We start from the raw sequence: 72089 nt of genomic DNA, 5'->3' as shown, positions 1-72089 counted from the left end.
ATCTTATGATGTGTATATTTCCACAGCGACCAAGCGGTATTTTTTCTTACAAGCCTAGACTGGTCGTCGCCAGTTCGCTAGAATCACGATCGTAAAAACCGCACTCGCGGAGGTATTACGTAACTACTGGCCACATGGCCTCCGCACCTGGTCTGGGTGTATATTGGAAAGTACAGCTCGACCACTGTCGCGCAGAGGTATTACGTAACAAAGTGCCTACCTGGGCTTAAGTGCATATTGAGACTGCACACGGCCCTCTAAAACAATTAATATCGCCATAGGCGAAAAGAAATAAGAGCATGTTCCGTCACAGAGAGAGAGAGAGAGAGAGAGAGAGAGAGAGAGAGAGAGAGAGAGAGAGAGAGAGAGAGAGAGAGAGAGAGAGAGAGAGAGAGAGAGAGAGAACCAGAGTGGCATACTGTTTAGGTTATATTTGTTTAACAGCACCACTAGAGCATAGATGTATTAATCATCGGCTATTTGATGTCAAACATTTTAGCAATTTTTACATATTATTGTCTGAGAGAAGACATCTGCTATTAGTAGCAAGAGATCTTTTATATGCACCATCCTACAGAGAGGTTAACACATATCACGGTCGTTCATTTACCAGTCGTGATGCACTGGCAGAAACAAGAAATAGCCCAACGAAATCACCGAAAGGGATCGATCCCAGACCGACCGCTCATCAAGTGTGGCTGCCACCAAAACCTTCATCCATAAACCAGTGCGATGTCTCTGAAGAATCTGAGAGATTTGTGAATTAGACTCTGTGTACATAGTCTGAGCAATTGAACTCCTCAAGTTCCAACTGTAATCAGAATATGATCCGTCGGAGCAAATAGTTTACAAGCGATGATGGATGAAGAAATTGCAATCGATTGATCAATGCTAGGTTTAGCTGTTCAAAAGACTCAGTTAATCGTCCTTTTTTTTAACTTTTCATTTCAACATATTTTGGTGCTTACAGTCGAATTAAGGTTCAAGCACACTGTCTTGGGTCCACACCCCAGCTATCTGGGCTGTTTGTCCAGGACATTGGGTTAATTGTCAGTGGTTATGAGAGAGAAGAGAGTGTAGTGGTCTTACATCTACCTATTGAGTCGTTAAAACTCGCTCTGGGTGGGAGCCGGTACCGATCTGCGAACCATGTACCTACCAGCCTTATGTCCGATGGCTTAATCACGACGCCATCGAGGTCGGTGAAAATAAGTCCGGATATTCTCTTCTGAGGCTCACTCTTTCTAGTCTGTGTACTAAATTGGTGAACAGATCCAACATGGATTTTTAGTTAGACTGATATCGGAAGTGTCCGAAATCACTTGATGGACATTCTGGATCGGTAGTTAAGTGCTATTTTGGCAGTCGTCTTTAAAGATGGCCGACGCATTTTGACCAAAATCCCACAAATCAGCAAAATTATCACAACTCACTACCAAAAATTACCTATGGACATGCAATGTGGCTTATTTTGTTCGGTGCACAATTCTGTATTAGCAGATATATAGTTTTCAATATTTAGTTTATAATGTATTTACCAAAATCAAGAAAATATATTGGAAAAAGGGCAGTTTTCTAAAAAAAAATCATGATGCATCTTAAAACGTGTTTCACTATTTTAAATCAAAGCATCTTTAAGCCAATGATCGTTGTATGTCATTTGGATTATTATATAAGGCATCCATAAAAACGTTTATATCAAGGATTTTAGACATTTTGTAACAATGTAGACATATTTTATTTACATGTGCCCGATAACAGCAACGGATGTGACCATTATTATAGTGTTACTAAGTTGCTCTCTCTCTCTCTCTCTCTCTCTCTCTCTCTCTCTCTCTCTCTCTCTCTCTCTCTCTCTCTCTCTCTCTCTCTCTCTCTCTCTCTCTCTCTCTATCTCTCCATGCTGTCTCAAAATGATCCAGGTTACTGGCCTTGTCCCTCCCACACCCCGAATGTCGTCATGTATGCGTCCCATACCAACAAAGGCATCAACTGTTTTGGAATGTTCTGTTTTATGATGTATGGAACAAACACACGGTTGTCATATTTATTAAATGTCAGTTTGTTGGTAAGACGTTAAGAACAGTATTCCAGGAAACTATGCTGACTTTTTACATGATCCAACCATCAAGTAGGGTCATTTTGCATTCCTCACCACCAAGATTGCTACCATAGGCGCAGACTGCCCCAACGACAGGGAAATAATCATTACATCTGGTGACCGTTATTCTTCGAGGAACCGATCGATCACTGTCACCATGTAACCACGAGGCAGCAGACACTAGACTTTTAATTTATGTGCAGGATTCTGAATTGTTGTACAGACAGTCTGATGTACAATGTTGACACAGGTGTCTGGGTAAAGAGAACTTCCCGCCCCTCCTTTCCATATCTTCAAAGGATGCAACACTGTCTCATCTTTCCTTGAAAAAAGTCAAAGAACGTACTTACCTGATGCAGACACTAAATGCTCCCACCTACTGAAATGCTTGACAATTAGTTTGTATTGTAAGATGATGTTGTCGTGTTTACTGCCAGAAGGGGAAGACAATACAAATCATTCAACCCACCCAGGATGCCTTACTGCAGCACTCGACATGAGTTTCATACCAAGCTGCAATATGGTCCAACTGTCAACAAGTGAACACAATACTCTCACTACAAAAGGGTGGTGATGGATTTCTAATATAGACATCTAGTTCTGTATACCGTACTTGTGTCATTCAAAGCATTCGGTGAATTGGTGAAGTGTGGTTACATGAGTAGGTGGATGTGGCACTCAGATGTGCTTGTAAAACGGCCCAATAGTAATGCACTAAACTGTATATTTGTGAGAAGTACAATGTTCCACAGAAACTTCATACATGTGCAACATTCAAGTATCGGGAATGGTATACGCCACTATGCATTGCTGTTCTTAATCAGGTATATTTATGTTGTTACTACACTACCCTATATCCCAAAGAAGAATTGCCTGGTCTTGAACAGAATCATACCAAAGCTAAACGCTGGTAACACATCCAATAGATGTTGCAGCTTTCCAACTTAACATCTTGTCTCCATATTTTGTCCCTTTTTATAATAATTCATTTCCTGTTTTGAATATCATAATTGCATTTCTTGACTCTAAAAATGTAATGTTAGACAACAAAATAGGCTAGGTGGCACTTGTGCTTCATTGGTACAAATAGGGTATACACGATAATATGGCCGCTATAGTGTATCTTGAAGAAGTGGTTCCTATTAAAATTGAAAACTAAGTCAATGCATGACCCTCACGTCGAACAAATTGGTGCTTTTGTCTGAAATGTCCACTTTTAACCAAAAAAATTATTTTGTGTTAGCTGCCCTACTATACAGCGAACTACATGCAGATCATGTTTTGGTCGTTTCCTTTTCACTGGGCAGTCTGTCATTGTATTGGCGTCGTTAAATAAAACAACTTTATTTTGTATTAAAAACACTACGTTGACACAGTCAGTTCATTCTGTAATAAATGGGAAAACATTTACAATAAAATCAACCAAACATATCTTCTGCACTGAGCTAGCGCAATCTTGTAGATTTTTATTGAATTTTATTTTCTATTTATAACCATGAATTAAACGTCCATACACACCCTTCAAAAGTAGTGTCTCCAGGAGTACTCGTGTACCCTGTTTACAAGACTCAGGTAAGGAAGAGCACTCTCATTTAATTATATTTAAGTCACTTTGCCATATGTTTGCCGCCGCTTACATCATAAGGTTATGAGACCTGAAGGGGAAAACCCCCCACCAAAAAACCCCGTCGAATGTGTGGAATGCAATATAATGGCATTATTTAGTGTCCGTGTTCAGCCCTTGACATTGCATAATGCTATTTTATTTTATTCCTTATTCCCATTATCAACTAGCATACGTGTCGGATACTCGGGTCGAGTTTGACCCTTGAGTACTCGGGTCCAGTATGTTGGACTCGTGTACCCCCTCCTCAGTGATATATAGATATGGTCCTCAACCTGTTGATAAACAACCTCCATGAAATGAAGATTCCAGTTAACCATGTTGATGTGGTCCTCAACCTGTTGATAAACAACCTCCATCAAATGAAGATTTCAGTTAACCATGTTGATGTGGTCCTCAATCTGCTGATAAACAACCTCCATCAAATGAAGATTCCAGTTAACCATGTTGATGTGGTCCTCAACCTGTTGATAAACAACCTCCATCAAATGAAGATTTCAGTTAACCATGTTGATGTGGTCCTCAACTGAAGATTCCAGTTAACCATGTTCAGTTGAAGAGTTTACGTGGTGCTCTCTTTAAATACGAAACTATTTAAAATGTAGGTGTTGTTTGTGTTTGATTTCTGTTGAGACAGACTATAGAACAAAATATAAATAGACGCAAAATCGCATGGGTTTAATTGAATATTTCCTGAACGTGTGCTACAGTAGCTTATCTGAGATCATATATTACATCCACCTGAAGGGCGAAAATTGTATATAGACACCTGTAAATAAAAGATGTCTAAGAAGTTACAAAATGTCCAAATTGCACGATGTAATCCTTTTTTTATGGATGCCTCATATTACATAGATGCACTAGAAAGAAAATTGTCCTGAGCATGCTATGATTTAAAATAGCAAAACGTTTGAAGATGCATCATGATAAAGTTGTAAAAAAAATACATTTTTTTTTCATCATGTTCCTTGATTTGAGTAAAATAAATATTAAAAGCTACATATTACCTTATGCAAAATTGTAAACCGAACGCAATAAGTCGAATTGCATGTCCATAGGTGATTTTGCTAGTCAGTTGTGATCATTTTGCTGATTTGTGGGATTTTTGTCGAAATGCGGACAGACATCTTTAAAGATAGCAAAATAGTACTTAGCTACCGATCCAGAATGTTCATCAAGTGATTTTGGAGACTTCAGATATCAGACTAACTAAAAATCCATGTTGGATCTGTTCACCAATTTGACACTCAAACTCAAAATTTTGAGGTCTGGCTCATGGACTATTCATAGTCATCAGAGAAAACATACTACATGTTTCCATTAGCAACAGAGAGTATTTAATATTCATTTTCCCCACAGACAGGAAAGCGCACACCACTGCCTTTAAACAGTTTTTGTGCACTGGCTGGAACTATAAAAATGATGATGATGATGATGATGATGACGATAATGATGATGACGATGGTTAACGGTGATGGTTGTGCTTAGTGAATAATGACGACCATAGTGATGATGACGATGGGTGAATGATGTTGACGACGATGGTGAATGGTGAATGGTGATGCTAATTAGGTTGAACTGTAATGGTGAACTGTGGCCTGTTACATTGTGGAAAGTTTTAGTATTCAAATTAGTAATGATATTTTAATTCTATTTTATGATAATTTATTATGTAGTATGAGTGACGTCAAAGGAATGAAAGGTGCGTAATGTATTGATTGGTAGGGATTTGTTTATGTAATTAAAAGTTGTATTAAAATGCTTTTGCGTTAGCGTTAAGTCTGGTAACTACTGGGTTCGCATCCCGGTGCCGGCTCCAACTCAGAGAGAGTGTTAACGTCTCCGTGGGTAGATTTAAGACAACTACACTCTCATTTCTCTCACAAACCACTAACAACTTATATCCACTGTCCTGGACAGACAACCCAGATAGCTGAGATGTGTGTGTGTGTGTGTGTGTGTGTGTGTGTGTGTGTGTGTGTGCCCAGGACAGCGTGGTTGAACCGTAATTGGATATAACCCCAAAAATAAGTTGAAATGAAATGAAATGAGTTAGTGTTAGTGTCTGGTACTGCTGGACCCCCCCCCCCCCCCTCCCACACACACACACACAGATCCGGCACTGCTGGATCGGTGCCTAATATTACCAGTGTATGCAATTCCCCGCTGTCTGCGAATCGTCCAACCGATTAATATTTGTCATTCGGCGACGGAAGTCTCTATCCGTGGTAAATATTGTTTCCGTTGGTTTTGCCAAACGACATGCACATAAGAGGGCTCTTTCGGATATAGCCACGATTTATTCCCAGGAATCCAGCAAATCGCACTGTTTTGTATGGGTTCTTGTCTGACGCATAACCGATTTCTGTGACTGGTGTAAATCAAAGTCTCAGAAGAAAACGTTTGTTTTGTTTAACGACACCACTGGAGTACATCGATTAATTAACCATCGGCTATTGGATGTCAAACATTTGTTAATTGTGACTCGTAGTCACCAGAGGAAACCCGCTACATGTTTTCTAATGCAGAGAGGAATCTTTTATATGCACTTTCCCACAAACAGGAAAACACAAACCACGGCCTTTGTCCAGTTGTAGTGCACTGGTTGGAACGAGAAAAAACCCCAATCAGCTGAATGGATCCACCGAGGTGGTTCGATCCTGCGACGCAATCACCTCAAGCTAGCACTCAACCGACTGAGCTAAATCCCACTCCCAGTCTCAAATGGAATGGATGCTGGTTGAATGACTTAAACATTAAAGGGACACACCCTAGTTACGGCTAGTTAACCATTACGGCGTTGTTTTTCGCTATTAAACCCATTTTTTTCACAAATAAAATTGCACTTTACTTACCGTTTATTATTTAGAATATACATTTCCATTCACCTGAAGTGTTTTTTGGTAATCCTGGTTTTTGTAATACCACAAAATGCATTTTTCGTATTTCATAAATCGCACGCACGTCTGAGAAAAAACCGTTGAGCAGACAAGGTCTAATCTATTTTTAGAGGGGATATTTCCATTTCAATGTCACAGACGTTGGTATATCACGTGACCGTTATCATTTTGGTTCGGTTTGTTTTCTCGTGCACGGTTCGCGCAATCAACATCCGATTTGTTGTTGTTCATTTGTGAGATTTTTCTTCACAGTTCGTGAACATTTTCAGTAACAATAAAGTTCAGACAAGTAAGTGTCTCAATACAAAACGTTACAATGTCCAGGAGAGGTGAAAGAAACGCACCCCAAGTCTGTGAAATTTGTCGTGACGTAGGCATTGTTGTGCTTCAAGCGACATCTACCGGTGACATCAGAATACTAACTTTCAAAATTATTTCAAGCAATTGGGACATGGGGATTCCCATGGTATTTATCGATATAAAACCTGCTTTTTCACTCCATTTGATAAAAACGTGATCTAAGTGTGTTACAGGTTTGTAGATTAACCAAATTATAATTTATTTTCGCTGGATGGAACTAGGGTGTGCGGCTTTAAAGGAGTTTTGTATAACGAAACCAGTGAGCACGTTAATGTATTAATCATCGGCTATTGGATGTCAGAAATTTGGAAATGAAAATATTTTTTTTCAATTGGTAGCAAGGGATCTGCTATATGCACCACCTCTCAGACAAGATAGCATATACCACGGTCTTTGATATACCAATCGCGGTGCATAGGCCAAAAGGAGAAATAGCCCAATGGGTCCACCGACGAGGATCACATAAAATCCTTTGCTATTAATAGGAAAATGTAGCGGGTGTCTTGGCTGAGACTATAATTTTGTCAAAATTACAAAATGTTTGGCATCCAATAGCCGATTGTTAATAAAACAATGTGCTCTAGTGGTGTCGTTAAGCAAAAACAAACTTTTACTTTAACTTTAAGAAACAACAAAACTCTTTTCATTCATTGACCAAATAGCAATATTTATGCATATATACATATGTACATATATAAACAGCACAAACATATTTCGAGCAGAATACATAAGTATTTATTTTTTCTTAAAATGTACATAAAATATTTTTACCGATGAATCCAACATTAAACACATGCACGTAAACCGAGTATGCAAAACAGGACACAAGATGCATATTCTATTATATTTACTGTTTCAATAATATTTACAACGCACATAGTTAATTTCATCAATTCTATAAATAATAACAGTCGTATCAGACAAATATTTACACATGAATATTCAATCGATTTAATATATACATATTCATTTCAACTGACTGTATAATACAATTATTGTCCATGAAACATTGGGCCCCACAGAAGTACTTTTGCGAATGGAGGGGTAAAAACATGTTTATGTTTTATTTGTATTTAGTTTAGACCACCGTAAAGTATATTACATTTATTTAATTGTATATTTATTGTTTGATATTTTGAGAAATAAAAGCAACGGCATTCCAGTTACATTGCTGGGGTAAAAGGTTTGAGGGTTTTTGTTTTTGTTTTGTTTAACAACACCACTAGATCACATTGATTAATTAATAATCAGCTATTGAATTTGAAACGTGGTAATTCTGACACATTTTTCCTAATGCAACATGGGATCTTTTATATAACACATACCACTGCCTTTGACCAGTTGTGGTTCACTGGTTGGAACGAGAAAAACCCCAATCAGTTGAATGGATCCACTGAGGTGGTTCGATCTTGCGACGCAAGCACCTCAAGCGAGTAGTCAACAAACTAAGCTAAATCCCACGCCTGGCTGAAGTACCACAAAAATAAATATTACAAAGCTAGACGTAACACGGAAACATATAAATGGGGGCGTAGCAGCCTTAGCACTGGGCTTTGACACAAAAATAAGAAGAAGTGTTTTATTTAACGACGCACTCAACACATTTTTATTTACGGTTATATGGCGTCAGACATATGGTTCAGGACCACACACATTTTGAGAGGAAACCCGCAGTCGCCACTACATGGGCTACTCTTCCGATTGGCAGCAAGGGATCTTTTATTTGCGCTTCCCACAGGCAGGATAGCACAAACCATGGCGTTTGTTGAACCAGTTATGGATCACTGGTCGGTGCAAGTGGTTTACACCTACCCATTGAGCCTTGCGGAACACTCACTCAGGGTTTGGAGTCGGTATCTGGATTAAAAATCCCATGCCTCGACTGGGATCCGAACCCAGTACCTACCAGCCTGTAGACCGATGGCCTGCCACGACGCCACCGAGGCCGGTTGACACAAAAATATGACATCCGTGTAGATAGCCAGCGCTCATTAACCTAGGCTATATACACGGTGGCCATGTATATAGCCACATGTATTAAGTAACATATAAAGATGGCAGCCCCAGTAGGGTTTTATTCATGGAATACATCTATGTACGCAATATTTAGCACGATGTGTATGAGATGGTCTGTTCTACACGAGCGCAAAAATGATCCATGCAAAATGCAGCACAGGGAAAGTACAAAGAAGGCGGTCGACAGTACAAATCAAAAGAGGAGTAGCGATCAGGACGATCTGAATCTGTCAAAAAGGCCTTGCTTAATACATTATAGATATATGCATATCGTATGTACACTTTTAAAAATAAATCTAACATGTTTGCTTGATAATTCCGCCACGCCTTACTCTTGCATTCATCTCCACTTAGGGGCGGGACGTAGCCCAGTGTGAAGGCGTTCGCTTGAAGCGCGGTCGGTCTAGGATCGATCCCCGTCGGTGGGCCCATTGGGCTATTTCTCGTTTCAGCCAGCGTTCCACAACTCTTGTAACAAAGACCGTGGTATGTACTATCCTGTCTGTGTGATGGTGCATATAAAAGATCCCTTGCTGTTAATCGAAAAAGAGTAGAACATGAAGTGGCGACAGCGGGTTTCATCTCTCAATATCTGTGTCCGACGTCATATAACCGTAAAAAATGTGTTGAGTGCGTCGTTAAATAAAACATTTCCTTCTTTTCTTCATTTCCACTTGATTTTGCTATTTTATTCAATTAAAGTTCAAGCACGCTATCATGGCCATACACTTTAGCTGCTCGGGCTGTCGTGTTTTATTTAACGACACCACTAGGATATACTGATTTGTTAATCAAAGGTTATTGGATGTTAAACAATTGATAATTCTAAGAGTCTTTGAGAGAAAACCTGCTACATTTTCTCCATTAGTAGCAAAACATATTATATATGCACTACCCCACAGACAGGATATCACATACCACGGTATTTGATATACCAGTTGTGAAGCACTGACTGGAAAGAGAAAAACAGGGATCGTTCCTAGACCGACCGCGCATCAGATGAGCACATTTTACCATTGGGCTCTGTACCCCTAACCCCGGCAAACACACACACACACACACACACACGCGCGCGCGCGCGCGCACACACATATACCAGACACACACCCAAATCTACACAAAAGAGGCTTATGGTAAAATTAAAATATGAAGAGAACAGAAATGCTACAGTAGTATCTCTCTAGTTTTTCTCTCTCCGTCTCTGTCTTCCTCCCCCCCCCTCCCATCTCTCTCTCGCATTCTCTTATATTATCTCTCTGTCTGTCTCTTTCATATTCTCTCTCCCTGTCTGTCTCTCTCTTTCATTATCGCTCTGTCTGTATGTCTGTCGCTCTCTCTCTCTCTCTCTCTCTCTCTCTCTCTCTCTCTCTCTCTCTCTCTCTCTCTCTCTGTCTCTCTCTCTCTCTCTCTTCATCGGCATCTCGTTCTCTAAGTCTTTGTCTCTCTTTATATATGTATCTATCAACCAAATATTGAAATAAGCATATGTTAGACAAAACACCCGCAGTCTAAAATGTGCGCAAGTGTTGTTATAAATATTTCCGTCTTTTCTCATAGGTAGGAATGAATGTTTTATTTAGCGACTCCAAGACATTTTAATTACTGTTATGTGTCGGGCATGTGGCTCACGACCACATATATAATGAAAGATGAAACCTTCTGCCGCCACGAAGTGGGCTGTTGTTTTCGATTAGCAGCAAGGGACCTTTTATGCAGCATACCGCAGACAGGATAGCACACACCGCGGCCTTTGTTACACCAGTTGTAGAGCACTGTCTGTAGCGAGAAATAGTACAATGCATCACCGACGAGAATTGATCCTGGACCAACAGCGCAACAGGCGATCGCTGTACGACTGGGTTACGTATAGCCCTTCCCAAAAGCGTCTACATCTTGTTTATTTACCAAAAGCGTCTACATCTTGTTTATTTACCAAAAGCGTCTACATCTTGTTTATTTACCAAAAGCGTCTACATCTTGTTTATTTACCAAAAACGTCTACATCTTGTTTATTTACCAAAAGCGTCTACATCTTGTTTATTTACCAGAATAACATGCTGTTTTAAATGTGTCAGTCGATGTTTACTAACGGTTATTACGTTTGTGTAAGATATTTCTATTCTAAAAAAAATACCATACGCAGTTTTTTTACACACGGCATCTAGAATAAGAAAGAAAAAAAATATGGTGGGCATTGCACACAAAATCAATAAACCGCTCCAAAAGAATATCATGTTATGTTACTCTTTACCTGATTAAAACCATCAAAGATGTTATTTTGCGAGAATTATTGCAATCTTTTAGTGGTGGGCGCATTGATTTTGGATTACGCAGAATTTGGCAGAGTTGGTAGCTAATCACAAATTGAAAATGTGTCCTTGATTACTTTCTTTCAAGAGCTGGTATTTTGTTTTTCAAAGAACTTATCCATCTGTAGTAGCACTAGTTAGACACGAAGGCTCGCGGCGGTTCCAGAAATTATTTTAAAGGGATTCATATTTAATACAAAAGAACATATGGAACAGCACTAAAAAAGAAATTTTTTTAATGCAGCAGACGATTGAAAATGAACACTAAGTTTAGCTAATCTACAAACCTGCGACACATTTGGATAATGCTATACACGAGAGAAGCTAAAATCTGTGATGTATAAACAGGAAAATACCGTCTAAAAATAACTAGAGCTGGTCTCGATTACCAGTACTTCTGAGACGAACATGCTTGTTTAGAATTATGCAAAAAAAGAAGTTTTTTGTGTGTTACAAAAATCTGCTTGACCATTACGAATTTATGTCTAAGAAAATTAATATTCTAAATAATAAATTTAAGCACTAATAATTTAATTTATAAAACAATTTTAATAGTATAAAATACGCCGTAGTCAGGGCCGTAACTAGGATTTGTTGTTGGTGGGGGTGGGGGTGGGGGTGGGGGACAGTAGTTAATAATCTAAAAGCCCTTAAACGGTTAAGAAGATAATTTTCTTTAAGTTTCTACAATTGTTTCCGGATTTTTTTCTGGGGGTGGGGTGGGTGGGTGTGCAACTAGCCCCCTTGCCCCCACCCCGCTAGCTACGGCCCTGGTAGTGTTTATAAACTAGAGTCAGTCACTTTAAAGTAGCACACACTTGTTTCAACCCATGGAAATGGCCACAGAATTTGGCTAATCGAAAAACTTGTAACACATCTGGATAAATTACCACAGAGTAAATCGAGACACTTTGGCGTTGGAACTGGGAAATAACTAGAATAAAACTGGGCTCTATAACCAGTACTTCTCTAAGGTACACGAGTATTTAGGATTATGAAAATAACTCTTGTAAACACCAGCATTAGATGACTGAAACATACAATGTACGAAAATGGATATTCTAAATAATAAAATGAACATATTTAATTTAAATATATATATATACTTAATTAATGGACGAATGTTTAACGACACCCCAGCACAAGCATACACATCGGCTATTTGGGTTCCAAACAAAGGTAAGCACCAATGGTGAAAAAGACGACATAGCGATTCAAAACTAGTGTTTGCCGTTTTAAAGGATAAACAGAAAAGGCACCGTAGCATTGGTTGTGGGTGCTACCCCCACCACGCCCCCGGTGATGATCATTGCTGTCAATTCTGTTCATAACGTCGCATGATGTTTCTCTTCTGTTTTTATTTTCCTCCCATTAACATTAATGCATGCATGCTTGAACAATAAAGATTGTTTGAAAAATAATTTATTAGAAAAACATATTCATTCCGGTCTCTCTCTCTCTCTCTCTCTCTCTCTCTCTCTCTCTCTCTCTCTCTCTCTCTCTCTCTCTCTCTCTCTCTCTCTCTCTCTCTCTCTCTCTCTCTCTCTCTATCGCTCGCTAAGGGCCACCAGTTCTGTTCTATATGATATTAAAAAAGTGCATGCAATGAAGAGAGTTTGGCAATCAAAGAATTTGAGGTTTCGACTAAACAGAAATATTTGATGTGTGGTAGCTGTTCTCATTATACACCCGGGAATGTTTTTAAAACATTACAAATATCAAAATACATAACTCCAAGAGATAAAGTCTTAGCTGTTATTATTGCAAAAACGAGAGATTAAAATAGTAGTAGTGGTAATAGTATTAGTATTAGTAGTAGTAGTAGTAGTAGTAGTAGTAGTTGTAGTAGTAGTAGTAGTATAGTAGTAGTAACAAAAACAACAACAAAAATAATAATAATAATAATAATCATAATAATCATAATCATAATAATAAATAAATAATAATTAACAATAACAATAAATAAATCGTAGCCTTATTGTCGATATATCAGACCACGACAAACAATATATTCCACCTCACAACCCTGTGCCCCTCGAATGGTATATCATATGCCGTAGTATGTGCAGTTCTGCCGGTGGGAAGCTTAAGGTGAATTTAAAGATCCCAAGATAAAGACCAAAATATTATGCCTAAAGGAAATGGCATTCTATACATGTTTGCAAAGAGATATGCACTATTGTTTAAATCAAATACTAATATCTCACCATTATAAGGTGTGTTTTGTTCATTAAATAATTTAATAAATGTCTTCAAGTAGAAGTTTTAACGACACGACTAGAGCACATTGATTTATTAATCATCTGCTACTGGATCATCCGATGTCAAACATTTGGTAATTCGGACTTATAGTCTTAGAGAGGAAACCCGCTACATTGTTTTTTCTATTAGTAGCAAGGGATTTTGTATTTGCACCATCACATAGACAGAATAATACATGCCACGGTATTTGATATACCAGTCGTGGAGGACTGGCTGGAACGAGAAATAGTCCGATGGGTCCACCGTCGGGGATCGATCCTAGACCGACCGCGCAGCTGTCGATCACATTACCGCTGAGATCAGTACCGCGTTTTCAGAGTATAAAAGATTCGGTTTGACATACCAACAAATTATTGTAAAATAAACACACGTGCTAAAACACAAAACATTGGTATTTAGACATAATGTCGTAGTATACATCCGCATGCATCATTTTATTCCACAAACTTGTTTTAGATTAAGCTATTGTCATCGCACAGAGATTCACAAATAAACAGCAACACTTTCAATGTTTTCCCGCACCACGTTTACATGTCTAATACTCCAGCCGTATTCAACGAAATGTGTTGAATAACATTTCCCTTAATTCTGTTTAATTCTGTAGGGAATTTACATCCGCGAGAAAAGTATTGCTTAAAAAGCGTCTATACCACCTGTGTTGTGCAGAATATTCAGTGTCGGCATAATATGTACAGTTTCATGTAATAGGCACTTCGTTTTGACCTGACAAATGTGCATTAACTCTTTTTAATCAAACTAATATTCGTTATTGAATAACAGATAAATAAATAAATACATAAATAAATAACAAATAAATAACCAAATAATAATGATAATGATAATAATAATAATAATAATAATAATAATAATAATAATAATAAACATAGAGAGACAGACAGACAGACACAAACAGATAGATAGATAGATAGATAGATAGATAGATAGGTAGGTAGGTATGTAGGTGGGTAGGTAGGTAGGTAGGTAGATAGATAGAGATACACACACATACATACCCACAAACATAGATACACACAGATACAGATATACATAGATACATACATACATACATGCACGCACGCACACATACACACATACATAGATACAAAGAAAGAAACAAATAAATAACGAAAAGAATTAAAGAAAGAAACAATCAATCAAAAGCCACTCCCTCCCCACATCAACCCCTCCCACCCAACCACGTCTCGCGCCACGCCACCCACACTAGCATCGGAACATCTTTTGAAGATTATCCTTAAAGATGTGGTTCATAAAAGCGTATATGAAGGGATTGGCGACATTGTAGCTGAAGTAGAGATAGAACACGACGATGACGGTGGGCACGATGCGAAACGCCATCATCCACGCCGGCAAGAACGCGATGACGAACACCAACGTCACCGTAAACAGCATCATGGCCGTCTTGATGTTGGCGGAACGGGTTTCTTCTCTCAGCTTGTCGGCGTCGCACACGATCGACTGCCGCTTGGCGGCCCTGTCCTTGCGACTCGATTTCTTGTTGTTGCCGTTGTTTACCCTTTCGTCGCTGCCGCACTGTTTCGTCTCGGCGGTCCCATAGTAATACTTTTCGTCGGTCTTCGGCGATTTGTCTTCCTCCTCGACACTTTTCTCGTCGCCGTGGCGCTCGTCGTCCTGGCCGTTAAGCAAGGTCAGTCTCGTCCCTTCGTATGGATTATCGCCGTTCACGTACGCACAGAGGACCAGCCGTCTCTCCAGCTTCCTCGACCTCCTGGAGATGATGAATTTGTAAATGAGTGCGTACAGCACGCCGACAATGACAAGGCACACTAAAAACAGCGACGAGTAGATCTTCTGGTAGACGTGCAGAAAGCTGAAGTTGATCAGCACCTGCGTCGGCTGGCAGACACCGACGTAGATCACTTGGCTCTTCCACGGACCTCTGAATTCCTTCAGCTTGGAGAAGATATCGCTGATGTTGTTTTTAGCGAAATGGCTGTAAACTCGAAGCATCACTATCTTGTTTATGTTGTCCTGGTGAGGGGACTCCCCGTCCGGACCGATCCAGTTGAACATGTCCGGCTGGACTGTGGATGACGAAGCGTTCGGCAACAGATGCACCGAAGAGTAATCCGGAACGGTCACTACCTGATACACCCCAAACCCCATAGCCGTGAGTACACCAAGACAACCGGCAAATATCGACAAAAAGATGATGGTCACCTTTGTTCTCTGCAGAGTCACGATTATCCTCAGTGGGTGGCATATACAGAAGTAGCGGTCGAAGGCTATGGCAACCATGACGAACGACGAAAGAGGCACCTTGGATGTTATTAGAAACTGGTACATTTTGCACAGAAAGTCGTATCGGATGTCGTAACGCAAGTACTCCACGACAATCGTAAAAGGGATTATCACCATGCACGTGAAGAGGTCTATGATGGCGAGCGTGATGATGAAGAGGTGCGCCGTCGACTTCTCTCGGACCTTCTGAAAGACGAAGATCACCAACCCGTTGCCCACAGTTCCGACCACCATGAAGACGGACAGCATGGTGATGAGAATGATCACCTCGGGGCTCGGGTCGTGGTACAGCACGTTCATGACTGTAGCGCTATGCATCACCACCCCAGACACATCCATGTTCACATCTAAAAGAAGAAAAGCACACTTTTGTTAAGCATATTAGGCGTATGAGTCATTGAATTGACATCTTGTCTACCACTACAGAAATAGAAGTGATGACCTTCCAAATTGCGGCTCTTGCCAATCGATTTTATAACTACAACTCTTAGAAAACATAAATAATAACATAGATCAACATCGATCAATATAAAGATAAAAGTTTGTTTTGTTTTAACAACACCACTATAGCACATTCATTTCTTAATCATCGGCTATTAAATATATATAGAATATTATACGAGTTTTCGCTAGATATCATTTTTACGAAACGAGTGAACTTCCCAGACGTATAAGACCGAAAGAAAGTGAGGACAGATACGTTTGGGAAGTTCACGAGTTTTGTAAAAATTATATCTAGCGAAAACGAGTGTGATATTGTATTTATTACCCTTTTTTAAATCAAGCAAATTATGAAAAATAAATTAATTAATTAATCAATTTTTCATTTTAAAACCGGATGTCTATTTGCATAACTAGCCAGTGCATCAATTTCGGAACGGTACCGCAGGTTGCCTAAACCTTCCATTCTCAGTACTTTTTGCTTGGTCGATAGCACTTCTCTTATCTTGCAAAATTCTCCATCTCCCAGTAATGATTTTTCGTTATGAAGGGAAGTAAGGTACCTATAGAAGCTAGACAGTTTGGAAGTTAGGGAAGAGGGTTCAAAATCTTCGCCATTTGATTTTATAATGAAAATAAAGAATCGACACAGAATATTGCAAAGCTCACTTCGATTCGATAGGCCTACTTTCACCGCTCTCGATCACAAATTTCTGCAAAATGTTAACATTATACTGGGGTTTACGCTAGGTGTTTTGGTTTCGATTTGTTTGGATGTAACTATCGATATCTGATGTATCATCGAATTGATCAGCCGAATCATCCGTAAACAGTTCTTCATAGTCAAGGCTCAACCGGTAATGAGATACTCGCCTCATGTCACCAAAGTAAGTTTTTATGTTAAACATGCGATAGGTTCCAAGAGGTTTCACAATTGAAATTACTCTGTCCTTAATCTTTCCATCAATTTTCACTAAACTATTGACATTAATCGGTGTGGCCATATTCTTGATTGCGAACCTGTAGCAGACGATATTATGTTGTCACGGTAACAAAAATGCATTTGGTAAAGAATATATTAATATTTAGTTTTGTGAAAATAAATGTTTAATTATTATTTCTCGCGCGGTCAGGTTTACATCAACCTTTAATGAATGACATTGCTGAATCGGTGAATGACATTGTGACGGAACATGCTCTTAATTTTGTTTTCGCCCGTGGCAATATTAATTGTTTTAGAGGGTCGTGTGCAGTTCCAATATGCACTTAAGCCCAGGTGGGCACTTTGTTACGTAATACCTCTGCGCGACAGTCGTCGAGCTCTTTCTAATACACACCCAGACCAGCGCGGAGGCCATGTGGCTAGTAGTTACGTAATACATCCGCTAGTTCGGTACGTTCGGGGTATTGCTGGCGAACTAGGCGACGACCAGTCTAGGCTTGTAAGAAAAAAATACCGCTTGGTCGCTGTGGAAATAGCACTTGTAGGTATTCGGTGCCGCGATGTACCCCCAGGCGATATTCGTGTTTTATGATAAATAGCTAGGGTTTTATAGATATCAGGGAGAAACAAAAGGAAGGCTCCAGGGGATCGTTGTCCGTCCGGACTGGTAACTATTTTATTTCTGCTCTGTGTATAACCTTGATGTGATTGATGTGACTTTAACTATTTTAATACTGTATTATACAAATATTATTTAGACGGTGCTGCCGGTAATCTGACGCAGTAAACTGTAGGCTCACCGTTCTAATATATATAAAGCTTAACCAGTCATCCTAGAGGACCTAGGTAAACTGTAGGTTATTGTCTTTATTGTGATAGGTACCAGTATTAATTCTGTGTTACAAGGTTACTGAATGAGTAGTTAAGGGTTAATTAAAAATTAACCAGTTAGGAATAGAGTTGTAATTCCTTTATTAATTAAGTTCCCCTGGCAGCGTTTCTCAATTATCACACGTTACTGAATGAGTAGTAAGGGTTAATTAAAAATTAACCAGTTAGGAATAGAGTTGTAATTCCTTTATTAATTAAGTTCCCCTGGAAGCGTTTCCCAATAATCACACGTGTGGGTGTTGTGTCACGGTGAAGTGATTACAATATTGTGAAAACTAGACACCTAGAGATTAACTAATTAAGTGATCAGTTCTGGGTTGTTATTATTATTTGTTGTTAATTAACTACTGCGGCAATACATTTTTCAGCGTAGTAGTAATACAGATTCCAAAGTGTATTGTGTTTTTGTTGTGTTTTCTAATGAACTAAACGTGCTATATTACATATACTTTATATAAGATCTTATCTCTGATCATACCTAGACGAGCCACGCGGGTATAAGTGCCCGTTACAGAGAGATCTAATAGATATACAGTTAGGAGAGATATTTGGATAATCGTGTTTTATTCAGTTACGGGTATTATGGGATCCCCGTGACAGACATTTATAGCAAAACTTGTGGGATGTTACTGACTTTGATATTAACTATGAATGAAAACAAAATAGTCCCGTTATGCTAATAAGGTCGCTGTCTAGCCAATTGAAATGGACTCTGTTCACTGTTGACAAATCAAAATGCAGTTTGTAATACGCACCTTGTGGTAGATACGAAATTTATACGACACCGCTTTATCTTCACCAGGAGGGTAATAAAATACAACTGGTAATTCTGATGTAGTCTTTGCAAGGATCACCGCTACATTTTTCAATTAGTAGCGGGGAAACCTTTTTATATTCACCATCCCACAGAAAAGATAGCACATACCACGGCCTTTGGTTTACCAGCTGTGGTGTCACACTGGATAAAGTCAGTACAGGGCAAATGAGGTACTCTAGAATACTACTACCGTATTTGTAAAGAGACTATCCCGAGTTTTCGGCGATTATTAAGGTGATGTACACTTTTTAATGACCGCAATTACATATTATATATATTCTTTGCCAATAAAATATTAGTTGCTGTATATTAAATGTGTTTCTGGTCGTTTAACTGTTGAATTTTTATATTGATGTTGATCATCACATTGTTTTTCCATTACCACAGTTTGACACCCAGTAGCCGAAGTATTTTTCGTGTTGGGGTGTCGTTTAAACATTCATTCATTCATTCATTCATTCATTCATTCATTCATTCATTCCTATTGTTTTTACTAGGTCAAACTTCACTTCATTACATACAGTGCTGTCCGGTGTATCGGCGCACCTAAGCATTCAAGGACCATTTTCTATGTGAACACTGTGAAATACTTAATAAAATGTGTCTCTCACCAGTGAAGCAGTGCATAATCTGAAATACACTACAAATTGTTTTATGTCTGTAGTAAATAAACATTTTAAAATGGTACATACATATAAGCACCCCCTTGTATCCAAAATGATTTGCATGTCCGGTGATTCGGCGCAGTAGATGTTGATCGTTGACTCCGCTATTTATAGACCGCCCATGACCTCACTTTGAGCCCACAAACGCTACACTATTGTCCCAAAATTATTTTAGTACTTTTTTGTTTTGTTTTGTTAAATATATTACTATGAAAATGAACGATCAAACATGACCCATCTCATGATCAGTTTCGGAATTGTTTTCTTGAGTGGCACAGTACTACAGATGTATACATGTTCTTTGTCATGCATGGCTAAGATGCCTACATGGATTTTATTTTTCTCGGGTAGATTGTGCACACAGTGGATCTTATTTCGCTTTTATTTTTTATAACAATGTGACAATTGTGAACTGGAATGACTGTCAATTAAGGTCTAAAATTTTCGTTTTGTTTGCATTTCTCTGGGTTTTCCTTTTCAGTTTAAATAAAAATAATCGAACAAAAATAATTACATTTATACTGTTTACTATAATTTTAAAAATGCGGGAAAGGTGTTTTCAGACTGGTTTTAACATTCTTAATATCAATAAGCTGACCTACTTCGCGTTTATATACACGAAAACAGGTGAATGATTTATTTTGAAATTATGATATAATTATTGATAATTCGAATTTTTTTTTTAATTGCACCCTTAACAATAAATATGTTGATACTTTATTAACCATTAAAATAGAAATTGAACTTTAATTCGTTAAAAACACCGACAACATGACAACTTCCTAGGCATACTTTAGCAAATTACCAAGTGCGCTGAATCACCGGACGCGCCGATACACCGGACACGGTTGTAATATATGTGTGTGTGTATATATAGATATATATATATATTCGCATATTTTATATTATTGGGATACCATATCCAGTTTCTGCAACTTACAGATATTACGACGATCAGAAACATAGCGAATATATTCTAAACAGGAAGATATATTTAATATACTGTTGCAGACACAACTACACTATTTGCACACATTTTCGATTCGATTGCAAAAGGTGTTGTGTGTGTAATCATACCATGTCCGTCAATAAACACTTCTGGGACATTGCAATTAATACCAACATAGTAATCAGGGAATTCAAACGGAATTTATAGCTATCGGAATAAGGTAGATGTTTACACAAAGTCTGTACAATGATGAAACGGTTCGACAATCACAGTAAACATCTGCATCCCAAGGCAACAGAAAACGTAAATCAACATTAAACAGATCGTCTCTTTTCACACAAACACAATTAGGTAAATATAAGTTGGGTATAAAACGCGGATCAGATAAGGTTAACGACTGTCCTGGGAAATGCACTATGAGAGTATGCAGGGGAAATGAATTATTGGCGCATTCGTTCATTGCAAGACATTTATATCAATTAATCGCACCTGTGGGATCAGCGTGAAGTGTGTGGGATGAGCTGGAAAGCGTCCTTAATTAGCAATTGAGATTTATTACTCTCAGTACTTATGGGACAACGACGGGTGGTTAGCAAAACATATTTACTACTTGTCACAGAGATGAAAAAAAGCTTCAAAGACGGTTGCGAGAGAGAGAGAGAGAGAGAGAGAGAGAGAGAGAGAGAGAGAGAGAGAGAGAGAGAGAGAGAGAGAGAGAGAGAGATAGAGAGAGAGAGAGAGAGAGAGAGAGAGAGAGAGAGAGAGAGAGAGCGAGAGACAACGAGAGACAGAACGAGAGACAGAGCGAGTGTGTGTGTGTGAGAGAGAGAGAGAGAGAGAGAGAGAGAGAGAGAGAGAGAGAGAGAGAGAGAGAGAGAGAGAGGGAGAGAGAAAGAGGGGAGAGAGAGAGAGAGAGAGAGAGACAGAGAGACAGAGAGACAGAGAGAGACAGAGACAGAGAGAGACAGAGAGAGACAGAGATCGTCCTGCACCATGATATCCGGGCTGAGTTCAACCAAACATAGCAGAAACACGTCCGCTAGACTGGTTTATGCGCTTCACGTTAAACCAAATGACCATCTTGGGGACCAATCAAATAGTTCTCGAACGTTAGTGAAACTTTCGCTGGCTAAAATTGGGGTTGTTTTCACTGTCAGTCTTTAGGTAAACATTCCAAAACCTGTTTGAAACGCTTACTTTAAATATATAGCATGAATACATTTGGAATGTCATTTGGCCTAAATATTTCAAATTTCGTTTAGTCGTTGGAAGAAATAATGTATTTGAACGTAAGAAATTATTTCTAATAGAAAACTATACAGTGTCCGAGAATGCATGAGTTTAGTTAGTGAAATGAATGAATGAATGAATGAATGAATGACACCTTAACGACACCCCAGCACAAAAATACACATCGGCTATTGGGTGTCACAAATGGTGAGTACATGTATATGAAAATACCGCATTATATCCAGGAAGTTTTGGCAAACATTTATACTTGGTAGCATACTGAACAGGAAGCTTTTCACGTCTAGAACCTAAACTAGGTCCGTGTGTATCAACGTACACGCACCAAGACAAAGCCCACGTCCCTGGGTGTGTATAGGATCTAGCATCTGCAAGTAAGACAATCCAGATAATTGAGGTACGTGCCCAGGACAGCGTGATTGAACTTTAATTGAATATAAGCAAGAACATATGTTGAAATGAAGCCAACGCATGACATTATTTACGACACTCATTAGTACCGGGTCGTTGATGTAGTGGTTAAGCTATCTGACTTAAGGATGGGAGGTACTAGGTTCGCCTCCCAGTACCGACTCCCACAGAGAGCCAATTTAACAGCTCGGTGGGTAGGTTTATGACCACTACATCGATTTCTCGCCTCACTAACCTCTAACAACTTAACCACTGACCCACTGTCATGGACATGCAGCCAAAATAGCTCACCATGAGGTGTATGTGCCCAGAACAGCTTGCTTGAAACTTAATAGGATATAACCACGAAGATAAGTTGAAAGGAAGCCAGCCCATGACATTATTTAAGGCACTCGTTATTACCGGGTCGGTCATGTAGTGGTTAAGCCATCGAACTTAAGGATGGTAGGTACTGGGTTCGCATCCCGGTACATACTCCCACCCAAGCGAGTATAACGGGTCAATGGAGAGGTGTAAGGCCACTACACACGACTTCTCTCTTACTAATGTCTAACCGAAGGTCCTGGGCAGACAGCCAAGATAGCTGAGGTGTGTGTGTGTGTGTGTGTGTGTGTGTGTGTGTGTGTGTTTATGTCAATGATAGCGGGCTTGAACCTTAATTGAATATAAGCACAAAAATAACAATAAAAGAAATGAAAACAAACCCCACACAAAGGTGTCTCCACCATTGTAAATTCACCACCTCTTTAGCACTTAGACTGTTTGTCCAGTTTCCATGGCAACAGCGAGGGAAACCTCCATTCAGCCACGCACTCACTAACTGACACAATGGTCTTTGTGTATTAGTCTGGCTTTTCAGCAAAGCTCCAAATGTTAATGAAGTTCTTTATTGAAATTTTCTTTTAACCATTGTTCCAAATGTTAAACGATGCTTTAATTACTGGAAGCTGGCATTGAAAGGGTTCCGAGTTCTGATGCTGACTTTCTGCAGCGTTTGTGTGTCTTTTGTTTTACTGATGGGAGAACTTAATAGGGGAAAACAAACAATAGCATGACGTGCTGGGTGGCAGTCTCACGTGGAGTCCTAATAGGAGATAATGGCTTAATAGCTTTCACGTTAAAATAAATGAACTCTTAAATATTAATGGTAAACGCAAAGTAATTAGATGCACATTTACGAATAGACAGAACTAGGTCAGTTAAAAAAGAAAAGAAAAGAAAAGTTAAACAAGCTGTTTTAATAACAACACTAGAACGCATTGACTGATTAAAGGGACATTCTTGAGTTTGCTGCATTGTAAGATGCTTCCGACTAATACAATATTTCTACGATTAAACTTACATATTAAATATATTTTCTTGTTTAGAATATCAGTGTCTGTATATTCAATGTGTTTCAGATCGTCTTAATATTTCTAAGAAGCCCAAACTGGATTTTATCTTCAACTAATTTCATACATTCGAAAAAAAATTATTTTAGGAAATAAAATTAAATTTAACCTAGTACAAATATTAGAACGACCAGAAACACGTTTAAATATACAGCCACTAATATGTTATGTAGAAAAATATATTTGATATGTATTTACAATCGTTAAAAAGTCTCTGTTTGTCGATAACATCTTAGAAAATGCAGCAAACTTAGGAATGTCTCTTTAAATCGGCTATTGGATGTCAAATGTTTGGAAAGTTTGAAACAATATAGTCTATGAGAGGAAACCCGCTACTTTTTGCCATTAGTAGCAAGGAATCTTTTATATATGCGCCATCCCACAGACAGGGTAGCATATGCCAGAACCTTTGATATACCAGTCGTGGTGCACTGGCTGGATCCTAAAGAAGAAAAAGGATCTATATATATATAAATATATAAATCATGGTATGTGGTAGTCCTCCTAAATACTACGCAGGAAGGATATCACCCTAAGCCTGGGAAGAGAGAGTCATCCCAAATGTGTGACACAGTTAAGATATCATAAACCTGGGAAGTGGCAGTACTCTTAAATATAAACAAGTTAGGATGTCTTAAGCCTGGGAATTAAGACTCTTCCTAGATATGAAACAGTTATCTTAAGCCTGAGAAGTGTTAGTCCTCTTAAACATGAAATAGGATATGTGAGCCTGGGGAGTGTCAATCCTCTTACACATGAAGCAGTCAGGATACCGGTCTGAGGGAAGTGGCAGTCATCTGAACTATAAAACCGGACGGGCATGTAAGTCTGGGGTGTGGCAGTCATATTCGCTTTACTACGAAGCATATCCTAACACTGAGAAGAAATATGAAACAGTATGGATATCCAAGTCTGGGGTGTGGCAGTCATATTCGCTTTACTACGAAGCATATCCTAACACTGAGAAGAAATATGAAACAGTATGGATATCCAAGTCTGGGGTGTGGCAGTCATATTCGCTTTACTACGAAGCATATCCTAACACTGAGGTAAAAATATGAAAACAGTATGGATATAAGGAAACCAAGTCTGGGGTGTGGCAGTCCTATTCGCTTTACTACGAAGCATATCCTAACACTGAGAAGAAATATGAAACAGTATGGATATCCAAGTCTGGGGTGTGGCAGTCATATTCGCTTTACTACGAAGCATATCCTAACACTGAGAAGAAATATGAAACAGTATGGATATCCAAGTATGGGGTGTGGCAGTCCTATTATCCTAAATACGAAACAGGAAACATACCTAAACCTGAGAAGTGGCAGTCCTCTAAAATATGAAGCAGTGACGATGGATCGAAATAATGAATGAATGTTTAACGACCCCCGCAATCCCCCAGCACAACAATACGCATCGGCTACGTGGGTGTGATGATGGACGTACTGGCAAGTGACAGCCATTATATCGACGCGTTAACGGTTTTTTGTTGTTTGCTTTTTTTTTCGTGCGTATATTCACTTGAGCACATTGGTTAATTAATCATCCGATACTGGACGTCAAATATTTGGAAGTTCTGATACTATTCTGAAGAAACCCGCTAAAGTTTTTGTTTCCATTAGCGTCACAGGATGACGTTTGTTTCGCAGCGAGCGTTCTACCGACAGAGATAGATCACGTCCCCTTCTGTAGAGGTGCATGTATTATCGAGCTGTTGGGGTGTCTTCTATCCTATAGACAAATCAATCAGACGTCCCATTGAACCACATCATCTGCATATATGCATCCTCTCATGCGTTATAGCTGCGATTTTCAGATTTGATGCAAGACAATTTAATTGTACATCATTCCATTTCATTTCAACTTATTTTCGTGTGCATATTCAATTAAGGTTCAAGCACGCTATCCTGGGCACACCATCGAACTGTTGGAGTGTCTTCTATCCTATAGACAAATCAATCAGACGTCCCATTGAACCATATCATTAGCACATGTTGAAACTCTCATGCGTTATAACTGCGATTATAGATTTGATACAAGACAAATTAACTGTCCACCAATTAAGGTTCAAGCACGTTGTCCTGGGCACACACCTCAGCTAATTGGACTGTCTGTCCAGGACAGCGGGTTAGTTGTTAGTTGGTTAGTGAGAGAGAAGAGGGTGGTCTTACACCTACCCATTAAGCCCATGAGAACTCGCTCTGGGTTGGAGCCGATACCTAGCTGCGAACCCTGTATCTACAGCCTGTAGTCCGATGGCTTAACCACTGCCCCACCGAGGCCGGTTACATTAAAAAACCCAAAACTGTACATGCAACTTCGGTCATAGTTATATCAATATTTAATCTTCAAAAAACTGCACACTGCGAAACTTCGGTCATAGTTTAATAATATTGAACAAGATCACATGATCCCTCAAAAGTGCATTCTGAAAAGTTCTGTCAGAGATGAATAATATTGAAAAGATCGCATTAATCCCCCACAAAATGCATACTAAAAACTTCTGAGATAGTTTAATACTAATGAAAGGATAACATTGATCCCCCAAAAGTGCATTCTGAAAAGTTCTGCCAGAGTTTAATAATGCTAAAATGATCACGTTGATCACCCCCATGGCTTGATTTTAGTACTCAAACCTCAAACGGTATATTGATCTCCTGTGGAATACTTTGATAACACAACAGCTGTTCCGGTGGGAACCACGTGATCTCTCAACGAGCCGTCCAAGGACCAATCAATCAGTCTGATACGTTTCAGAATCGTAGACTGTTCCCCTGACTCGCGTAATCAAATAAAACAAATACATAATGTTTTTGGAGTGAAAGTCCCTGCGGAGCATGAGATGAACTGTCCAGATACTTCTAGGTCCATTGCATATTTAAAGAATAATCTGACAGATAATTCGTAACTCCTCGTAGCGAGTTGGTTATTTTCTTTATTACCCATTGTCAATTTTAAATGATTTTTAATGTAAAAATTCCTCTGCAGTCTACAACAAAGCCATCAGCCATTACGTCATATAATTTTACGCGCATTACATGACGTAATGTAAGTGACGTCATAGCATAAACGACGTTCTTTTTACAGCCAAATGTTTACAGTACAAAATAATACAATTTATTGCCCCAGCAGGCACTCTTAACGGGGAAAATAAAAATCATCATACATTGGTTTAACGTACACTACTATTGGACGATTTGACGCCAACAAACCAATCACCTTGTCGGTACTAAATATGACGTCATCACGATTTGGCAAAGCACACACAAAGACGTCACGTAGTTTAAAGAGTTTGTGTTTATGTCTTTCTGGTTTCAGTGTTAAACTTGTAATAAAATGGTTGTTTAATGCAATTTATTATAGATATTCTTTACAGAATATATAGAACTTTGGGCTTTGAAAATTATCCGTGAATCGTGAATAAAATACAAAGTTAAAGCAATACCCAGAACAGTAAAGTAGTTAACGTCGTTTCTATATGGACGTGTAACCGTTGTAGGCTACATTGAAAATAAAAGCTTTTAAAAACCTCAAATGCCTAGGGTAATAAATAGAATAACAAACTCGGTACCAGTTATTATCAAATTTATGTCCTTCGTGAAATAATTTTCATTTGTCACTCACTAAACCTCGTGACAAGTGAAAATTATTTCACTCGGGATATAAATTTGATAATAACTGGGAACGTGTTTATTATCCTCTATATAAGTTGTAGAAGCATCACGAGGGGTATATGGCTTTTTATGTACCCTCTGTGTGTTCTTTTACCCCGAGCCGAAGGCGAGTGGGTAAAAGAGCAGACAGAGGGTACATAAAAAGCCATATACCCCGAGAGATGCTTCTACAACGAATTTATCTTGCCGACATGTTAAACCATAGGCCTATAGCCAAATAATAAAAATAACGCCTGACAATAATTGTTAAAGCCGCACACCCTAGTTCCATCCAGCGAAAATAAATTATAATTTGGTTAATCTACAAACCTGTAACACACTTAGATCACGTTTTTATCAAATGGAGTGAAAAAGCATGTTTTATATCGATAAATACCATGGGAATCCCCATGTCCCAATTGCTTGAAATAATTTTGAAAGTTAGTATTCTGATGTCACCGGTAGATGTCGCTCGAAGCACAACAATGCCTACGTCACGACAAATGTCACAGAGTGCGCACAGACTTGGGGTGCGTTCTTTTCACCTCTCCTGGACGTGTTCCAACTGTTCTGTCCTGGTTGTATCCCCTCTCCAGATATCGTAAGACTTAGCAAAAGTATTGGTTTTAAGGGTTTGTAACGTTTTGTATTGAGACACTTACTTGTCTGAACTTTATTGTTACTGAAAATGTTCACGAACTGTGAAGAAAAATCTCACAAATGAACAACAAATCGGATGTTGATTACGTGAACCGTGCACGAGAAAACAAACCGAACCAAAATGATAACGGTCACGTGGTATACCAACATCTGTGACGTTTACACAGGAAGATTCCCTCTAAAAATAGATTGGACCTCGCTTGCTTAACGGTTTTTTCTCTTGTGAAAAAATGCAAAAAATGCATTTCGTGGTTTTACAAAAATCAGGGTTAGCAAAAAGCACTTCAGGTGAATGGAAATGTGTATTCTAAATAATAAAATGTAAGTAAAGTGCAATTTTATTTGTGAAAAATGGTGTTTAATAGCGAAAAACAACGCCGTAATGGTTAACAAATAACTGTAACTAGGGTGTGTCCCTTTAACAATTTATTAACGGAGCTGTACCACGCGGACGCGAACGAAACCACTTGCCAGTGACGAAAAATAGTTCCATCGATAAACGAGTTTTTAACTTCAAATGTTTATAATACGAAATTGTCTGAAACGGATATTAATAAAAACAAAACAAAAAAACAACTCTTTTTTTATCAGAAATGTATGTAGTAAAAAAATTAAAAATTTAAAAAAAAAAAACAAAAAAAAAAACACTGTTGCTAATCGCGCATTAATACAATAACACCACGACCGTAATTAGGTGGCCCAGTTCAACATTGCAGCTTTTAAAAATATTGAAATAGTGTATTTTACAGTAAAAATAAAATTAATTATGTATAATTGATTGATTATCAATGTTATTTATAATCTAATTATTGCTTTAGCATTAACTGGGGTGGCTGGAAACTGTTGGAAATTACAGACGGGGTATAAGAGAATTTGGCTCCGCCCACAGGGGTATAAGTGATTTGTCCAACGGCAAGCAACCAATGAGATTAAAGAATTTTACATGAAGGCGAGATAACTGTATTTGCATTTGAAAATAATTATTTTTATATATTACTAAAGCCGCTGCTTATGAAAATATACCATTTCATGTTTACGAAACAAATGAGTCAAATTTTTTTTGTAAATCTGTGTAGATCGTATAACGTATGTGTAATCTGACTCATGAATGGAAACATTATATGAATGAAAGTGAAGTTCCGGCCATAGCAAGCAACCAACCAAACATCGTGATTTTTAAGCCAGCCAATCAGTGGCTGTAGAAGCAATCTGCACACTGCAGAGATCGAAAAAATATTACCCGCGTATATTTTAGCCCATATGGGTAATAAAAATATTTAATGGAGTAGTATTTCACTGGTCCATAAAAGATATAATAATAATAACAACAATAACAATAATAATAATAATAAACAGCATTAAATTTGAATGACAAAACCGTAATACATGGTCAAGGCCGTATCTCTGCTTTTATACAGAGTCGAATGGACATTTGGTAAACCTCTTCTCCCGGAATTGGCCACAGGCGATGTCGGAAAGAAAGAAAAAAATGTTTTATTGAACGACGCACTCAACACATTTTATTTACGGTTATATGGTACAGGCGATGTCAGAGATTAAGTCCGGGATGGGCGTGCCTGAACCTCTTTTGGCACGTAAAGAGAGTTCCCATACAGTGTGTATTTTGTTTAACGGCACCACTAGATTACATACCACGGCATTTGGTCAGGTGTGGTGCACTGGTTGGAACCGAAACAAAACCAATCAGTTGAAATGGATCAACCGAAGTGGTTCGATCCTGCGTCGCAAGCCTCTCAGGCGAGCACTCAACCGACTGAGCTAAATCCCGCCCAGTTACCATACACATTTGGTGAAATAGTAGCTGATTCTATGAATCTCTGTCTAGTGTCTCGTCTATAGAAAGATACCCACTCTCGAGGATATCCGTTACTGTCGATTTCATCTGTCTTGCACCTCCAAAAGAGAACTGCCACTGTCGATTTCATCTCTCTTACACCGCCAATAATAGGACTGCCACTATGATATTAGTTACTGAATTTTTCATCTCTCTTGCGCCGCCAAAAGAGGAGTGCCACTCCCGAGGATATACGTTACTGGAGATTTCATCTCTCTTGCGCCGCCAAAACGAACACTGCCACTCCCATACTAACTATATCAAAACTAGCCCCGGACAGAGCTCATTAGAATATGTACAGCAGCTGTGAAGGAAATGTTTTATTTAGCGACGCACTCAACACATTTTATTTACTGTTATACTGCGTCGGGCATACGGTTAAGGACCACACAGATATTGAGGGAGGAAACCCGCTGTCGCTACTTCATGGGCTACTCTTTTCGATTAGCAGCATGGGATCTTTTATATGCACCATCCCATAGACAGTATGTATTATCCTGTCTGTGGGATGGTGTATATAAAAGATCCCTTGCAACTAATGGAAAATGCAGCGGGTTTCCTCCATAAGACTATATGTCAAAATTACCATATGTTTGGCACCCAATAGCCGATGATTAAACAAATCAATGTGCGCTAGTGGTGATAATTGGGAATGAAAACCACGGACAAGTTATGTTTCCAATGATCGAGTATATTCGATAATTAATCGGTTCGGCTATTCCGATGTGATCATCGATTATACAAACCTGTGATCAATTGTCGCGGAACATGCTAACGGTAATTGTACCTCCAGTTTAGATAATGGAATTATTCGTGTCAAGAACCTGGGGTTGGCGTTTGTTTTCAATGTGTACATACGTTTTAAAATTATCAAATTGCTATAAAATGTAAACTTAGCGACTTTGTAGTCTGTTTTTGTTTGGGGGATTTTTGTGCGAAAACGGCAATAGGTGTGTGGACCTTTCAAACGGAATAATCGCAAATTGATTGATTGGTACAAACTGATTATGAAATATAAACTGATTTCGAACACTACAAAGGACTCTTTTCAAGCCCGTAGGGTCGACATCTGGGTTGGTGGGATGGGATGGGGGTGGGTGGGGTGGGGGGGGGGGGGTCAGAATCTTTAGTGGGAGTGGCAGTCTCGTGTGAGGGCGGAGGGGAGTCGCAAGCCTGATTTGTATGTTTATTTATATTGTGTAGGTCAATAAACGCATATTTTCGTCCACGGCCAACATCCCCACCCCCGTACCACCGGTAGCCCCCACCACCATCCCCGGATCCCCGGTTCCTACGAGCCTGGATTGAGGGCAGTCAATTCTAATACATTGTACATTAGGTCAGCGCTCTGTCACTGACCGACATCCCCCAACACGGGTTGATATATTATCCACAACCCCCTGCTTTGGAGTCTGAAGTGAAAGCTGGAAATAAGCGAATTAAACGAGAATAGTTGATGAACTATCACCATGACAACATGTCTTCTCTTGGAACATACATAAATAATGAACACTGGTTTGAGATATGTGTGTAACACGTGGTAAACTTCGTCAACACGTGGTTACTTTCAGTAACGAACCATTTTAAACTTAATATCGTGACTAATGGTTAAGATTATTCAAGAAAGCTTTATTGCTGAGCTTAATCAAGACGAATAAGGAGGAGAAAGGAAATGTTTTATTTAACGACGCATTCAACACATTTTATTTACGGTTATATGGCGTCAGACATATGGTTAAGGACCACACAGATATTGAGAGACGAAACCCGCTGTCGCCACTTCATGGGCTACTCTTTTTGATTAGCAGCAAGGGATCTTTTATATGCATCATCCCATAGACAGGATAACACATACCACGGCCTTTGATGTACCAGTCGTGGTGCACTGACTGTAACTAGAAATAACCCAAAGGGCCGACTGACGGGAATCGATCTCTGATCGATGGTGTATCAGCCAAGCGCTTCAGCAATGGGCTATGCTCCGCTTCCAAGAAGAGAAAAAGAAGAAAGAAACAAAGAAACAAACAAACAAACCAAACAACCAAACAAACAAACAAACAACAACATAGAAGGCAATGATGACGAATGAGTACAAGAATAAAAGAAATAAGAGGAAGAAAATATGATGATCATCATTATCATGATAATAATGATGATGATGATGATGATGATGATGATGATGATGATAATAATATAATTATGAATATGGTCATGATGGTGATGTTGATGATGATGAAGATGGCCATGCTGTTGCTGAAGACGATGATAATGATGATGGTGATGATGATGAAGAAGAAGAGGAGAAGGAAGAGGATGAAAATAAACTTATCATTCACAAATATTTTATTTTGTTTGTTTTCAGAAAACAGGGTATTATTGTGCCCTGATTTTTTTTTTTTTCATTTAATTTTTATTATTTTTTGACGAGTAATATTTCTTTGGAGAAACACACATCTATCTACGGTAGTGGTCGGCACCAGGAGGTGTAATCGGAAGGGGTTCGCTCATTGATGTCAACCGCCTGATAATGACACCTGATGCCCAACTGGTCAACGGGTTAATTGTCACACGAACCACCCAACTAGGCAAACACCCACCTGTACCTGTACTCATCGCTGAACATATAATGGAAGAAAATCGATACACGTTTACGACTTTTCGCGAATTGCTTCGTAATGGAAATACCATTTGCACGACGCAGTTTGTACGGATAAGTTTTAGTACCACTATAAACTCCATTAAGGAGAAACTGTGGTAAAGCCACAGCAAATTAGTAGCGTATACAGCAAACATGCCGTGTAGCGCCTAAAATGCTATTATGGAGATTCGGTACTTCCAACTGTGTAAAGAAGAGAACATTAAAGTTACGCTCGCGGTTTTCCGGAATTTTAGAAGATACTTTTAATAACTCGGATTGACCCCCCCCCCCCCCCCCCCCGAAACACCTACTCTCTTTGCACTAAGAATACTCATGTTTTTGTGTTGTTTTTGTTGTTGTTGTTGTTGTTAGTGTTGTTGTTACAAAAAAGAAGTTCCAAGCAGCGATAACGACCCCCACTCAAATATATCACATTATGAAAATATGGGGGGGGGGGGGTTTGTGGTGGGTTTTTTGTTGGGGGGGTTGTGTTTTTGTTTGCTGTTTTTTGTTTGTTGTTGTTTATTGTTTATTGGGGGTTTTTTGGTTGTTTTTCTTGTTATGTTTCGTTTTAGGGTGGGGCTGGTGTCTTTCATTCTTTCTGTTCTGTTTTTTTTTTTTTTTTTTTTTTTTTTTTTATTGTCCCCAGAAACATAAGCAAGGTCAAGGTTGGGGCCTTGAATCATTGCTGTACATGGTATTATTGTATATACATAGACGATACATAATTAAAGCTATACACTCGTATATAAAGCACTTATTAAACAATATGTGTATACATATGCATGTGCGTGTGTGTGAGAGCTATAGAGAGAGAGAGAGAGAGGGGGGGGGGGGGGGGGGGGACAGACAGACAGACACGGACGTGTGGAGTAACAAGGAGGAAGCCGAAGATAGACAAAAGGGAACAGAAACGGCGCGAGCCGTATGCACACATACATAGTATTCAATATTAAGATGAAACAGATAGGCTTAACATGATATTGTAAAACAGGATATTAGCAATGCAAAAACCTTACATAACTGAAGAGGAAATATCAAACTTAGTTTACGCGACCCCGTCAAACAAGGACCACATCAACGAATCAAGCTGTTCGTAATACAAAATAAAGCACACACACAAAAAAAAGACCAAAAAAAAAAAAAAGACACAATGAAATGCGTCAACCATAATTAGGTTTCATGTGCTGGTTCATATTTCGCTTCAGGGCATGAGTCCATATCGCGAATCACGGACACACAATGAAGATAATATTTCCATTTCCTTTAAAGGGACATTCCTGAGTTTGCTGCAATTTTTAAGATGTTATCGACTAACAGAGACTTTTTAACGATAGTAATTGCATATCAAATATATTTTTCTGCATCAAATATTAGTAGCTGTATATTTAGGGGTTAACACTACTGTGTTTTCCGATTTGCGGTGGTTTTACTATCGGGAATTGATACCAAACCGACCACTCATGAAGCGAGCCTTGTACCACTGGGCTACGTCCCGTCCACTTTTAAAGGCACTCGGTCACAGATTTAGTGGGCATTATTTATCTAAATATGGATTATAAATGAAAACTAAATTAAATTTAAATACCAAACCTCGCTATTGTATCACCCAAAACGTTTTAATTGAACCACCATTGAGGGAACCCCATGACAACCAGTGAGGAGCTTCATTTAAAAAAATTGGAACTCCTTTATGAGGAGTCTAAAACGTACGACAAAATCGAGTATTGATGAGGCTATATATTCGACAGTAATGTAAAGTACCCTTTTATATAGATATAGAGATTTAAATATAATTTAAAATATATTATTCACTGACAACAATGGCGAACAAGCTGAAACAAAATAATAGCTGGAACACAAACTCACGATATTTGCTTAAGCAGAGGGTTCAGCAAGCGATTATTATTATTTATTATTATTATTATTATTATTTATTATTACTTATTTATTTATTTATTATTATTATTTAGTTAGTTAGTTATTTATTTTATTTTATTTTAATTTTCTTTTCTTTTTTTAATTTGGAGGGAGGTTTTTTTTTTTTAATTTGTTTGTTGGTTGTTGGGTCTGTTGTTGTTGTTGTTTTTTTAGGGGTTTTTTTTTAAGGTTGGGAGGATTTTTTTTACGTATCTCCGTACACCATACCACTCCAGACGCGTGTACAGGGATTTAAGCAGGGGGGGGGGGGGGGGGGGGGGATCTGCACTGAGGCCAGCGAATTTTACGGTGAGGGGTCGAGACATGTTCCCCCGGAAAAAATGCAACACACACACACACACACAAACAAAACTGTGTATAGGAAGACGGGTATGTGCCTGCACCAACAAAAAAACATTGTGGCACAATCATGTTTGATTAATACACAACATAATGTCCTGCGTGGCTAGAAAATGAAGTCATATTCATTTGGTTACTAGTACGCTGATTACAATGTCGTGCCAATAAAATGTACTCCATTGACCTCATTAATGTACATCTAATTTACAGTTACTAAATTCAGAACGTAAAAATATGGCTTGTGCCCCCTCCCGTATATATATATATATATATATATATATATATATATATATATATATATATATATATATATATATATATATATATATATTATCAACTATACCGTTACTATACTGATAATGATTGGTCACCACTTCGAGTTTAGTTAGTGACGTACTAACAATTTGCTTCCAGCCGTTTACGATTAAACAGCCTGCTATATGTAATACAGTTCATGGCTTATATATAATGAAAAACAAATTCTGATAATGCCACCATATTTCAGTCACCAACAGTGACGATCTGCGAAACTAGCAAAATCGTTAGAACTGTTACCGAATCATAGTTATTCATTATGGGTGTCCGTAACAATAATGGCACAATGACGGTTGTTGTTCTGTGCCCGGTTCGAAAACAGGTAAAACGTTTCCTTCCGACTGCTTTCAAGGCATACTGTCACCTTATTTCTCTAAAAAAAAATGGATAATAAATAAAAATTACATTAATTGTTGGAAACCAAATCGAGCTAACCTTAACTGAACCATGATGGAGTGAAATCCATGTCAACCCTCTCGACAATTTTAGTTTTTGAATTATGGACCATTGCCATAATTCAATTATTGTTACAAAATATAATTAATAAATGGAGTATGGTGGTTATAAAGATGGTTGAATAAAGTACATTTAGGGACAAATCAAATTATTTTTGTTCTGGTAATACTTTGTTAGACCGTTAAATAGGTCAGTGGCCTGTGACAATATGCCTTTCAGTTACAAGCTCCTGCTGTTAGTTTGTGTACTGTCCGTAGTTAGTGTGTATTTATTATCTCTGTCAGATAATCTGTCAGCAGCTGATAATTTTATTTATTTATTTGTATTTATTTATTCACTCATTCATTCATATTATTACTACACTGACACACAATGAAAACGCAAAACAGATATTTTTCAATATTTTGTTGTAATTAATGAAAAATATATTTATTGGATTTAAAATAACAATTTATGAGAGGAAGCCATTGATTGGTACTTTTGTCTGGGTTTTAATCCTGGTTTTGTTCTCGTTACACATACAATAGCAGAAACACACAAAATGGTTTGAAATGCGTTCACTACATGCTCAATCATGCTGCATGCAATGCACGTGAAATGCCAGTATGTGGACACATATTCCTCGTCACATTAATAATGCCACGACTCTAATGGCACTTCACAAAGCCAAGTTGCTACGACCTTCAGAGTCCATCCATCAACTATTGGACGACTTGTTGAACGTCATCAACACACCGGGAGTGTTCGCGATCGACGTCGACCTGGTCAACGTCCCGTTACGACCCCACGCCAAGATCGGCAGATTCGACGACACCACCTCCGTGACATGTTCAGAACTGCGACTGCAGTGACAATATTACGCTATTCATATACTGTAGGTGTATATGGAAAACGTACACAAAAGGGTCCGCTAGAATTATATCCAACCCCCATTCCCCTGTTCAGACCACGCACTGTTCGTATTTTGTATGTATTCCTCCTGTTCCAGGTGGTTCGGTAATATGGATCAATCAAATACTTATTTACCGCATCTATACATTTTTGCTGTGAATATAATCAGCCCTCGTTAGCGTAGGCTATATACTCGGCCGTCGTATATATAGCCGCTTAGTATACGACGAGTAAAATTAAATATTAATTATTAGTAGTATTAAATTTTCGCGGTTAGCATATCGATGTATTTAATATGCTTCTGGTCGTACCAATGTTTGTGGTAGCTCAAATTGGATATCAGCTTCCAATATTTTTGCGGTTAGCGTATCGATATATTTAATAACTTCTGGTCGTCCTAATGTTTGTGGTACCTCAAATTGGATTTCAGCTTCCAATATTGTTTCCTACGAAACGAAAACAAAATATGTATACAAGGTAATGAAATACATACTGAGCTGTTATAACACTACTGGTCCATATAGACTATAGTCTGTCCCACAGGGAAGCCCTCTTCCCATGCTATGGAATAAGTATAAGTTATTTATTTCTGAGCCGATTATTTTTTCAAATTGGACACAGAAATAGTATGTTTTTGTCATTTCCAAAAAACACTTTACTTTCCTTCTTACGTCAAACAAAACTGAAATTATTTTTAAAAAAACCCCCAAAACCCCCAAAACAAACCAACAAACAAACCACAAAATAAAACAAAACGAAACAAAAAACAAACAAACAAACGTGTTTGTAGAAAGATGGGACGGACTGTATCTGCGCTCTTGGCCGCGTTTTGGGCAAATACACCATAAGCGATTATTTCACTGCGGCAGGATGTATGCGTTCTATAGACGTATGCATCGGAAAATCCAGTCTAGACGCTCGCATTGAGACTAATGTATGTCGATTTGTCTTAGTCTATATGATTCTTAAGACGATCATAAACACGTCAGATATACACAGACTGAGTTAACGAAAGGAAACAATAATATTTAATTAAGAATTGACCGCAATTATTGTTTGGTTCATGCACGTATGAACCGAGAAAACGATGTGCACACTTTATGACTCCGCTTAGAGGGTAATACAAAAGTATGCACATCGTTTTTTCGGTTCATACTTGCATGAACCAAACATTAATTGCTATCAAATCTTATAATTAAATTTATATGCATACTTTAACAATATATAACTGAATTTATTTTGTTTAGCTTTAAATACGCCTGTAGTATTGTTTGTGTAAACTTCATTGATACTTATGTCGCGTAAGAATGCGAACGTTCATTCACTATTATTTGAATCAGGTCATTTTTGTGTAAATGACGTCATTTCGTCTAGCTGCTGTGCATTTTTACGGACCATTTAGTCATATTGGAAGAAATTGTTCTGTTCGGGTTTATAGTTTATATTTTATGAAAGTGAATGAAGGGAACCTGTCTAACATTAATGCTGTCGGTGGATCCGTTTAATTTTCGCCAACAGCTGTAGAACTTCGCTTACATGTAAGTATACAGGCGTGAAGTTTCCTACATGATTTCTTTGGCCACCGACCGAGTCTCATGTCATGATTTTTTTTTTTTTTTTTAAATCAATGCATATATATCTACATATCTACTCTGCTGTATCATTTCCCATTAATTTATCGTATACATGTTTTGTAGCTTTCACGTGTGTTTTCTTCACAATATCTAAATATGATTGCCAGAATAATCCGGCTTCTTGCACAAAAGTAGTGCGAGTCAGTTTGTGTGTGTGTGTGGGGGGGGGGGGGGGGGGGGGTAGTAGGCGTGGCTTCATTTTTGTCGGTTCATGGAGATATGAACAAACAAAAAAAAGTAAGCACCCCTGGACCAATCAGATTTCCGTAAAGTGTATAGACGCAAAGCAAATTTAATTATTGTGTAATAATTTGAATCGTTAGAAAAGGTGTTAGCAACGGCAAAAAAATAAATCTGTTTTAATGGGTCCCAAAGTTTCTGCAAGTGTTAAGATGATGACAACCAACAAATACTCTTTGAATAAATGTAATTACATATTAAATACATTTTTCTAACTAATCGTGTAGTAAATGGGTTTCTGATCGTCCTAGTGTTTGCTATTTAGGCCTGCAGTACGTAAGTACTACGATTTATTATATACCTGATAAATTTATTCTGGACCGGAACTTTTAAATGTTAGGCTTTTTATTTACTGACGTCATATATGATTTAAAGATCACGTCACATCATATTTGAAACATTACACAAATCTGCCGCAGAGTACGTTTCTTAACGTTAAGTAAATACATGAAAGGAGTTTTAATAATAGATTTAACAAACTGTTGCTGTGACGTTAAATTAAAAACCGTTTTTGTAAAACATACAAGAAGGATGTAATAAATACAGAACTTCACATACGTTGTTTTCGTTTCCTATTTATTACACTTGTTTATTTTGCTCAAGAACACACCACTCGACACATATTCTTGCGCAAAGTAAACTCGTTCAATAAATAGGACGTATGTGAAGTTCTGTATATAACGTTAACAGAACAAACAAAATTATGTTTTATTCAGATGCATTTAATATGCAAATATCCGACGCCATATAACCGTAAATAAAATGTGTTGAGTGCGTCGTTCTATAAAATATTTCCTTCCTTCTTAGCATGCAAATAAGTATATGTTATTCCGATAAACCGCGTTATCCACAAATCACCTGATGCACATTTTATCAACTTTAACCATGTACGTTCACGTAAATATTTCATTTTTATAGCCATTTTCTTACAAAAGATCGTCTTCAAGGGAAACAACTGCAGCATACTACTTTTTGAGTGGTTATCAAGTGTCAGACGTACGGTAATATGACACTTGTACACATATTATTTGTCAGAAGAATACATATTTATTACCTGTATATCATGAACCCGTGAATACATCAACCTAATAACTTCCGGACGAGAGAAATTATAGAAACATAGAGATAAAAGACTGAACATGTTTTGCGTCTGTACTTTGGTTTCAGTATAATTGCTGAGAAACACTAGTACTGGAAATCCAATATTGTGCAGGACAAGTAATATCTGACGTTTATGTATGGACTAATTGCATTTATTTATTAAGGGATTGTGATTTGTTTTCACTTTGCTTTCATGTATGGCGTTTACATAGTACGGAGGTAGGATTCGTTTTAACGAGCTGAAAGTCATGAATGACGCCAGCGTGATAACGTTTCATAGAACACAAATGTTCGTCATTGATATGTATGGACTAACTGCATTTATTTATTAAGGGATTTTAATTTCTTTTCACTTTGCTTTCATGTATGATACTGTATAGGAGAAGTTATGTATACTCCTCTGCATGGAGTGTGTGTTTTTATTATATAACGTTTAGTGAAATATCTTAAAATATCAGCGAAATAAAAGTGTTATCAGTCACTCAGTGACGATAACACATTTTAAAGTGAAAATTTCACTTTAAAATGTATTATCGTCACTGTAGAAAGTGTTATCTTCACTGTAAGAAAGCCGGAACTGTTTTGCTGCTGGCATTTTAAAAATAAAGTTAAATTGCCAAAAGTTATATAATAAATAATAAAATAAAAAAATCAAGCGCGACAACATGAATTATCCTCTATGTAGGCCTATTTCAAGAACTTGGAGGAAATACTTTTTTTAAAAGAAGAAAAAAAAAGTGGAACAACAGTTAGCTTTTAAAAAGCTTGAGTACGAAAGAGAAGAACGTGCATTAGATAGAGAGAGAGAGAGAGAGAGAGAGAGAGAGAGAGAGAGAGAGAGAGAGAGAGAGAGAGAGAGAGAGAGAGAGAGAGAGAGAGAGAGAGAGAGAGAGAGAGATAGGGATAGAGAATTCCAGTTAGCAAAATTAAAAGTGGAAAATGAGTTAAAGTTCAATACTGAACAAGTTAGACGGGAAGCCGGAAATGGGTTGAATATGTCGGAGGCTTATAGATCAGTGCCTGTATTTGACGAACAGGAGGTAGGTATGTTCTCACAACTTTTTGAACGGGCCGCCAAGCAGCTAAATTGGCCGCAGTCTAAGTGGACATTGTTGGCCGTGTCTAAGTTTAAGGGGAAGGGTAGTGTAGCTTATAATTCAATGAGTGATGAGCCAGCAAGTCAGTACGACCTAGTTAAGACGGCAGTGTTGAGGGCGTATGAATTACGACCTGAGGATTATCGTTTACGGTATAGCAAGTTGAGAAAAACGCAGGGTCAGTCTTATAGTGAGTTTGTGGCCAAGAAGGCAGGGATGTTTGATAAATGGGTGGTTTCTCATCAGGTAGAGTCATATACCGAGTTACGGGAGTTGTTGATCTTACAGGACATTAAAAATGGATTACCAGTTAGCTTACGTATTAATTTAGAGGATCGTGATGTCAGAAAGATAGAGGAGGCAGGCATAGTGGCAGATGACTACGTGTTAATACACAAAGCTCAGGCAGTACAGGGTAGCTTTATACAACAGGGTGATAAGAAGAAATTTCATCCAGGTTTTTCCCGGGAAAGTAACTATCGGGGAGAGTCATCTAGTTGGTCAGCTAGTCAGGCAAGGAATGCACCTGGTGGGCAAAGTAAGGATAGGCCTGTATTATCAGCCAATGCACGAACTTTTTGTCCACATTGCAGTTACTGTAAAAAGGATAAGCATCTTGTCGGGGACTGTTTTAAAAGGAAACGCGATAATGCGCAAGTGGTCGGTTTAGTGAGATCAGCTCCGTTAGCGAGAAAGTTAATGGTTAGTCCCATGGCAGAGAAAGTAAACCCGTATGTGTCCACTGGTATGGTTTGTGATGTGAAACAAGAATTGAGTCCTAAGGCAATATCAATCTATCGAGATACCGGGTGTAGTCAGTCGCTGATCACGTCGGAGTGTTTAGCTGGTATTGAGAATTCAGATACAGGACGTAGTTTGGCTTTAACCTCGGTTACTGGAGAAAATATGTTTGTCCGGTTACATAACGTTTTCTTGTGTTCGAAGTTTGTGACGGGACCAGTCATTATGGGTGTTGTGAAGGACTTGCCTTTTGAAAACATAGGAGTTTTGTTGGGTAATGATTTGACTAGTCAATGTTGTCAGCCGCAATGTGACGAATTGTTAATTGAAGACAGCACTTTACCCATAGAAAAGTGTGAGGTTGATGAGACTAGATATCCTGCGTCTGTAATGACTAGAGCTATGGCCAGAAGGGTAACACGAGACCCAGAGGATATTTGTGATTTGTCTGATACGTGTGTGAGCCATGAAATTGGAGTGGATGAGGTTATCAGTAAAATGGTAGATAAGTCAACTGAGGAATTAAATGTGGTAGAACCTGTTCATCTCCCGCAGAGGGGAATTGAACCAGTTGTATTTGATAGAGGGGATTTACCTTGTAATAGACAAGAGTTAATCCTAGAGCAGGGGGCTGATCCAAGTTTGTTGGCAGCTCGCACTACATTGTTAACTGATGGTGAGATGAAGGATCAGATGTCAGGTTATTATATGGACAATGGAGTATTAATGAATAAGAGTGTGGAAAAGGTTGTGCCTGATAGTGAGGAATGTGTGACAAGATGTAGAATTGTGGTGCACTCTAAGTACTGTCCGTCATTGTTATTGTTAGCACATGAGGACGTGTTTGCTGGCCACTTAGGGCGGAATAAAACTCATAATAAACTTGCCTCAGAGTTTTATTGGAAGGGAATGTTTGCAGATGTCAGTAAGCATTGTATGTCATGTCATGTGTGTCAGGTTGTGGGCAAACCAAATCAGCTAATTCCTTCCTATCCCCTGCAGAAGGTTCCCATAGTTGGGGAAGCTTTTTCAAAAGTGTTGATAGATGTCGTGGGGCCATTACCGAAAATGCGTTCAGGCAACCAATTCTTGTTAACAATTATGTGCTTAACTACGCGTTTTCCAGAGGCGATTCCCTTAAGGAAGGTTACTGCGTCTGTTGTAGCTAGTGAGCTGCTTAAGTACTTCACGTATACGGGCTTACCAGGTGAAATTCAATGCGACCGGGTTACGAACTTTAAGAGCAAGTTAATCCAGCAAGTACTGTCTATGTTAGATATACGACAGATTCGTTCTGCTGCATTCCACCCTGAGAGCCAGGGCGCAATAGAACGTTTCCACCAGAGCATGAAAAGTATGCTCCGCTGCCATTGTTTCGACAATGGTACTGACTGGGACCAGTCAATTCCTTTCGTGTTGTTCGCAGCACGGGATGCTAAGCAAGAATCCTTAGGATTCACCCCATTTGAGTTGGTCTATGGGCATTCAGCCCGAGGCCCTCTCAAATTGGTAAAAGATAGTTGGTTAGACAAGGATAATGCCGAAAACCTGCTGATTTATGTAGGGAGAGTTAGAGATAGGTTGGGCTGGCGACCCAACTAGCTAGGAAGCATCTGAGCCATGCTCAGAGCAAAATAAAATCAGTGTTTCATAGGAAGGCTAGGAGTCGGGAATTTAAACCAGGGGATAAGGTGCTGCTGTACCTTCCCATTAAACGGGGTTCATTGCAGAACAGGTATTTCGGGCCCTATGTTGTGCACAAACTGGTTAATGAGACAGGGTATGTGATAAACACTCCTGATAGGGTTAGGAAAAGTAGGTATTGTCACATCAATTTGCTAAAAGGTTATTTTGACAGACTGCCGATAGTGCCAGTGTTGCCTGTCCAAATTGAGAGTCACTCAATTTCCTGTGATGACGTCAAGACTGCAGAGATCAAGTTAACCAACAGCCAGATTCTAGCAGACTTGAGTTCCTATCTACAGCACCTTGACAGCCCCCAGCGAGCAAAGTTGACTGCGTTGATACAAGACAATGTTTCCATTTGTCAGGACTTTCCAACGGTTACCAATACCCTAAGCCAGGATGTGCGCTTGAAACCCAACGCTACACCGATTCGACAGCATGCCTATCGGAGAAAACCTGGAAACCGTGCGACACTGAAAAAGAAAGAAACGAAGTTCCAGTGGTCAGGTGAATGCGAGAAGTCATTCAACCGTCTCAAGCAAATGCGCTACTCGTCTCCCGTGATGGCAGCACCAGACTACCGAATGCCGTTCAAGCTAGCTGTGGATGTCAATGACGTGGGAAGCTGGACCTGTGCTGTTCCAGGAAGACGAAAATGGACTGGACCATCCTGTAAGTTTCTTCTCGAAAAAGTTTGACAAACACCAGGTGAACTATTCCACTATAGAGAAGGAAGCTTTGGCCATGGTACAAGCTCTGAAGCATTTTCAGATCTACATGAAATCGGCAGTGCATCAAGTGGTGGTCTTTATTGACCATAATCAGCTCACTTTCATTCACAGAATGAAAGCCACCAACCAGAGAGTGTTGAGGTGGAGTCTTCTTCCGCAGGAATTCCCAATTACCATTGAACATATCAAGGGCACTTCTAATGTAATCGCTGATGCCCTGTCCCGAAGTTGAACGTTATGATAATGTGTTGATATTCTTGATTTCTGTTTTGTTTTTATATATTTTATTTGTATACCAGGGACTCAGAGACTCAGTGTGATTACTGGTAGTCACTTTATTATTATGTGTTGTAAATGCCCAGATGCGTCGGTTAACGCACCTTTTGTTTTAATGTAGTATATTTCCCTATTCCTAGAGTAGAGGAAATATCCATTTTGAGGTGGGTGTGTGTGACGGAACATGCTTTTAATTTTGTTTTCGCCTGTGGCGATATTAATTGTTTTAGAGGGCCGTGTGCAGTTCTCAATACACACGCAACCCAGGAGCGGAGGCCATGTGGCCAGTAGTTACGTAATACCTCCGCGCGACCATGGAATCTCTAGCGAACTGGCGACAGTAAGTCTGATCATCTAAGAAAAATATACCGCTTGGTCGCTTGTAGGGATTCGGTGCTGCGATGTACCCCCAGGCGATATTCGGATTTTTATGATAAATAGCTAGGGTTTTAGAGATATCAGGGAGAAACATAGGAAGGCTTCCAGGGATCGCTGTCCGTCCGGACTGGTAATTATATATTTTCTGCTCTGTGTATAACCTTGATGTGATTGATGTGACTTTACATATTAAAATACTGTATTATACCAATATTATTTAGATGGTGCTGCCGGTCATCTGACGCATTATACTGAAGGCTCACTGTCTAAATAATAATTAAAGCTTAGCCAGACATCCTAGAGGACCTAGGTAAACTGTATGTTATTGTCTTTATTGTTATAGGCACCAGTATTAAGTCTGTATTACAAGGTTATTGAATGAGTAGTTAGGGTTAATTAAAAATTAACCAGTTAGGAATAGAGTTGTAATTCCTTTATTAATTAAGTTACCCTGGAAGCGTTTCTCAATTATCACACGTTACTGAACGAGTAGTAAGGGTTAATTAAAAATTAACCAGTTAGGAATAGAGTTGTAATTCCTTTATTAATTAAGTTCCCCTGGAAGCGTTTCTCAATTATCACACGTGTGGGAGTTGAGTCACGGCGAAGTGATTAGCACATTGTGTAAACTAGACACCTAGAGATTAACTAATTAAGTGATCAGTTCTGGGTTGTTATTATTTGTTGTTGTTAATTAACTACTGCGGCAGTACATTTGTCAGCGTAGGTTAATACAGATTCCAAAGTGTATTGTGGTTTTGTTGTGTTTTCTAGTGAACTAAACGTGCTATATTACATATACTTTATATAAGATCTTATCTCTGATCATACCTAGACGAGCCACACTAGGGTATAACCGCCCGTTACAGAGAGATCTACTAGATATACAGTTAGGAGAGATATTTTGATAATCGTGTTTCATTCAGTTACGGGTATTATAGGATCCCCATGACAAACAATTTGAAAACACATAATATTCAAGGTTGTCTCAATGTCTCAAGGTCATGTGATAAGAATAACAAAGGTTGGGGGGGGGGGGTTGTGTTTTTGTTTGTTTGTTTTATTTATTAGTCCAGCGAGTGTATAGGAATTTAGGCAGGATAGGCTGTAGATTATGGAGACTGAAGTTTAGTGTGTGTGTGTGTGTGTGTGTGTGTGTGTGTGTGTGTGTGGTATGTGTGTGTGGTATGTGTGTGTGTATGTGTGTGTATGTTTGTGGTATATATATATGTGTGTGTGTGTTTGTGTGTGTGTCTGTATGGTATGTGTGTGTGTGTGTGTGTGTGTTTGTGTGCGTGGTATGTGCGTGTGTGTGTCGACCCCCTCCCACCCACCCACCCCCACATACGCGCCGTCATGTCCGTCTGTTTGTCTGTATGTCTGTCAGTGTGCCTGTTTGTCTATCTGTATGTCTGTTCCTTTGCCTTTCTGTGTGTCTTTTTGTATGCCCGTCTGTCCCACGTATAACTTTCAGGACTTTATTTTTGCAATGCGTCAATATATAAGACAGCTGAATATATGTCTATAGATTTATCAGGTACCTTCACAGATCAAGGTACCTTCTTTTTGCTACAGATTTATGGCTCTTCAACGTTGGAGATACGGAAATTCGTTGGAAGGGATATGTATTTTAGCAATACTCTTAGAATGCTTGTTAATAATTGGCTACTAATTTGATGTCAAACAGTTGGTCGTTGTGACGTGGTCAGTGAAACACCGCTACATGTTGGGCCATCAGCGGCGATGGGTCTTGTATATGGTCTTCCCCAAATAAAGGACAGCACATACCACTTCATTTGATATTCATATTGGTGGGCACAGGTTGAGATGTGAACACAAAAATAACAACAAAAAACATCAGAGAATGTCCACATGGGGATTATATTATTGGACCCAAGTACCTTAGGCAAGAACTCTATCGACTAAGCTAATCCCGCTCTTACGTAGTATGGAGTGGAGAACAAATTTACTAGGATTAACTTCAGAGAGAGAGAGAGAGAGAGAAGAGAAAGAAAGAGAGAGAGAGATAGAGAGAGGAACAGAGAAAGAGAGAGAAGGAAAAAAGTGGAAGGGGGGAAGTAGAAATAGGGGGGAGAAGAAAGAGGAGAGAGGAATGGAGAAAAGGTGGAGGAGGGGGAGGAGAGAAAGAGAGGGGAAAGAAAGGGGAGAAGAGGAGAGAAGAGGGAGCTAAAGAGGGGGAAAGAAGGAGAGAAAGAGAAAGAAGGAGTACAGGAGGGGGGAAGGAAGGGAAAGAAAAGAAGAAGAAAAGGTAGGGAAAGAAAAAGGTGTGGAGAGGGGGAAAAAGAAAGGGAGAATATCATAAAGAAAGAAAGAGAAGGGGTGAAAAAGAGAGATGAGGAAAGGAAGAAGAAAAAAAGGGGAGTAGAGGGGGGAAAGGGAAGGGGAAAAAGAAAAGAAGGGAAGGGGAAAAAAAGGAAGGAAAAGAAAGGAAAGAAAGAGAAAGGAAAGAGAAAGGAGTGGAAAAGGGAGGGGGGAAGAAGTGGAAAAGGGGAGAAAAGGGGGGGGGGAAGAAAAAAAGAAGGGGAAAAGGGGAAGAAGAAGAAAAAAGAAGGGGAAGGGGAAGGGGGGAGGTAATATAGGGGGGGAGGAAAAAAAAGGAAAGAAGGGGTGGAGAGAAAGAAGGAGGAAAGGAGAAAAAAAGGAAAAGGAGAGGTGGGAGGAAAAAAAAAAAAGGGGGGGGGAAGAGGAAAAAGGGGGAAAGGGAAGAAAAGGGGAAAGGGAAAAGAAAGAAAGGAGGAAAAGAAGAAAGAAAAAGGAGGGGGGGAAAGAAAAGGGGGAAGGAGAAAGGAGAAGAGAGATAAAGGAAGGAAAAGAAAGAAGGAAAAGGAAAAAAGGGAAGGAAAAAGGACAGGGGGAAAAAAAGGGAAGGAAAGGGGGGGGAAAAAGGAGGGAGAAAAAAAAAAAAAAGAAAAAAGAGGGGGGAAAGGGTGGAAAAAAGAGGAAAAAAGAAAAGGAAAGAGGGGAAAGGGAAGAAAGGGGAGGAGGGAGGGAGAAAGAGGAAGAAGAAAGGGGAAAAGGAGAGAAGGGAAGGGGGAAAAGAGGGGGGAAGGGAAGGAAAAGGAAAAAAGGGAAAAAAAAAAAAAAAAAAAAAGGGGGAGGAAAAAATGGGGGAGAAGGGGAGGGGAAAGAGAAAAAAAGGAAGGGAAAGGAAGAAGGAGAAAGAAAAGAAAAGAAAAGGGAAGGGAGTAAGGGGAAAAGAAAAGAGAAAAGGGGAAGGGAAGGGGGAGAGGGTAAAAAAAAGAGGAAAAAGAAGGAGAAGGGGAAGAGGGGAAAAGGGAAAAGAAAAGGATAAGGGGAAGGAAAAGGAGGGGGGAAAGGAAAAGAAGGAAAGAAAGGGGGGGAAAAAGAGAGGGGGGGGAAGGGGGGAGGAAGGGGAAAAGGGGGGGGAAGGAGGGGAGAAAAGGAAAAGGAAAAAAGGGGGGGAAAAAAGAGGGGGAAAAGAAAAGGAAAAAAAGAGAAAAAAAGAAAAAAGAAAAAAAAAGGGGAAAGGGGAAAGGAGGGGGGGAAAGAGAAGAAGGAGGAAGGAGGGGGAGGGGGGGGAAAGGGGGAAAAGGGGGGAAGGGGAAAGGGGGGAAAAAAAGGGGAGGGAAGAAAAAAAGGAAGGAGGGGGGGGGGAGAAAAAAAAGGAAAAGTAGAAAGGATGAAAGGGGGAGAAAGAAAGGGGGGAAGAAGAAAAGGGGGAAGAAAGAAGAAAAGAAAGAAAGGAAAAAAGGAAAAAGGGGAAGGGGGAAAAGGAGAAAAAAAAGAAAGAGGGGAAAAAAAGGGGGAAGGGGAAAGAAGGGGGAAAAAAAGGGAAGGAAAGAAAGGAAAGAGGGGGAAAGGGGGAAAGAGAAAGAGGAAAGAGAAGGAAAGGGAAAGTGGGGGGGGGAAAAAAAGGGGAAAAAAAGGGGGGGGGGGAAAAAAAGAAAGGAGAAGGGAAAAAAAGGGAGAAAAAGGAGGAAGGGAAGGGGGGAGGGGAAAAAAAAGGGAAAGGAAGGGGGGAAGAGAAAAAAAAAGAAAGAAAAAGAAAAGAAGGGGGGGGGGGGGGAAAAGAAAAAAGGGAAAAGAAGGAAAAGAAAAGGAAAAGGGGAGGGGAAAGAAAAGGGGGGGGAGAAGAAAAGAGAAGAGGGGGGAAAGGGAAAAGGAGGTTGAAGGGAAAGAAGGGAAAAAGAAGGAAGGGGGGGAAAAGGAAGAAAAAGAGGGAGAAGGGGGGGGAAAGAAAAAGAAAGGAAGAAGGGGAAAGAAAAAAGAAAAGAGGAAAGGGGGAAAGGGGGAAAGAAAGAAAGGGGGAAGAGGAGAAGAAGGAAAAGGAAAAGGAAAGGGGGGAAAAGAAAAAGAGAGAAAAAAAAGGGAAAGAAGAAGGAAGAAAAGGAGAAAAAGGGGGGGGGGAAAAAAAAGAAAAAAAGGGGAGAGAGGAGGAGGGAAGGGGGAGGGAGGGGAAAGAAGAAAAGGGGAGAAGAGGGGGGGAAAGAAGGAAGGAAAAAAAGAAAAAAGAAAGGGAGGGGAAAAGGGAAAGAGGGAAAGAAGAGGAGGGGGAAGGGGGGGGAAAAGGAGAGGGGGAGAGGGGAGAAAGAAGGGGGGAGGGGGAAGGGGGAGAAGAAAAAGGGGAAGAAGAGGGGGAGGGGAAAGAAAGGGAAGGAAAGGAAGGGGGGGAGAAGAAGGGGAAAAGGGAAAAAGAAAAAAAGGGGGAAGGGGAAGAAAAGAAGGGAAGGGGGAGGGGGAAGGGAAAAAAAATAGAAAAAGGAAAAAGGAAGGAGAAAAGGAAAGAAAAAGGAAAAAGATAAAGAGGGGAAAAAGAAAGAAAGGGGGGGGGAAGAGAAAGAAAAAGAAAAGGGGAAAAAAAAAAAGAAAAGAGAAGGAAAAAAGGGGAAAGAAAAAAGGAAAAGAAATGGAGGGGGGGAGAGGGGGAGGGGGGAGAGGAGGAAAAAAGAAAAAGGGGGGGAGAGGGGAGGGGGGAAAAGGGGAAAAGAAAAGGGAGAAAAGAAGGGGGGAGGGGAAAGGAAAAAGAAGGAGAAAGGGGGGAAAAGGGGGGGGAAAAGAGGGAGGAAGAAAAGAGAAGGAAGGAAAAAGGGAGGGGGAAAGGGGAGGAAGGAGGAGAAGAAAAAAGAGAGGGAAAGAAGAAGAGGGGGAGGGGGAAAAGGGGAGAAAGGAAGAGGAAAAGGGGAAGAAAGGAAGGGAGGAAGGGAAAAGAAGGGAAAAAAAAAAAAGGAAAAGGGGAAAAAGGGAGGGGGGAGAGAAAAAGGGAGGAAGGAAAAAGGAGGAGAAGGGAAAAGGGGGGGGAGAAAAAGGGAAAAGGGGGGGGGGGGGGAAAGAAAGGAAAAAAAGAAAAGAGGAGAAGGGAAAAAAGGGGGGGAGAGAAAGGGAAAGGGAAGGAAGAGGAAGGAGGAAAGAAGGAAAAGGGAGGAAGAAAAAGGAAAAGAGGGGGGGGGGGGGGAGGAGAAGGGAAGGGAGGAAGGAAGGAAGAAGGGGGGGAAAGAAAAAGGGGAGAGAGAGGGAGAAGAGAAGGGGGAGAAGGAGAGGGGAGGGGGAGAAAGGGGGGGAAAAAAAAAGGGGAGAGGGGGGAGGAAGAGTGAAGGAAAAAGGGAAGGAAGGGGGAGGAGGGAAAGGGAGGGGAAAGGAAAAGGGAAAGGAAAGAAAAGGGAAAGGAGGGAAAAAAGAGGGAAAGGAAAAGGAAGAGAAGGGGAGGGAAGAGAAAGAAGGGGAGAGGAGGGGAAAGAGGGGGAGAAAAAAAGGGAAGAAAAGGAAAGGGAAAGGGGGAAAAAAAAGGGAAAAAAGAGGAGGAGGGGAGGGGGGGGAAAGGAGGAAAGGGGAAGGGGGGGGAGGGAAAGAAGAGAGAAAGGGGAAAGGGGGGAAAATGGAGAAAGAAGAAGAAAGGGGGGGGGGAAAGGAAAGAGGAAAAAAAAGAAAGGGGGGGAAGGGAGAAGAAGGAAAGGGGAGGAAAAGAAAGAAAAGAAGGAAAAAAGGAGAAGGAGGGAAAGGAAAAGAAGGGAGGAGGGGGAAAAAAAGGAAAGAGGGGGGGGAAGGGGGGAAAGGGGAGAAGGAAAGGAAAGGGGGAAAAAAAGGGGGGGGAACAGAAAGGAAAAAAGGGGAAGAAAGAAAAAGAAAGAAGGGAGGGGGGAGGGGGAAAAAGGAGGGAAGGGGAAGGAAAAGGGGAAAAAAAAGAAAAAGGGGGAGAAGAAGAAAGGAAGGGGGGGGGAAAAAGAGAGGAAAGGGAGGGGGGGGAAGGAAGGGGGGGAGAAGGAAAAGGAGAGGGAGGAAAAGGGGGGGGGGAAGAAAGGGGAAGGGGAAGGGGGAAAAGGGAAGAGAAAGGGGAAGGGGAAGAAGGGAGGGAAAAAGGAAAAGGGAAGGGAGAAGGGAGGGGAAAGAAAGAAGAAGAGGAGGAAGAAAAGGGGGGGGAGAAAAAAGAGGGAAGGGGAAAAAAAAGAAGGAGGGGGAAAGGGAGGAAGAAAAGAAAGAAGGGAAGGAAGGGGGGGGGGGAGAAAGGAAAGGGAAGAAAGAGAGAGAAAGGGGGAAAAAGAAAAGGGGAAGAAAGGGGGGGGAGGGAAGAAGGAAAGAAAGAAAGGGGGAGGGAGAAGGGAGGGAGGGGGAGAAAGGGAAGGGGAAGAGAAAAGAGGAAGAAAAAAAGGGGGGAAAGAAAGGAAAAAGAAGGAGGATAAAGAAGATGGGGGAAAAGGTAAAGGGAGAGACAAGGGGGGAGGGAAAAAAAAAAGAGAAGAAGGGAAAAAGGAAAGGGAGAAGAAGAGAGGAAAGGGGGGAGAAAAGGGGAAGGAAGAGAAAAAAAAGAAAGAGGAAAAAGAGAAAGAAAAGAAAGAATGGGGGAAGGAGGGGGGGAAAAGAAAAAGGGAAAAAAAGGGGGGAGCAAGGAAGGGAGAAGAGGGAAGAAGGGGGAAAAAAAAAAAAGAGGGGAAAAGGGAGAAAAAAAAAAAGGAAGAAAGAGGAGAGGGGAAAAGAAGGGGAAGGGGGGAAGGGGAGGAAAAGGAAAGGGAAGAAAAAGAAAAGGGAGGGAAAGAAAAAAGAGGGGGAAGGAAAAGGGGGGAGAGGAAGGGGAAAGAAGAAAGAAAAGGGAAGAAAAGGGGGGGGGGAAGGGAGGGAAAAGGGGAGGGAGAAGGGGGAGGGGGGGAAAGGGGGAGGAAAAGGGGGAGAAGGGGAAGGGGGAGGGAAGGGAAGGGGGAAAGGGGAACAAGGGAAGAGGGAAAAGAGAGGAAAGGGGGGGGGGGGGAAGGGGAGAGGGAAAAAAAGGGAAAGGGAAGGGAAAAGGAGAGGAAGAAAAAGGAGAAAAAAAAGGAAAAGGGAGGGGGGAAAAAAAGAAAAGAAGGGGGAGGGGAAAAAAGAGGGGGAGAGAAAAAAGGAAGGGGGGGGGAAGGAAAGGAAAAAAGAAGGGAAGGGGAAGAGGGAAGGGGAAAAAAAGGGAAAGAGAGGAAAAAAGAGGAAAAAAAAAGGGGGAAAAAGGGAGGGGGGGAGAGAAGAAAAGAAGGGGGGAGAGGAAAGGGAAGGGGGAAAAAGAAAGAAAAGGAGAAAGGGAAAGGAAGGAAAAAAAGGAGAAAAAAAGAGGGGGAAAAAAGGAAGGGAAAAAGGAAAAAAGAGGAAAAGAGGGAGGAAAAAGGGAAGGGGGAGGGAAGGAAAGAAGGGAAGAGGGGGAAAGGGAGGAGGGGGGAAGGAAAAAAGGGGGAGAGAGAAAAAGAAGAAAAGGGGAAGGAGAAGGGGAAAGAAAAGGGAAGAAGGGGAAGGAAGAAGGAAAGAAAAAAAAAAAGAGGGGGGGGGGGGGAAAAAAGAAAAAGGGGAAGAAGGGGAAAAAAAAAAAGGGGAGAGAAAGAAAGGGGGGGGGAAGGAAAAGGGGGGAGGGGGGGGGAAAAAAAAAAAAAAAAAGAGGAAGGGGGGGGGAGGAGGGGGGGAGGAAGGAAAGGGAAAAAGGAAGGAGGAGAAAAGAAGGGGGAGAAAAAAGAAGAAAAAGGGATAAAAAGGGGGAGAGGGGAAAAGAAAGGGAAGAGGAGGGGAAAAGAAGGGGGAAAAAGAGGGGAAAAAGGAGGAAAGGGAGAAAGGAGGGGGGAGAAAAAAGGGGAAGGGGGGAAGGGGGGAGAAAGAGGGGAGGGGGGGGGAAGGGAAAGGGAAGGGGGGGGGGGGGGGGAAGGAGGGGAGGGGAAGGATAGGAGAAAGAGGGGGGAAAAAAGAGGGGAAGGGAAGGGAAGGAAGAAGAAGAGGGGAAGGGGGGGAAAGGAAGGGGGGGGGGAAAAAGGAAAGAAGAAAAGGGGGAGAGGAAGGGGGGGAGAAAAGGGGGAAAAGGAAGGGAGGGGGAGGAAGAAGGGAGGGAGGGAAAAAGAAAAAAAAAAGGGGGAGGGAATAGGGGGAGTGGGGAGGGGAAAGGGGAAAAAGAAAGAAAAAGAAGGAAAAGGGAGAAGGAAGGGGGAAAAAGGGGGGGGGGGGGAAGGAAAAAAAGGAGAAAAAGAAAGGGGGAGAAAGGGGGGGGAAGGAGAGTGTGGGAGGGGAAGGAAAAAGGGGAAAGGGGAAAAAGGGGGTGGGAAAAAAAAGGGGAGGAGGAGAAGGGGGAAGGGGAGGAAAGAAAAGGAAGAGGGAAGGAGAAAAGAGAAGGGAGGGGGAAGGGGGGGGGGGGAGGGGGTGGGAGGAAAGGGAGGGAGGAAAAAAAAGGAAGAAGGGAAAAGGGGGGAAAGGGAAAGAAAAAAGAAGGGGGAAAAAGTGAAAGAGGGAGGGAGAAAAGAAAAAAGGAAAAGGGGGAAAAAAGGAAAAGGAAGAGAAAAAAGGAAAAGGGAGGAAAGGGAAAAAGGGAGGAGAAGGGGGGAGGAAAAAAGGGAGAGAAGGGGGAGGGAAGAGGGAAAAGAGAAGGGAAAAAAAAAAAAAAAGGAGGAGGGGAAAGGAAAAAAGAGGAGGAAGAAAAAAGAAAAAGGAAAAGAAGGAAAAAGAAGAAGGGAGGGAAAAGAAGGGGGGGGGGGAGAAAAAGGAGGGAAAAAAAAAGGGGAAAGGAAGGGGAGGAAAAAAAGGAAAAAGAAGGGAAAAAAGGGTAAAAGAGAAGAAGGGAGGAGAAAAAGGGGGGAGGGGGGGGAAGAAAGGGGGAAAAGAAAAAAAAAGGGGAAGGGGGGAAAGAAAAAAAAAAGGAAAAAAAGGGGGAAAGGGAAAAGGGAGAAAAAAAGGGGGAAAGAAAAAGGGGGGAAGGAAGAAAAAAAGGGAAAAGGGGAAAGAGGGAGGAAGGAAGAGGGAAAAAAGGGGAGGGGGGGAAAAAAAGGAAGGAGGGGAAAAGAGGGAAGAGGAAGGGAAGAAAAGATAAGACAAAATGGGGGGGAGGGGAAGGAAGGAAAAAGGAGGGAAGGAAAAGGAAGAAAAGGAGGGGAAGAGGAAAAAAAGGGGAGGGGAAGGGGAGAGGAAGGGAAGGGGAGGAGGGGGGGAAAAAAAGGAAGAAAAAGGGGGGAGAAAAAGAAAGGGGAAAGGGGGGGGAGGGAAAGAGGAAAGGAGGAAGGGAAAAATTAGGGGAAGGAAAGGGAAGGAAGGAAAAAAAGGGGGGGGGAAGAAAAAAGGGGAAAGTAAAGAGGGAAGAAAGAGAGAGGGGGGGAAAAGGAGGAGGAAGGGAGGAAAAGGAAGAAGGAAAAAGGAAAAGGGGAGGAAAGGGGGGGAAGGGGAGAAGGGGGAGGGAGAAAGTGGAAAAGGAGAAGGGGGGAAGGGAGGGGGGAAAAAGGATGGGGAAAAGAAAGAAGAGAGAGGAGGGGAAAAGGGAAGGGAGGAAAGGGAAGAGGAAAAAGGAAAGGGGGGAAGAAGGGGAAAAAAAAAAAAAAGGAAGGGAGGAATGCACTTTCCAGTAAAGCAGTACATACCACAACGTTTGATGTACCAGTCGTGGAGCACTGTGCCTAGAGTTTGACATATTACCAGCTCTTTTATTTAGGGGTGTGATAAAGGATGCAACTCTCATTAAAACTCAATATACAGTACAGATAAGTAATAGTTTTACCTTTATTTGTACAGAATAGGACAACAACAACATTGTGTGTGTGTGGCGGTTGGGGGGGGGGGGGGGGAGGGGGGAAAGTAATACAAAGTTATTGTACATGCAAATGGTCACGATTATTTTACACAACGTTAATTAATCTCCTCTGACCTTTAATATACGAGAAAGCTTCCTTATTTCTGGAACATCATTTGCCTCTCAGTGACCTGAGCCCGGATCTGTCCCATTACGTATGCAACTGATAGTACCCACCCCCGCCCATTCACGCAGCAGCGTCATATAACCACAGGGACATGCGCTAATTAACGCTAATTGAAATTAGACCGTTTACCAATAGCTCTTTCTTTAAATTACCTGCCTACGTACCCAGCAATTTCAATCACATGCGCCCCTGCGCGTGCTGTAACCTCACCGTGGTGCAGGGGTGTAACATTCTCTTTGAGAATGGCCAATACAGCACAAATTGAAGTTTAGAGTAAAATTCGGTGTCCGTAAAATTCTGTGATATTTGTATTTGTATTTTTGCACAGTTCTTTACACTGTTTTTGTTTAAACCTTGAATTTTTATATTGATGTTGATCATCACTTTATTTATTTGCATTACCATAGTTTGACACCCAATAGCCGATGTATTTTTCGTGCTGGGGTGTCGTTAAACATTCATTCATTCATTCATTCAATCACATGCGACAAGTTGCTATTTACAGCTGTTGTCGTGGAGACATTATTTGAGATAGAGAGAGAGAGAGAGAGAGAGAGAGAGAGAGAGAGAGAGAGAGAGGAGAGAGAGAGATGGGGAGGAGAGAGACAGAGACAGAGTGAGAGAAAGAGACAGACAGACAGAGAGAGACAGAGACAGAGGGAGAGACACAGAGAGAGAGAGAGAGAGAGAGAAGAGAGAGAGAGAGAAGAGAGAGAGAAAGTGGGGGGGTCAGAGAGAGAGAGTGAGAGAGGGGGGGAGGAGAGTGAGACAGAGACAGAGAGAGAGAGAGAGAGACGTACAGAGAGAGAGAAGAGAGAGAGAGAGAGAGAGAGAGAGAGAGAGAGAGAGAGAGAGAGAGAGAGAGAGAGAGAGAGAGAGCAAAATAAATATTATATATGCACTTTATTTTAGATATCACAGCTGGCGATCGATCTTTCAACCCATTGCACTTTAGTCGATAGCTATACCACTGAACTACATTCCACCCACATAAATGTCATCTATAAAACCCCGTAAAAGCTATTAGAACCATCGTGTGCCATGGGTCTGAGGAAACAAGCTATTAGCCACGTTGTCATAGCGCTGAGCAAAATTACCCGATAAACAAATTGAAATATTTATAACAGCTTCTCATATTCACACCTCACACTGTGCAGTGCAGTATAATAATTTTTAAAAACCTGGTTTATAAAAACCTAATTTAATTCCTTCATATTCTTCGCCGTTGTGTGCGTGCAAATAAATTGAAGATCAAACTCTGGAATTAAAAAAAAAAAATGTGTACGGTAAAAAAAGTGAAAAAAAAACAAATAATAAAACAAACAAAACATGTGTGTAAAAAAAAATTCGAATATAGTCCACAGGGTAAAAGGTGCCGTAGATAATTAAAACAAACACCACGGCATTCTACACATCTTTGCCGAACAATAAAAGAAACGTTTATCTTAATTTAGTTTTCATTTATTTAAAATTACTCAATCTGAAACCTATTATGTGTGTGTGTGTGTGTCTATTAAAATGATTAAAGGAACATTCCTGAGTTCGTTGCATTATAAGATGTTTCCGACTGATAAAAACATTTTGTGATGACATTTACATATTAAATATATTTTCTTGTTTAGAATGTCAGTGTCTGTATATTCAACGTGTTGCTGGTCGTCTTAATATTTGTAAGACGCCCAAACTGAATTTTGTCTTCAAATACTTTCGTACGTACGAAAAGCAATATTTTAGGAAATAAAAAGAAATTTAATCTAGTACAAATATTAGAACGATGAAAAACACGTTTAATATATAGCCACTAATATTCTATGCAGACAAATATAGTTGATATTTAATTACAATCGTTAAAAAAGTCTCTGTTAGTCGATAACATCTTAAAAATTGCAGCAAACCCAGGAATGTCTCTTTAATGTGTTTGTGAACATATCAGGCTAAGATTGATAGTCTATTTACCACATTGCTGTGATATACCAGTATATAATACATATGTAATAGAGTTATTTCAATTTCTTTAGGATTAATAAAAAGGAACGAAAATGGTTTATTTAACGACGCTTTCAACACATTTTATTTACCATTATATGGCGTCAGACATATGGTTAAGTGCAACACAGATATTGAGGGAGAAACCCCGCTGTCGCCACCTCATGGGCTACTCTTTTCGATTAGCAGCAAGGGATCTTTTATATGCACCATCCCATAGACAGGACAGCACATGCCACGGCCTATGATGTATCGGTGCACTGGCTGGAGCGACAAATAACCCAATGGGCCTACTGACGAATATCGATCCCAAACCGACCGCACATCAAGCGAGCTCTTTACCACTGGGCTACGTCTAATAGCTGATGATTAATAAATCAATGTGTTCTAGTGGTGTTGTTAAACAAAACCAGTATTTGAATGTGGCGTTCAAGTTAAACTGAAATTGACTAGCCTGTGACGCACATGTTAGCTAGGGCCATAAATAGGCCTTAGTTGAAAAAAAGGCGTTTCAATATATTTTAAAACGTTGTTTTTCGTTGTTGTTGTTTTGTTTTGTTGTTGTTGTTGTTTTTTTTGTCCCCTCTCCCAGGATATGTAAAAAATAAATACTACATTCGTGACCGTTAAATACAATTTATCTTATAACTCGTTGTTTTAAAAACGTATCAAATCCGCTTTCGTTCGTTAGATACGTTTTAAAACAATTCGAAAAATAAATAGTATCTAATGGCCACTCATATAGTATTGTGAATGTACCATTCTGTTGTCGTGTATGCATGTATGTGTATATATGTACGTACGTACGTACGTGTATAATAATAATAATAATAATAATAATAATAATAACAGTGGTAGTATTAGTAATAATAATTACACGTCCTCCTACACCCTTATCATGGCTGAAACAATCGTAATTCGTAATAACTCCCTGATTTCTAATAATGACAATACCACAGTTGAATGCCCGCCGGCAAGACATGGAAATTCACATGTCAAATAAGAACTATTGATCACAAAGGTTGTTTGCCTTTAATCTCTTTGTTTACGAATCGTTAACTAAGCTCTATAAAGGGAGCGAAATGACAACACTAAATGTTAATCCCTTATATCAGAGGACCCGAACATATTGTAAAGGAAAGGAATATTTTGTCCCAAGAGAACTAATTTTCACTTCGTCACGAAATACATAAATTTGATAATAATTGGTATAGAGTTGTTTATTCTAACATCACCTTAGTTACATTTGTTCCTTTAAAACCATTTAAGTTTCTATATCCACAGGTGTGCATGTAAATAGAGGTATGACTATACCAAATAAATCCCCATAGGCGACCATGTTTACGTTTGTGTTTAAAAACACTATTAGCAATATGTCAACCAAACTATGACCCATAAATATCAGTACCACAACCCTACCTCGATGTATTAAATGAAGAAAATTGTATCTTTTTGGGGTCGTTTTCGGTATAACCAGATGTTGTTACAACACCCCTAGTTTCGCACACATTTTGTTTACAGGTACACCATACATGTTCCATGCACCAGGCTACTTGATACAGTGGTACAAGATGAAATAAAATTGCTTGCATTTTTAGCCCAGATGAAATTATGTTTTTTAAAACCAACACACTCGCATTTATAACCAATCACAGGACTTGTGGTGTTCACTTCTCTATCAAAAGTTCGGAGCACCTCAAACTTTGACCCAGCCGGAAATTATTTGGTTTAGTGCTACCAAGAAACGTGTACATGTAAACCACTTTATACAATGTTCTGAGTATTGCTATTTAGCGTTAACCTTTATTATCACGTTCATAAGTAACTTTCAAAAGCCAAAGCCATGTTTGTTTTGTTCATAAATAACATAATGAATTGTAATAAAATACCATTTTATTACAACATTTAACAATGAAAACACAGTCGCAAATGCAGTATTTAAGCTGCGTGACACAGCTGTTTATTAAATCGTGATGACGTCATATTTAATACGGAAAAGGTCATTGGTTTCTAAGCACCAATTCGTTCAATAATATTGCACGTTACACCAATAAGGCAGTAGTTACCACACACACTTACGAGTGATATGCGTGGCTATTTTGTCAATTAAGGCGACGCGACACGATACGAGTGTCTCGTACGAGAATAGCTACACGAATAACCGATTGCATAGCAACCGAAGAAATCGTAATGTTTGTCTTGTCTCAAGCGGCTGTTTCCGGGCTGTTCTCGTACAAGACACACGATACACTCGTATCGTGTATCGTGGCCTTTACAAAAGTTTGATTGACAGCGCAGAGCCTCTAGTGCGACAGCACGACAACCTACTAGCTGCCAGTCAAACTATCGAAAGTGTGCAATCACCATTCATACCACGAACACGTTTAACAGACCTGTACCACGTCCCTAAGTGACGTTGCATGACGCGATATGGAAGTTTGGCTCAATGGCAGGTGGTGTTTACAAAATGTGCGGTTATACAGATTTATCGCACACTTTTTTCTTTTAACAGAGAAAACAAACTAAGCGAGGTACAATTATTTTTATTTCCTATATTATGAGATTCTGCTGAAAGAATGAATGAATTCTGATTAGTATGGTATGATGGGATTCCGTCTAGTTGGTAAGAATAATCTGTTAATTTGAACTGACAGCCATGTTTAAAAAGTGTGCGGTTATACAGAGTTGTCGCACATGTTTTTATTTTCTTTCAACGGAGAAAATAAACTAAGCGTGGTATAATTATTTTTATTTCCCATAGTATGAGTATCCGCTGAAGAAATGAACGGATTCTGATTGGTATGGTGCGATTGGATTTCGTCTAGGTGGTCAAAATACTGTGTTAATTTGAACTGACAGCCATTACGCGAAAGGTGAATAACCTTTTTTAATGAATGCGATAAAACAGTCGCGCTGGAGCAAGCCCAACATAAAACAGCTGCATCATTCGTGCTATAACTGTAAATAGCGAACTACTGAGAGCATTAAGCAAATCTGATGTGGCTTAATGTTTAACTATTTTTAATTGTTAGACATAGAACCTATCCATAATACGTTTCCTACTCATACGCGATTGGTTATTCGGGGTATGATTACGGGTACGTGTCTGCAACAAATACAGAGTACTTGGTTATAATGAGATCATTTATCAATTGTTTCAGTGGTCTTCAGTATTGCTAAACAGGTACCGCGTGATCCTGTTATATAGCGAGAGACAGGTAGTGAGAAAATTAGAAAATGAGGGAGAGAGAGAGAGAGAGAGAGAGAGAGAGAGAGAGAGAGAGAGAGAGAGAGAGAGAGAGAGAGAGAGAGAGAGAGAGAGAGATTGAGATTGGGGGGGGGGGGTGAGAGTGAGAGAGAATTATAAACCGAAAGCGTGAGCGGTGAGGAGAGAGAAAGAAAAAAATAGATACAGGCAGACATATACCGAAACCATTGCATCTCTAGTGCGCGCTCTAACACTAAACTATGACCAGTCTCTTGTAGTCTGACAAACGTAAAGACAAGGATTACACCGACTGCGCGTAATGCATCTTGGTGGCCATATTGATGGGCTAAAAAAACATCATTTACAGCAGAATCTGCAAAAGTGATGCAGTTACAAGTTGCACAGCACAAATTCAACAACTTCCGTGGCAACTATTCATTGGTAGTAATTTGTGACATTGTTTATTTATGCAAAATATGTTATCGTTTCTCAACATATTATTGTGTACCATATTTACGAGAATGGTCTTACACTAGACTTTTCTCGAAAAAAATACTATTGCTGTGCAGATAGCCAGGCTGTATTATTCCAGACTATGCATTAAAAGACCCCTTGCTGCTTAGGGAAAGAGTAACCTATGTGGCGGCAGCAGGTTTCCTCTAAAGAAATATGTCAGAATGACCATATGTTTGACGTCCAATGGCCGATGATAAGATAAAAAAATCAATGTGGTCTAGAGGCGTCGTTAAATAAAACAAACTTCTTTGTTTAATTCCAGACAATATAATATACACGGCCGCCGTGTACACAGCCACTTCTGTGTTAAATAAGAAGATGACGGCTACCATTAAGGATGTAATTATGGAATTCATCTTTATACACAATATTTAACACGATGTGTGATCGGTTGGCGACTGGACCTGAGCGTAAATACGATCACTGCTAAGCGCAGCATTAGATAAATAAAAAGAAGGCTGTCGGCAGTGCAAATCAAACGAGGAGATTCGGTCAGAAAGATTGTAAACGGTTAAAAAAAGCATGTCCGCATTGTAGTCTAGATTAATATAATGTACACTTTGTTAGCAGGTGTACATTTAAAGGTTGAGAGTGGTATAGTGTACAATCTGAGGTTTCTCTGAAGAAAACATAATACTCTGTCAAAAAATAAACGCATAGGCGAAATATTCATGGAATTATCTCTTTAATACATTTCGTTATGTATGATCCTATCACAGTCAAATCTGACATGAGTATGTGAAAATGTTCTGGAAATGGACTGACGGCAGTGGAGGCGTTTTCGTCACCAAACAGCGTCGCACGAGGGCGCTGAAATCAGTACATTGTGTGGCCACCAGCAGTAGCATTCACTGCAAGACATCTCCTTGGCATAGACTGAATAAGTCTCTGAATCCGGGCACGTGGAATCCTAGCCCATTTTTCATGCAGTGCATGTGACAGTTGAGGAAGCGTCTGAGGCTCCGGGTCACGGTGGCGTACACGTCTGTCCAGTTCGCCCCATAGATGTTCAGGAACATTAACAAACATGGTCATTCAGCGACATTGTAAAACAATCCCCGATACTTTGTAAAATCAAACACTTTTCTTTTTTCCCTATCACATATGCGTTTCTTTTTTGACAAAGTATATTTGCCAATAATTATTGTTTAAAGGGACACACCTTAGTTTCAAACTGTGAAAAGTTCAATTAATCTACAAATCTGTACAAGATCTGGATAAAATTACAATTGAGTGAAACATGAGTCTGTGACTTTGAAATGGTGAAATACCCTCGACTTAAACTCGACTTCATAACTGTTAATTCTCAAACGCACGTACGGTTTTAAAAATATCAAACATGCATTTTGTGATATTAAAAACACCAGTATGAGCAAAAACACTTCGAATGTACGAACATTGATAATCTAAACCGTAAAATCTAAGTAAAGTATGATTTCAGTTATAAAACCCCCACAAAAAACCCAAAAACAAACCCGGCTATAATAGTGAAACAAATATGCCTTAGTGTTTTAAAACTAGGGCATGTCCCTTTAAATCTCTTATAAGCGTCATGTATCATGACAATTCTTTGCAGGTAGATTAAATATCAGATATTACGCTGCTTATATCAGATTTATAATATGTGATGCTATAAGTAATGGGGATTGGCATGGTCATGAGAAACCTAGTCCATATGTGGCAAGTGTGTAGAGTTTGTTTTTGTTCAACGACACTACTAGTGCGCATTGATCAATATATTAATCATCGGCTATTGCATGTCAACCAGTTTGTAATTCTGACATAGTCTTAGAGAGGAAAGCCGCTACATTACCCGCTGCAGTCATAGGAAGAGATCTTTTGAATACACTGCCCCACATACAGGATAACACGTACCACGACCTTTGATATACCAGTCGTGGTGCACTGGCTGAAGCGAAAACAAATAGCCAATCGGGTCCACCGACGGGGATCGATCCCAAACCGACCGCGCAAACCGACTACATCCCGACCCTTGAAATGGTATATTCACGTTCATGTAGGTTAAATCGTTATATTTCAAAACACAATTGAATGCGGGATTGTTGTTTTTTTTGTTTGTTTTTTTGGCATGTATGCAAACCGTTTAAAACACCCCATCCCACAAAAAAGAGAAGGAAAATAGAAGAAACCAATAACAAACAAAACGAAAAAAAGAAAAAAGAAAAAAAAGAAAAAGAAAATAAGTTTTAAAAAATAATTTAAAAAGAAATCTCCAAAACAAACCAATATGCGTTCAAAAATTAATTTCAGTGATTGTTGCATAAACGATGAACCCTTAATACGTTTGGAGAATAGAATAGAATAGAATAGAATAGAATAGAATATAACCGAACAGAACAGAATAGAATAGAATATAACAGAATATATGGTTAACGACACTCCATCACGAAGTCTATATCGGCTATTGGGTGTCAAACTGTGGTAAAAGCATGAACTATAATACATGAACTTATAATCCCTATAATACAAAAAGATATCCACTTTCTAATTTAAACATTCTGTTTGGATGTATGCGCAGGAGACCATACATTACCATACTCTGATACTTCTACTATTTTAGGAGCTGGATTTAACTTAGTCGACCGGCCTCGGTGGTGTCGTGCTTAAGCCATCGGAAATAAGACTGGTAGGTGTTGGGTTCGCAGCTCGGTACCGGCTCCCATCCAGAGCGAGTTTTACCAACTCAGTGGGTAGGTGTAAGACCACTACACCCTCTTCTATCTCACTAACCACTAACCCACTGTCCTGGAAAGACAGCCCAGATAGCTGTGTGTGTGCCCAGGACAGCTTTCTTTAACATTAATTGGATATAAGAACGAAAATAAGTTGAAATGAAATGGAAGGAAGGAAGGATATGTTTTATTTAACGACGCACTGAACACATTTTATTTACGGTTATATGGCGTCAGACATATGATTAACGACCACAAGAATATTGAGAGAGAAAACCCGCTGTCGCCACTTCATGGGCTACTGTTTTCGATGAACAGCAAGGGATCTTTTATATGCACCATCCCACAGACAGGGTAGCACATACCACGGCCTTTGATATACCAGTCGTGGTGCACTGGCTGGAACGAGAAATAGCCCAATGGGCCCACCGATGTGGATCGATCCCACACCGACCGCGCATCGAGCGAGCGCTATACCACTGGGCTACATCTCGCACCGAAATGAAGTGGAATGAAAGCTTAGACGGTACAGCGCTCACATGGAGTACTTGGATTGTAGGATCTAACCTCCTAGATAGAACCCCATTGAGTTATTTGTTGTTGTTTTGGGGATTGTTTGCTAGTCTCAGCCAGTGCTCAACTGCTGGCATATATAAGGCGTGTTATGTTCTGACATGTTTGTGAAAGGTGCATATAAAAAATAGTTTGCTGTTAAAAGGGACTTCCCTGAGTTTGCTGCATTGTAAGATGTTTTCGACTAATAAAATCTTTCTACGATTAAACTTATATATTAAATATATTTTCTTGTTTAGAATATCAGTATCTGTATATCCAATGTGCTTCTGGTCGTCTTAATATTTGTAAGAAACCTAAACTGGATTTTGTCTACAGATAATTTCGTTCGTACGAAAAACATAGATTTTAAGAAATAAAATGAAATTTAACCTAGTACAAATAACAGAACGATCAGAAACACGTTTACTATACAGCCACTAATATTTTATGCAGAAAAATATATCTGATATGTAATTACAATCGTTAAAAAGTCTTTGTTAGTCGATAACATCTTAAAAAGTGCAGCAAACTCAGAAATGTCCCTTTAATGGAAAAAAACATGTAGCAGGTTTCCTCTGAATAACTAAATGAGATTTCTAACGACACCCCGGCACAAACATACACTTTGCCCATTGGGTTTTAAAGAAAGTTAAATGAATGAATAAGGTTTCCTCTTCGACTACCCACCAGAATTACCAAATGTTTGACACGCAATATCGAATTTGTTTGTCTTCTTTAAAAAACCAGCAACTACCACTCTTGTTATTGTTGGCTAGATATCTCCATTAGACCATACAGAACATGTATGCCAATTTGTAAATTCCACACAGATCATTAAACAGTAACAAAGATATCATAGCTATAGTCAAAGAAACAAAACGAATGGTTGCAACCAACAATACGAAATCCTAACAACTGATGCAGAATACTAACGAACAAAACAAAAATACAACGTACAAAACAGAAACGAAAAAAAAAAAAAAAAAACCCAGAAGAAAAGAAAATGAAAACTTACGGTTGATAATTTGACAAAGATTGAAATTGTCGTTCCAGCGATCCGTCCAAGTTAATACCTTATCCGAGTGCGTGACGATGGAACGTCTAAGCTTCGCGGTGTTAGATCAACGAATACTCTCGATGTTCGCCGTTAGAGTTATCGACGATCGATAGAGCTTTGAATTAATGGCGGAACGTCGGGTGAGTATTAAAACTCAACGCGATATCATCTAGGAAAAATAAGACATAGTAGATGTGTCTATAATCCCACGACGAATAAAGGCGGGAATATGGGAAATGCTCCGAGAAAGTGTAAGATGAATGCGATTTATCAAGAAAATGACGAATAAATGCGAATTATTCAAAACATGAGCGCATTGACACGTGATTACCCTTTAAATACCATTTAGGAGCATTACCTTGAGCAGGGATGTAGATACGCCCATTCAGCAGAAAAATGTATTACAAATGCGAATTACCCACAACATCGCTCACGTATGTATAATGCATTATAAAAAAACCCACATATAAATGCGACATAACCGCAACAAAAGCGAATAGATGCGTCTTGTTTTACCAAAACATTATAAAACTCATTTTAACCGGCAATGTGAACACGGGAGAAAATGCCTGGAATTTAAAGTTTACTTGAGAGTTCTACACCCTTCCTACATGTACGTACCCGGGAAACAAAGCGTGTGTTTTTTCTCCATAGGCGTACCTTCTCCATTTTTGTGTAGGGGTGAGGGCGGGGGGAGAGGGGTGGGGAGAATGCTTTTGCCCGAATTATACAAACATGCTCGAATCTGCATAACAACATTTATTCATATTGTTAGCATTATTATCAAACAGCTAAATAGGTTTACAAAGTGATCACTACGCATGTGTACATGGTTTACAACTAATTTTGAGGGTAGAATGATGAAAATACACAGTGAAAAGGCCTCAGGTTTGCGCATTTTCTCCAAATATCTCTATAATAATGTTTGCCCAAATTTGAGGTTTTGCTGCAGACATAATGGGCAGTTGCCCGCCCCTCTGCCCCACCCCCTTTGTCTCGTACGCTTATGCTTTGTTAATAAATAGGACCTGTTAAAGGGACAGTTTGTTGTCATTGTCAAGATGTTACGGACTACCAGAGACGTTTCAAGGACAACAAATTTGAATTGAATACATTTTCCTTCATAAAATATCAGTGTTAGTATATTTAAATGTGTTTCTGATCGTCCCAGTATTGTACTAGCTGAAACTTCATTTCCGTTCCCAATATACAAATTATTTGAAGACAAAATCCGGTTTTGGCTTCTCACAAATATTAAGACGATCAGAAACACATTGAATATACATACACCGATATTCTAAACAAGAAAATATATATAATATGTAAGTTTAATCGTAGAAATAATTTTATTAGTCGGAAACATCTTACAATGCAGCAAACTCAGGAATGTCCCTTTAAACGCATTTTATCCCTAGCATGACCATTCGGCAGGATACTACTTAGATGAGAAATGTACAGAGCACAAGCGACGAGACAAGTAGACAGGGGGTGCGGTCAACTGCTCCGCACACCCTGCTCTGAAGAAAATCTTCGGATTAGGGCAAAAACAATTGACAAAAGATTTCAAAAAGCATATCAGTTGTGTGTGTTTTTTTATGATGAACTATTTGCTAAACCGGACTATATTAAGCTGCTACAACAAGTAACGACACGACAATGGTCGCGTGTTGTCTTAAAGGGACATTCCTGAGTTTGCTGCAATTTTTAAAGATGTTATCGACAAACAGAAACTTTTTTATGGATTATAATTACATATCAAATATATTTGTTCTGCATAACATATTAGAAACTGTATATTGAACGTGTTTCTGATCGTTTTAATATTTGTATTAGGTTAAAATTCATTTTATTTCCTAAATTTTTTTTAAAAATTGTGCGTATGAAATTATTTGAAGACAAAATCCAGTTTGGGCTTCTTACCAGACGACCAGAAACACATTGAACATACAGACACTGATATTCTAAACCAGAAAATATATTTAATATGAAAGTTTAATCGTAGAAATGTTATTAGTCGGAAGCATCTTACAATGCAGCAAACTCAGGGATGTCCCTTTAAGTATTAGTGATTGTATATTAAACGTGTTTCTGTGCGTCCTAGTGTTGGTAATAGTCAAAGTCAATATTATTTCCTAACATATATTGTTTTTGTTTCCATGTAAAAAAATTATTGGGAGACCAAATCCAGTTTGGACTACATACAAACATTATTGCGATCAGAAACACATTCATTATTAGACATTGGTATTCTAAAGAAATAATATTTAGTACGTAATAATTTCAGCCGTTAAAATATGTTATTTGTCGGAAATGTCTTACAGTGACAGCAGACGCAGGACAGTCTCTTTAACGGTCATAATAAACACATTGGCAAATTTAAAGAGACACCACAACTGATGGTTTGTTTGTTGTCTGTTAATGTGACGGAACATGCTCTTATTTATTTTTTTCGCCTGTGGCGATATTAATTGTTTTAGAGGGCCGTGTGCAGTCCCAATATGCACTTAGACTAGGTGGGCACTTTGTTACGTAATACCTCCGCGCGACGGTGGTCGAGCTGTTCCAATAACAAACACCCATACCAGGTGCGGAGGCCATGTGGCCAGTAGTTACGTAATACCTCCGCGATTTCTGTTTTACGATCTTGTTTTTCTAGCAATTGGCGACAGCTAGTCTGATAGAGGGGACTTACCTTGTAATAGACAAGAGTTAGTCCTAGAGCAGGGGGCTGATCCAAATTTGTTGGCAGCTCGCACTACCTTGTTAACTGAGGGTGAGATGGAGGATCAGATGTCAGGTTATTATATGGACAAGGAAGTATTAATGAATAAGAGAGTTAGAGATAGGAAGGCTAGGAAGCAACTGAGCCATGCTCAGAGCAAAATAAAATCAGTGTTTGATAGGAAGACTAGGAGTCGGGAATTTAAACCAGGGGATAAAGTGCTGCTGTACCTTCCCATTAAACGGGGTTCATTACAGAACCGGTATTTCGGTCCCTATGTTGTGCACAGACGGGTTAATGAGATAGGGTATGTGATAAATACTCCTGATAGGGTTAGGAAAAGTAGGTATTGTCACATCAATTTGCTAAAAGGTTATTTTGACAGACTGCCGATAGTTCCAGTGTTACCTGTCCAAATTGAGAGTCACTCAATTCCCTTTGATGACGTCAAGACTGCAGAGGAAAATTAACCAACAGCCAGATTCTAGCAGACTTGAGCCCCCAGCGAGCAAAGTTGACTACATTGATCCAAGACAATGTTTCCATTTGTCAGGACCGTCCAACGGTTACCAACACCTTAAGCCAGGATGTGCGCTTGGAACCCAACGCTACACCGATTCGACAGCATGCCTATCGGAGAAAACCTGGAAAACGTGCGACACTGAAAAAGAAGGAAAAGAAGTTCCAGTGGTCAGATGAATGCGAGAAGTCATTCAACCGTCTTAAGCAGATGCTCTCCTCGTCTCCCGTGATGGCAGCACCAGACTACCGAATGCCTTTCAAGCTGGTTGTGGATGCCAGTGACGTGGGAGCTGGAGCTGTGCTGTTCCAAGAAGACGAAAATGGACTGGACCATCCTGTAAGTTTCTTCTCCAAAATGTTTGACAAACACCAGGTGAACTATTCCACTATAGAGAAGGAAGCTTTGGCCATGGTAGAAGCTCTGAAGCATTTTCAGATCTACGTGAAATCGGCAGTGCATCAAGTGGTGGTATTTACTGATCATAATCCGCTTACCTTATTCACAGAATGAAAGCCACCAACCAGAGAGTTTTGAGATGGAGTCTTCTTCTGCAGGAATTCCCAATTACCATTGAACACATCAAGGGCACTTCCAATGTAATCGCTGATGCCCTGTCCCGAAGTTGAACGTTATGATAATGTGTTGACATTCTTGATTTCTGTTTTGTTTTTATATATTTTATTGTATACCAGGGACTCAGAGACTACTGTGATTACTGGTAGTCACCTTATTACTATGTGTTATTAATGCCCGGATGCGTCGGTTGACGCACTTTTTGTTTTAATGTAGTATATTTCCCTATTCCTAGAGTAGAGGAAATATCCTTTTTGAGGTGGGGGTGTGTGACGGAACATGCTCTTATATTTTTTTCGCCCCTGGCGATATTAATTGTTTTAGAGGGCCGTGTGCAGTCCCAATATGCACGAAGACTAGGTGGGCACTTTGTTACGTAATACCTCCGCGCGACGGTGGTCGAGCTGTTCCCAATACACACCCAGACAAGGTGCGGAGGCCATGTGGCCAGTAATTACGTAATACCTCCGCGAGTTCTGTTTTACGACCTTGTTTTTCTAGCGATTGGCGACAACTAGTCTGACCATCTAAGGAAAATATGCCGTCTTGGTCGCTGTGGAAATATCACTTGTAGGTATTCGGTATCGCCTTGTCCCCCCAGGCGATATTCGGGTTTTATAATAAATAGCTAGGATTTTAGATATATCGAGGAGATTGGATTTTAGATATATCGAGGAGAAACATTGGAAGTATCCAGGGGAAACGTACGTCGTCCACTGAACGATCTATATAAGTTCAGTCCGGACGTGGTAAATATATTTTTTTCTGCTCTGTTGTATAACCTTGATGTGACTGATGTGACTTTAAATAGTTTAATACTGTATTATACCAATATTATTTAGACAGTGTTTCCGGTAACTGACGAGTAAATTGTAGGCTTCACTGTTCTAAAAATATAAAGCTTAGCCGGTCATCCTAGAGGACCTAGGCAAACTGTATGTTATTGTCTTTACTGTGATAGGTACCAATATTAATTCTGTATTACAAGGTTACTGAATGAGTAGTTAAGGGTTAATTAAAAATTAACCAAGTAGGAATAGAGTTGTAATTCCTTTAGTAATTAAGTTCCCCTGGAAGCGTTTCTCAATTATCACACGTGTGGGTGTTGTGTCACGGTGAAGTGATTAGAATAGTGTGTAAACTAGACACCTAGTGATTAACTAATTAAGTGATTAGTTCTGGGTTGTTATTATATTGTTGTTGTTAATTACGTACTGCGGCAGTACATTTGTCAGCGTAGTATTAATACAGATTCCAAAGTGTATTGTGTTTTTGCTGTGTTTTCTAGTGAACTAAACGTGCTATAATAGCACATATTTATGTAAGATCTTATCTCTGATATACCTAGAGACGAGCCACTCGGGTATTGGACTGCCCGATACAGAGAGATCTAATAGATATACAGTTAGGAGAGATATTTGGATAATCGTGTTTTATTCATTTACGGGTATTATAGGATCCCCGTGACAGTTAATAATTGCTGGGGATTTTTAAATTGTTTATATTATTTTTCTCTTTTTTTAAATACCAGTTGATATGGCTTAAATTTTATTTTTCATATCTGAATGAAAGGAGTTTCTAGATTACGTGTTTCGTCTTTTCTTTCTTTCCTTTTTGTTTTGTTTTTTGTTTTCTTTCTGCTTTTCTTTCCTTTTTTTTTTTTTTTTTTTTTTTCTTTCTTCTTTCTTTCTCTCTTTTCTTTTCTTTCTTTCCTTTTTCTTTCCTTCTTTTTTGCGTTCTTTCTTTCCTTCTTTCTTTCCTTCTCGCTCTCTTTCTTTCTTTTTCTTTCTTTCTTTCTTTTTTCTTCATTTCCTTCTTTCTTAATTTTCTTTCTTTCTTTCCTTTTTTTTTTTTTTTTTTTTTTTTTTTTTTTTTTTACATCGCCACTCATATATCAAAAGTATCAATAGGTATATTCCAGCACATTACGTAATAACATATGGGGAGGGGTTAGCTCAGTGGGTCGTACTCCGCTGAGGTGCTTGCATGCTCGAAACCCTAGTGGTATATGAGCATGTTAAAATATATATTGGCTTGCTTCGCATTATCAAACCACCTCGGTAGATCCATTTAACTGATTAAGATTTCGTTCCAACCAGTGCTCCACAACCGTTCAAAAGCCGTGGTATGTGCTTTCATGTCTGTAAAAATGTGCATATAAAAGATCCCTTGCTGCTAAAGAAGAAACTACGTGTCAGAATTACCAAATGTTTGACATCTAATAACCGATGATTAATTAAACAATGTACTGGTTTCGTTAAACAAAATCAAAGGCTGTGGTATGTGCTATCTTGTATATGGGATTGCGCATATAAAATATCCCATGCTGCTAATCAAAAAGAGTAGCCCATGAACTGGCAACAGCGGGTTTCCTCCCTCAATATCTGTGTGGTCCTTAACCATATGGCTGAAGCCATATAACCGTAAATAAAATGTGCTGAGTGCGTCGTTAAATAAAACATTTCCTTCCTTCCTTCGTTAAACAAAACAGACATTTTTAAAATCACATATATTACGATAGAGGTTTTCTTCTCGCACTATCTCTACGTAATGATCGTAATTTAAGATAAGCTGCATGTCGAATGTCATTAAACCAATATCCAGTCTCTTACCTCTTAAAACAAAAACAACCCTTTGATGCGAGCGACTCGTTTGTTTTTGTCAAAGTATGCCTAAGCATTTTGTCTTCCTACATCTTGTACGTTCTTAACATGCGATCAGGATTAAAACCGATTTCATCCCTCCATCATCCAATCGATTTTCATTTGGAAGCACGACAGTCTGTGTTATTGAAAAAGCAATCTTATAGATAAAGGTACAATCAAACGGTGCGACAATTAGTAACGGGTTATGATGGACCTGAAATTGTTAAATTGTGATGTGATTTTATTCCAATTAGGGCTTCGAGCTCTCTATCTTGTAAAGTTGTAACACGATAGTAGTTTTAATCGACGTATACCTGTCAGACCACACACACACACACGAACGCAGGCATACACACGCGCTTGCTTGTACACAAACACAAGCAATGCACATACACTCATCACACAAACACAAACTCACCATCGCTTGCTTCTACACAAACACACACACACACACACACACACACACAACGCACATACAAACACGCACACTCACACACGCACGCACACGTGCACACACACGCACATATGCACACTCATACAAACAAACGAACACACACACGCACCCGCTTGCTTGTACATACATACACGCATAACACATACGCATGCACACACACACACACACAAACGCACATACACACAAAGGCACGAACACATATACACACACGCACGTATGGACACTCACACAAACGAACACACACACGAACACACACACACGCGTACGTACGGACACACATGCACGCACATACATACACACACACACACACAAACGCATACGCCACTCACACACACACGCACGCGCGTGCGCATGCCTACACCCATTGATTGACACTTTTCGATAAGTTACGAACATTTCCGGAAACGTCACCATATAAACGTCAACAATGCTTTGACATCTCAATATGGATACAAATGTCAAAGCGATTCTACGTGCATGCTTCTGAATATAATTCAACTTCAGGAAGTGTGAGAAAGGAATCGCAATTTGACATTTATGAGCATATTTATATTTAGTATAAATGTAAAATGTGCATTGATCTAATACTACATTTGAACCATTCTGTTATGTTGCAGTGGTTGCTTATACGTGGAGAAGATACGAATTGAGGTATACGTTTCTTTGTCTGTTTGTGTATCGGGTCACTTGACACAAGCGTACGGGGGAGCGAGGCGAGCAACTGCACCCCTCACCCCAGTCATGGAGAAAATCATCAAATTCGGGC

At 39.6% G+C, this 72089-nt stretch overlaps 1 protein-coding gene across 1 annotated transcript; it reads right to left on the bottom strand.

Annotated features, from left to right (window-relative positions):
- Positions 1 to 14781: 14781 nt before the first annotated feature.
- Positions 14782 to 64466, bottom strand: LOC121390679. Its single transcript, XM_041522554.1, has 2 exons — positions 64365 to 64466; positions 14782 to 16199 (listed from the first exon to the last, which is right to left on the bottom strand). The coding sequence occupies exon 2, from the start codon at positions 16189 to 16191 to the stop codon at positions 14794 to 14796; it is 1398 nt and encodes a 465-aa protein (XP_041378488.1). The 5' UTR covers positions 16192 to 16199; positions 64365 to 64466; the 3' UTR covers positions 14782 to 14793.
- Positions 64467 to 72089: the final 7623 nt, after the last annotated feature.

Source organism: Gigantopelta aegis, chromosome 15, assembly GCF_016097555.1.
Source record: "Gigantopelta aegis isolate Gae_Host chromosome 15, Gae_host_genome, whole genome shotgun sequence".
In the NCBI taxonomy this organism is placed as follows: domain Eukaryota; kingdom Metazoa; phylum Mollusca; class Gastropoda; order Neomphalida; family Peltospiridae; genus Gigantopelta; species Gigantopelta aegis.
This window is presented reverse-complemented; position numbering and strand designations above follow the sequence as displayed.

Coding starts and splice junctions, on each gene's coding strand:
- LOC121390679 (XM_041522554.1), bottom strand. CDS start 16,191: ATGGATGTGTCTGGGGTGGTGATGCATAGCGCTACAGTCATGAACGTG.